The sequence below is a fragment of the Chionomys nivalis genome, chromosome 14 (assembly GCF_950005125.1).
Source record: "Chionomys nivalis chromosome 14, mChiNiv1.1, whole genome shotgun sequence".
Lineage (NCBI taxonomy): Eukaryota > Metazoa > Chordata > Mammalia > Rodentia > Cricetidae > Chionomys > Chionomys nivalis.
The window spans coordinates 52,270,377-52,342,465 of NC_080099.1; positions in this window are offsets into that span (position 1 = coordinate 52,270,377).

The window sequence follows — 72,089 nt, forward strand, 5'->3', positions numbered from 1 at the left end:
ATTAGAGACTATTTTTTTAGTAAGTGAATTCTAAATCATCAGCACACTGCGGGATCAGATTTAATGTTTTCAAAGTTGCTCTTAGTCTGGAGATAGTGGGAAGTACTGTTAGGAATTGCGAGTTTCTGGCCTGTATTCTTTAATCAAGACTATTTTCTCTATAGTCCTTTCCTTCTCTTTCTCCTTTCTTCCATCAGCCATTTACTTCTGTGACATCCTTTAGACATCTAAAGCTGCAGAGTTTAGGAGTCACCCAGTGAGAATCAACGGATTGTCTAGTAATACATTGTTTGACTATCTTTCCAACAGTGAGTTCCTAGAATAAATGAGAACAGGACATGGAGTTATGAGTGCCGTGAGGCCCCAGATTCTGATTCTCTGTCGAGGTGATCACTGTTTACAACTGACCTGAGATGTGTAGACCATAATCCTAATTCCATTTATAACTTTAAATAGACTGTCATTACAAACACAGAGATAAAGAAATGGAAAAAAACAATGTAAAGTTCCTTTCAAGTCATTCTCCAGGTAAGGCCTACATATGCCAATTCTTTTTCATCAATATTCAATCAATCAACATCTTTCACTCATTCTATCCTAGCTCTTAGGAAGAGTTGAATCTTCTGTATTCAGAGTTTTTGTTAGATTATTATTTAAATCTAGAATACAAAATCTCCACATTACCAAGCAGAAGAGGTAAATAAATAAAATAAGGAGGAATGTGATGAAGGGGACAAACAGCAGGCTGCTTCATTCGATGGATTATGTTAACTGAAAAACTACAAAACATTGCAAATATGTAGAAGGAAGATTCAAATTATATTTTCTTCATACCTGTAGTTTTTATGGTAGGTTATATTGGTTACAAGTAATTGTATGATTTATATGCAGAAATTGCCAGAAATCTTTTGTCAATGAAGGGTTATTGGACTATAAATTAGGAAGTAGTATACACACATTAAGAATCATTGCCCTTCAGTCCTCAGGAAATGAGAGTGGGCACAGTGGGTAGGTTGGAAGGGTATTACTGGCATGAGAGAGGGCAGCATGCCTAAGTCACACTATAAATAGCTTAACATCTGAATAAAAAACATTAGCATATCCTTTCTCTACACTGTTTAGCTCAACTTTGAAAATTACTTTTCCTGACTTTAAGTTATTTCTTTAGAGTGTTATCTGTCATGAGCATGGCATCTCTTATAAAGGAAATCAGCATGGGGTCACATAGGCAGACATAGTTCTGGATGAGAGTCCTACATCTGATAGCAACAGGAAGGAAAGCAAGACCCAAGCTCTGGCCTGAGCATTTGAAACACTAAAGCCTACCCCCAGTGACATACTTCTTCCAACAAGGCTACACCTCTTCCAACAAGACTATACTTCCTAATAGTGCCACGCCATTGTGACCAATGATTTAAATCTATGAGCCTATGTGGGCCATTCTTATTCAAACCACCACAAGGAATCTAAATCTATTTCTGAAAATGGATGTCAAATATTTCCTGGTATATTCTCACAAATACACACACACAAACCCATCATGTTAATGCATTTATAAATTCTTTGTAAATTCTGTGCAAATAATTTTATTACACTTAAGAATTCCATAATGTGACTGTATGAAAGAAAAGGAATGTGTGTATATATACATACATACATACATATATATATATATATTATATAATGATGGTTGAGAGGTTAAGAGCTCTGACTGCTCTTCCAAAGATCCTGAGTTCAATTCTCAGCAACCACATGGTGGCTTACAATCATCTGTAATGATATATGGTCAGTTTCAACAGAACCACCATATATGGACTGCCCTGCACACTTTAGCATTGCCAGGGTATTCATGTATCTATATCTATGTCTATATCTATATATCTATATCTATCTGTATGTATATATATATATACATGTGTGTATGTGTGAATACATATGCATATATATGAATGCATGAATATATATTACAATCACACAATGAAATTCTTAAGTGGCATAAGTTAAAGAGAGTGACTCAATAGCTGTGTTCTTGCATAATAAGGGAAGAAATTCCTATTGAAGTAGATTTTTTGTTTTGACTTTTGTCACCTTCCTTGTTTTCCTGTGCATATACACATCTAAGAATAAGGAATTTAAAAAAGTTTTTTTTTTTTTAAATTTTACCCAACTATCATGATAATCATTGGCTTGCCACACTTTCAGAGATTTTCAAACCAGTTATGGGATGCCACTGTGTCAGAGACTAAAGAATTTTCCACTGAGAAGCCTCAGTAGCCGCACTGTAAACATTTCCATAAATCTCAGTTCACATAGCATGATAGAGAATAAGAAAATATAAACCTGAACTAGACCAAAGTGAGGCAGTCCCAACATAATAAAGTCTGGAAACCTTGTAGAATACACAAATGAAATCATACATCATCCAAGATTGTGAGTAAGCCTGACATTGGCTATGGAGAGAGCAGGTTTTCATCTTCACAGTCCTTTAAGGTACAGGCATCATTGAACACATAATTGAAAACAAAGGAGGCCAGTGTTTCTGGCAGTAAGTTAAAAAGAAGCACCAAACACTCACGGAAAAGTGTTTCTCAACTCTTCATAAGTGGAGAAATGCTCTAATAAATTCCAACAACTTTGGTTTCCCCTGGGATGTGAGCTTGTACTCTTTCTCCACTGGAGCTACTTCTTACCTCCCATTACCCCCATTCTTGGTGCTAATGAACTTGAGATACCTAGACAGCGGAAAACGAAACAAAACATTAACTTTGGTCTTTTAGCATTTGCAAAGGTCTAAAGCAATAATCCTTGTCATTTATCTTATCTTTTATTGTCTAGCACTTTGTGAAATTATCTAGTCAGTTAATCTCTCTAATGCCTCTGTGAGTCAGGTTAAATGATGTAGTTTCTAAAATGGATATATACAAATTTTCTCTTTGAAGGTCTAGTGATGTACCTTATAGGCCACTGGTTATCATTTACCTTACACACGACTACTTTTTTTTTCATTACCTCTGAAGAAACTACTTAGAGAGATAGTGGTTTAATGCAAACATTGTACATTGCAGGGAAATTGTTCAGAAATATTCTATTTTATTACTTATTTCCTATCGTAACTGGCATTAGTTGTACATAAGCTTTTACTTGTAGACATTTTCTTTTTTTTTTTTTTTTTTTTTAACATATTTTTTTTTATTCTTTTTTAATTAAAATTTCCAACTGCTCCCCGTTTCCCATTTCCCTCCCCTCCTCCCACACATTGCCCCCTCCCCCCACTCCCCTCCCCCATCCCCACTCCTCTTCTCCTCCCCCCAGTCCATTCCCCCTCCCTCTCGATACTGAAGAGCAGTCCAAATTCCCTGCCCTAAAGGAAGACCAAGGTCCTCCCACTTCCATCCAGGCCCAGGAAGGTGAGCAACAAAACAGGCTAAGCTCCCACAAAGCCAGTTCATGTATTAGGATCGAAACCTAGTGCCATTGTCCTTGGCTTCTCATCAGCTTTCATTGTCCGCCATGTTCAGAGAGTCCAGTTTCAACCCATGCTTATTCAGTCCCAGTCCAGCTGGCCTTGAAGAGCTCCCAATAGATCAGTTCCACTGTCACAGTGGGTGGGTGCACGCCTCGTGGTCCTGATTTCCTTGGTCATGTTCTCCCTCCTTCTGCTCCTCATTTGGACCTTAAGAGCTCAGACCATTGCTCCAATTTGGGTCTCTGTCTCTCTCTCGATCTATCGCCAGTTGAAAGTTCCTGTGCCATTCTCCTTGGCCTCTCGTCAGCTCTCATTGTCCGCCACATTCCGAGAGTCCGGTTTTATCCCATGTTTTTTCAGTAGCAGTCCAGCTGACCTTGGTGAGCTCCCAATAGATCGGCCCCACTGTCCCAGTGGTTGGGTGCACCCCTCATGGTCCTGACTTCCTTGTTCATGTTCTCTCTTCTTCTGCTCCTCATTATAACCTTGGGAGCTCAGTCCGGTGCTCCAGTGTGGGTCTCTGGCTCTATCTCCATCCATCGCTAGATGAAGGTTCTATGGCGATATGCAAGATATTCATCAGTATGATTATAGGATAGGTTCATTTCAGGTTCCCTATCCCCAGGTGCCCCAATGAATTAACTGGGGACATTGCCCTGGGCATCTGGTAGCCATTCCAAGTTCAAGTCTCTTGCCACCCCTTAGGTGGCTCCCTTACCTAAGGTATGAGTTTCCCTGCTCCCCTATCCAACCTTCCTTTATCCCCAATCACCCCGATTCCCCCAGTTCCCCTCATCCTCTCCTTCACACTTTTCTCTCCCCATCACCCCTCATCCCCATCCCACCCCACCCCCAAGATTCCAATTTTTTGCCCATCAGTCATGTCTATTTCCCATAGCTGGGAGGATATCTATATGTTTTTCCTTGGGTTTACCCTCTTGTTTAGCTTCTTTAGGATCACAAATTATAGACTCAGTGGCCCCATCCATGGCTAGAAACCAATTATGAGTGAGTACATCCCATGTTCTTCTTTTTGGGTCTGGGTTACCTCACTAAGGATCGTATTTTCTATTTCCATCCATTTGCATGCAAAATTCGAGAAGTCATTGTTTTTTACCGCAGAGTAGTACTCTAATGTGTATATATTCCACACTTTCTTCATCCATTCTTCCATTGAAGGGCATCTAGGTTGCTTCCAGGTTCTGGCTATTACAAATAATGCTGCTATGAACATAGTTGGACAAATGCTTTTGTCATATGATAGGGCATCTCTTGGGTATATTCCCAAGAGTGGTATTGCTGGGTCCAGGGGTAGGTTGATCCCAATTTTTCTGAGAAACCGCCACACTGATTTCCAAAGTGGTTGCACAATTTTGCAGTCCCACCAGCAATGGATGAGGGTACCCCTTTCTCCACAACCTCTCCAGCAAAGGCTATCCTTGGTGTTTTTGATTTTAGCCATTCTGACAGGTGTAAGATGATATCTCAAAGTTGTTTTGATTTGCATTTCTCTGATCGCTAAGGAGGTTGAGCATGACCTTAAGTATCTTTTGGCCATTTTAACTTCTTCTGTTGAGAATTCTCTGTTCAGTTCAGTGCCCCATTTTTTAATTGGGTTAATTATCCTTTTAAAGTCTAGTTTCTTGAGTTCTTTATATATTTTGGAGATCAGACCTTTGTCTGTTGCGGGGTTGGTGAAGATCTTCTCCCAGTCAGTAGGCTGCCTTTTTGTCTTAATGACAGTGTCCTTTGCTTTACAGAAGCTTCTCAGTTTCAGGAGGTCCCATTTATTCAATGTTGCCCTTAATGTCTGTGCTGCTGGGGTTATACATAGGGAGCGATCTCCAGTGCCCATATGTTGTAGGGTACTTCCCATTTTCTCTTCTATCAGGTTCAGTGTGTTCAGATTGATATTGAGGTCTTTGATCCATTTGGACTTGAGTTTTGTGCATGGTGATAGATATGGGTCTATTTTCATTCTTCTACAGGTTGACATCCAATTGTGCCAGCACCATTTGTTGAAGATGCTTTCTTTCTTCCATTGTATACTTTTAGCTCCTTTATCAAAAATCAGTTGTTCATAGGTTTGTGGGTTAAAATCCGGGTCTTCTATACGATTCCATTGGTCGACTTCTCTGTTTTTATGCCAGTACCACGCTGTTTTCATTACTGTAGCTCTGTAATAGAGTTTGAAGTCAGGGATGGTAATGCCTCCAGAAGTTCCTTTATTGTATAAGATTGTTTTGGCTATCCTGGGTTTTTTGTTTCTCCATATAAAGTTGATTATTGTCCTTTCAAGATCTGTGAAGAATTTTGATGGGATTTTAATGGGGATTGCATTGAATCTATAAATTGCCCTTGGTAGAATTGCCATTTTTACTATGTTGATTCTCCCAATCCAAGAGCAAGGGAGATCCTTCCATTTTCTGGTATCCTCTTCAATTTCTTTCTTCAATGCCTTAAAGTTTTTGTCAAATAGATCTTTCACTTCCTTGGTTAGAGTTACCCCAAGATATTTTATGCTGTTTGTGGCTATCGTGAAAGGTGATGATTCTCTTATTTCTCTCTCTGCTTCCAGATCCTTTGTGTATAAGAGGGCGACTGATTTTTTGGAGTTGATCTTGTATCCTGCCACATTACTAAAGGCGTTTATCAGCTGTAGGAGTTCTTTGGATGAGTTTTTGGGGTCGCTCATGTACACTATCATATCATCTGCAAATAATGCAAGTTTAACTTCTTCCTTTCCAATTTGAATCCCCTTTATCCCCTTATGTTGTCTTATTGCTATTGCTAAAACTTCGAGAACTATATTGAAGAGGTATGGAGAGAGTGGACAGCCTTGGCGTGTTCCTGATTTTAGTGGAATGGCTTTAAGTTTCTCTCCATTTAATTTGATATTAGCTGTCGGCTTGCTGTATATAGCTTTAATTATATTTAGGTATGACCCTTGTATCCCTAATCTCTCTAAGACTTTTATCATAAAGGGATGTTGAATTTTGTCAAATGCTTTTTCAGCATCTAATGAAACGATCATATGGTTTTTTTCTTTCAGTTTATTTATATGATGGATTACATTGATAGATTTGCGTATGTTAAACCAGCCCTGCATCTCTGGTATGAAGCCTACTTGATCATAATGGATAATTTTTCTAATGTGTTCTTGTATTCGGTTTGCCAGAATTTTGTTGAGGATTTTTGCGTCGATGTTCATGAGTGAGATTGGCCTGTAATTCTCTTTCTTGGTTGGGTCTTTGTGTGGTTTTGGTATCAGAGTTACTGTAGCTTCATAAAAGGAATTTGGCAATGACTCTTCTGTTTCTATATTGTGAAATACATTAAGGAGAATAGGTATTAGGTCTTCTTGGAAGTTCTGGTAGAATTCCGCATTGAAACCATCTGGTCCTGGACTTTTTTTGGAAGGGAGGTTTTTGATAACAGCTTCTAATTCTTCATGACTAACAGGTCTATTTAGGTTGTTCACCTGGTCCTGGTTTAACTTTGGTAAATAGTATTTATCTAAAAAAGCGTCCATTTCTTTTACATTTTCCAGTTTTGTGGCATACAGGCTTTTGTAGTAAGATCTAATGATTCTCTGAATTTCCTCTGTGTCTGTGGTTATGTCTCCCTTTTCATTTCTGATCTTATTAATTTGCAAATTCTCTCTCTGCCGTTTGATTAGTTTGGATAGGGGTTTATCAATCTTGTTGATTTTCTCCAGGAACCAGCTTTTTGATTCATTGATTCTTTCAATTGTTTTCTGTGTTTCTATTTTGTTGATTTCAGCCCTCAGTTTGATTATTTCCAGTCTTCTACCCCTTCTAGGTGAGTCTGCTTCTTTTTTTTCTAGAGCTTTCAGGTGGGCTGTTAAGTCTCCAATGTGTGCTTTCTCTGTTTTCTTTAAGTGGGCAGTTAGTGCTATGAACTTTCCTCTCAGAACTGCTTTCATAGTGTCCCATAGGTTTGAGTATGTTGTTTCTTTATTTTCATTGTCTTCAAGGAAGAGTTTAATTTCTTTCTTTATTTCTTCCTTAATCCAGGTATGGTTCAGTAGTTGACTATTCAGTTTCCATGAGTTTGTAGGCTTTCTGGGGGTAGCATTGTTGCTGAATTCTAGCTTTAATCCATGGTGATCTGATAAGATACAGGTGGTTATTAATATTTTTTTGTAACTGTGGATGTTTGCTTTGTTACCGAGTATGTGGTCGATTTTTGAGAAGGTTCCATGAGCTGCAGAGAAGAAGGTATATTCTTTCCTATTTGGGTGGAATATTCTATAGATGTCTGTTAAGTCCATTTGATTCATTACCTCCATTAATTCTCTTATTTCTCTGTTAGGTTTCTGTCTACTTGACCTGTCCATTGGTGAGAGAGGAGTATTAAAGTCTCCTACTATTAATGTGTGCGGTTTGATGGCTGCCTTGAGTTTTAACAATGTTTCTTTTACGTACGTGGGTGCTTTTATATTAGGGGCATAGATATTCAGGATTGAGACTTCATCCTGATGAATTGTTCCTGTTATGAGTAGAAAATGTCCCTCTCCATCTCTCCTGATTGATTTAAGTTTGAAGTCAACTTTGTTAGAAATTAGTATGGCCACCCCTGCTTGTTTCTTAGGTCCATTTACTTGATAAGCCTTATCCCAACCCTTTACTCTGAGTAAGTGCCTGTCTTTGTGGTTGAGGTGTGTTTCTTGTAAACAGCAGAATGTTGGATCCTGTTTTCGTATCCAATCTCTTAGTCTGTGCCTTTTTATAGGAGAGTTGAGTCCATTGACATTAAGTGATATTAATGACCAGTGGTTGTTAACTCCGGTCATTTTTTAAGTTGTAAATTTTGTGTGTTCCCCTTCTTTGTGTTGTGCTGGTGAAGGGTCTCTAGTTGTCTGAGATATTGTGGTCATTGTTGGACTCCTTGGTTAGTGATTTTCCTTCTATTACTTTCTGTAAGGCTGGATTTGTGGCTACGTATTGTTTAAATTTGTTTTTATCCTGGAAAATTTTGTTTTCTCCATTTATAGTGAACGAAAGCTTGGCTGGGTATAGTAGTCTGGGCTTGCATCCATGGTCTCTTAGTTTCTGCAGTACATCTATCCAGGACCTTCTGGCTTTCATGGTTTCCATAGAGAAGTCAGGTGTAAGTCTGATAGGTTTACCTTTATAAGTAACTTGGCCTTTTTCCTTTGCTGCTCTTAGTATTCTTTCTTTATTCTGTATGCTTTGTGTTTTGATTATTATATGGCGAGAGGATGTTTTTTTTTGATCCAGCCTATTCGGTGTTCTGTATGCTTCTTGAACCTTCATAGGTATATCTTTCTTTAGGTTGGGAAAGTTTTCTTCTATAATTTTATTAAATATATTTTCTGGACCGTTGAGCTGCGCTTCTTCTCCTTCTTCTATTCCTATTATTCTTAGGTTTGGTCTTTTTATTGTGTCCCATATTTCCTGAATGTTTTGTGATGAGAATTTGTTGGCCTTGCTGTTTTCTTTGATCAGCGTGTTTATTTTCTCTATGGTATCTTCAGAATCTGAGATTCTTTCTTCTATCTCTTGTATTCTGTTGGTTATGCTTGCTTCTGTAGTCTCTATTCGTTTACCTAGATTTTCCCTGTCCAGCTGGCCTTCTGTTTGTGTTTTCTTCTTTGCCTCCATTTCAGTTTTTAAGTCTTGAACTGTTTCCATTATCTGTTTAATTGTTTTTCCTTGGTTTCCTAGGGTATCATTCACTGATTTACTCAATTCTTCAAATTTTCTGTTATACTTCTCATCCATTTCTATAAGGGCATTTTTTACATGTTGTTTAAGGGCGTCAATCACTTTCATAAAGTCAATTTTATCTACCTCTTCATGATTAAGGTGTTCATGTCCACCTGTTGGGAGGTCGCTGGGTTCTGGTGGTTTCATATAGTTTTTCAGATTGTTAGGTGAATTCTTGCATTGGCGCCTGCCCATCTCTTTCTCCGAATGCTCCCCTCTGGATGTTCTTTTACCGGATCAGGTCTCCTTGCCTACTGATGTACCTTCCCAGTGATGGCTCTCTGCAGTGCTAGCTCTCCTGGTGTTCTAGTGTTGTCTCTCCTTGCTTGTTGCAGGCAGGCCAGTGAAACAAAGGAAGTCTCGCCTGCCTACTTGCCCTGAGGATTTGCCCCCAGCGCCAGACAGACTGAGCTGGATGGTGTTATGTGCCCAAAGAGGAAAGGGGGCAGAAGGAAGAAGGGTTCTGGATGCAAGCTGGGTGGGACAAGAAGAGAGAGGCAGTATGGGGGGGTAGAGCCCCTGCAGGGAGCCCGGGGAGTATAGGGAGGGGGATGAGGAACTTCAGAGTTCCCTGTCCAGGGCTGCTTCCGCCACCGCTGGTCACAAACTCACCGCACTGCTTTCTCTCCTGGTGCGGAGATCAGATCTCCGTGCAGGTTGGGTAGTTCGTAAACAAAGCGCCTACCTTGGTTGGTGCAGGCGGGCCAGTGAAGCAAAGGAGGTCTCGCCTGCCTGCTTGCCCTGAGGATTTGCCCCCAGCGCCAGACAGACTGAGCTGGATGGTGTTATGTGCCCAAAGAGGAAAGGGGACAGAAGGAAGAAGGGTTCTGGATGCAAGCTGGGTGGGACAAGAAGAGAGAGGCAGTATGGGGGGGGTAGAGCCCCTGCAGGGAGCCCGGGGAGTATAGGGAGGGGGATGAGGAACTTCAGAGTTCCCTGTCCAGGGCTGCTTCCGCCACCCTACTTGTAGACATTTTCATCTTGTAAATAAATAAACCTTAAAAGTAACTGGAAATTTGAAATTGAAAGACCAGGTGGTTACATTTTGTCTTTTCATTGAGTGAATTTTTCAGAAGTGATATTTTTGTACTATAATATAAATGGGACCTTTTAAATTAAATGAAATATTGATTTATGCTTAATATTTATTAATGTAAACTTAAATTCTACAGGTAATGAAGGAAACTATATAGATGAGACAGAGTGCCTTGATATCACAAACTCTACCTTCTTTTCTTTGTGGTCTGTTTTTAAAAATTCTTTTAAGATTGTAACATAATCACATTATCTTCCCCTTCCTCTTAAACCTCTCATACACCCTTCTTAACACATTCTCAAATTCATGTAATCTTGTTTTTTTCTATTAATTGTTTTTACATGCACACACACACACACAGTCACACACACACACTTTAAAGTATAAGCTGCTCAGTCTGAATGATGCTTCTCATGTGTGTGTTTTCATGGCTGACTCTTTGGAATGAGATAGCTGACAGGTGTGCTTTTCTCTGAGCAAAGACTATTTCCCTTAGTCTTAGCGTTCCTTGTCACCTGCAATTCTTTATTTAGGGTTGAGGCCTCCTGTCCTTGTCCACTATTGCAAGTCTATTGGTTTCCTCATTCAGCTCATGGTAAGGTAGACATGATGGTGACACTTCACGGGTATAGCTGCTGACATTACTTGGGAACAAAATTACATAGCAAATCCTTGGATCCTCTGCCTCTTCCATGGTGTTTCACAGCCATTAGGTGCAGGGATTATTTGGGGGGGTATTTTGTTTTGCTTTTTTTGAAGGTATGTCCACTGGAATGGGGCTCTAAAACTCTGTATTTTGATTGCTATACTTTTGCTTTGTGAATGGGAAAAAGAAATTCTTTGATGAAAGGTGACAACTCTATGTATCTGTGAGTGTAAGGACACACATTTAGAGTGGAGTTATGGATTGTGTTGCTTCAGCTAAGAGGTGCTTGTAGGTTCTCCTCCAAAGGTTCACAAGCTCTGGGTATTTGGTTAGGTTTCTAGTACAGAGGATGATTTCCCTCTTGTTGAGTGAGTTAAGTCCCATTAGAGAGTTGTTGCTTACCACCAAGGTATATGTGCTAGTCATTATTGATATTCATAGGTGTCTTAGTTGGGAAGTGGTGGTGGGGGACAGTGGGCTGCTTACTTCCTTTAGAAGTTTTTATGGTGCCTTCTTGTATCATGAAAGCTACTCCTCAAGGAGAAGGAATTCAGGTTAGTTCCAACTCAAGAGTCCTCTGGGTCCTAGGTCTGAAAGTCATGTAATGTCTTCAGCAATAAAAAAAAAAAATACTTCACTTTAGGTCTCTAGCATACAACACAATAGTTTGTATAAAAGCCCCAGAAATATTTGCTGGAACATTGATGTTGCAGATGTTTGCTCTCTATAGAATCTGTTGTTGTCCTAGTCTCATGTGCCTTGGGAGAAATGCAAGTAGATTTTAACATTGCCATTCTTTGTCAAACATTATTTTTATTTTTGACTCTTTCCCCTGACTCAACAGTTTCTCTAGAATAATTCAGGTAGACCAGAATTCTCATGGTTACAGGAGCACCTTGCTTCTATATAATGCATGATTGTATTCTTCACTTAGTAATGTGTCTTGCCAACTATGGGTTTGAAAAATTAATCTAGATACACAACACATGAATCATTGAGACAGAAATTTCTTCAGCCCTTTGTCTAACATCTTGATGTACTAAACTTTGAGCTTCTTTTTACAATTGCCCTGCCTTTTGTTTCTGTTTTATTATTTCTGCACAAAACTGTCCATATGAACTGTCTTTCTTACCCATGTGCAAATGAATTTAGTTTCAAGGACCCATGCTCCACAGTTTCAGTTACATCTGAATCTCAGCTTAGCAGCAATATTACTTTAATGATAACTTACATTCCTGAGAAAAGCTTTCTCCGTTGAATAATCATGAAAAAGTAACCTTGTTTTGGGCAAAGCAAAACATTTATTTCAACTATGTATTGGTCAAAATCATTCTGGAGACATTTTCTGAGTCTCCTAACAAATGACCCTATTTAGCACAATGATGGGAACCCTGACTTTTGTGAAGCATATTTATTTTCAGGTTGGGTAAAGACCATGCAGACCTAGACACATAACACAATCATTTTTGCTTTTTCTCTTCTTTAAGTATGTCATCTTATTACCTCTTTTTTGGTTAAATCATTTTACAAGTCCATGCTTTACAGTTAAACTTCAGTGATGGAATTTATACACCATCTGTTTTCTTCTTGTTCATCACAGTTCTCATGTTATCTGTCTGCCTTAGATTTTAAAAACCAGATTTCCATTTCTTCATATTTGCCATTTCTTCCAACCCTATGTAAATTATGATGAATGTGAACAGACTTATTATCTAAACAGAGATATCTGTGGAGGAAAAGGTGTGTGGTCTAAGAAATAAAAGTTCAGTCTGTTCTTGACATAAATGTCAAGATGAACTAAGAGTTGCCCTTGCGACAGATAATTAGAGAAAACTGTCAGGCCTTCAACTTAATCCTCTGTACATCTGCTCAAAGTCAGCTCTGGAAACTCTGGGATCTAGGGAGACAATCTTTTGTAATTAGCCAAGGCCACGATAATCCATAAAAACATCCGATCAAATTGATTTCCAGTCCATCAGGTGATATCTGTCAACCACAAGCTTGCAGATCATCCCAGAGTTGTGACTAGTGCGTGTGAACCTCTAAGGTCATTTAGAGGTCCCTTTGCCTTGGAAATATAAAATCATTTCACTTTTTGTCAGCATCCTTTCCTGTAGGACAGAAGGGAAGAGGGGAGACACAGAAAGGAGAGAGCTATGAGGCATTTATAGACACTGACGTCACAGAGGCAGAAGCCACTGACAGTTTTAGAAGATCAGTGTTTTGCTGAGGTGTGGTCAGCCATAAGAAAAGTTTATAAAAGAGGGAACTTGCATCATCTCTGCTTCTGAGCTTGAGACCTCTATTCTGCCCATGCTGTCTATAGTGGAACAAGACTTCTCTCATCACCTCCCTGTGTTAACTTTCATCTCTATCTCTTACCCACAACTTTTCCCAAATTACACTTTCCAGAGGTCCAAATACATATCTTGCAACTGTCTTCCTCAATGTTAGTATCTAGAAATGAGTCCATCATGTCAGTTGTTTGTCCATTCTCATGATGAAATATCCATATTAATATCCCAAATCTTCATTGGTGGTAAATGTTGATGGTCTTCTTGCCTGAGTTAGAAAATGTTTCAGCCAGCATTGTGGAGCACTCTTGGTTACGCCATTGAGGGTGTTGCATGTGAGGACATTGAACTTAATGGGTCATTCCATTGGGAGCTCCAAAGATCAGTATACAAACAGGAATGTGAAGAGTAAGGTTGTTTACTAGGTTCAAGACAGAAATAGAATTATGTTGGGGACTGAGTTTTCATGTTGAGGCAGGCAAACAGGGAACAGTTTGGTAGCCTGGGATATTGTTTGTTTCTTTCTAAATAATGCAACTAACTACTTTACCTGTAAATACTACACATATAATCTTTCAGTTTCAGCCCCTCCAGAACCTCTCCTGTATCAAGATACATATGCAACCTTGTCTTACAATAGTAAGTACCTTTGCCTCTAACAATAAAGACATTTGAGAATCTCTCTTCATATACACTTCCAATATACCCAAATATGAAGACTGGGAGGTCCCACTTAGCTTGAACTGTTTTTTGGGTGCATGAACACTAAGATATAACAGTGAACTTTGAGAGAGCTTGTATTTATCATTTTTTTGATTGTGTAATTGAATATGCATATAATTAAAATCAAATGCATTATGGTGTGTAATATGACTGAATATCAACATATTACTGAATCTTTCAATCAATATAGAGAATGACTCTCACCATGCCCATTAGGAACCAGCCCTTCTTTCCTTTGGATGCTGTAAAAGGGATCATAGGCTGAAGGTGAGATCCTAGGTTAAGTTCTCTCTTGTGGCCTGCTTTTAATCTTGACAGCATATTCCTGTATAATAGTCCCTTTTGCTATTTTGCAAACCTGTATGAGCTCTTCTTTTTCAGTTCTCTGGATAAGATATCAAAAATCTGTAAACATCAGACTTGTACATTGACTCCTGGTAACAATATTGCTTGTGTATAGAATGCATCTCTATTTTGCTTATAGCCTGCTTTTCTGTAGTATTTTTTGTTAACAGGTGACTGACTATCAGTTTGAACTAATTGACCTGAAAATATCTTCCCTGACGGCTAGCTTGTATAGTGACAGGAGTGGCTATGCAGGGTGCTGCTGGCAGAAACCTACCAATAGTCTTATCCAGGTATGTACCTCAAAATTACAATTATAACAAGTAATTGTTCATGGTGCAATAGTGACAAAAATGTTATGGTGGTGACCAGCAGCTTTCTAATTAGACTTTAGATCTGTTATACATGATGGAATCATTTTGTAAACCTGGCCAAGAATCTGTGTCTGGGAAGATTATAGGTCTATATTCTTATTTTGCAAAGGGACATAATATCAGACTACCTATAAACATTTATTTATCCTTATACTCATAGACTAGTAAAATCCTCACCTTTCATCACAGAAGCATCTTTATGCAACAAATGTCAGTTAATAGAGATATTTGCAACTGATCAGAGTGCAGAGGATACATGAACTATGGTCATCCATAAATGAAACATCTGTGCTCACTCCCTACAGAGACTCAGAAAATATTGCTGAAGAGAGAAGGGAGAAAAATCACAAGGGCTGGAGGTTGTGTGAAGATTTCTGTAAAAGAACGTTTTCTAGACCCAAGGGTAACATATATAAATGATCTCACATCACTGTGACTGCATGCACAAGATACGTGCAAAAGCAGGCTAATCAGCACTCCAGCATGTATCAGAATAATGCTCATGAGGCCTCAACTCTAGTCCTTGGAAACTGATGGCCACTGGGGAAGAGAATCAGTTTTCCTTGGTGTTATGGCTCATAGTCGGTTGTAGCTAACCTGCATTTTACTGGTGGGATGTACTTCCATGCACATACGCACAGCACTGATTTTACTCAGTGGGTTACCAAAAGAAGCAGGAGAGGAAAAGGTGAAGGAAGAAGAGGATGAGTAGACAACATGAAAGAGAAAGAGGAATGTAGCTGGAGGAATTGGGAGGTGTTGGAGAGGGGTAGTTGGGTGGATATGATAAATAGGGCATCCATGTTTAGAATTGCTAATAACAGTGTTTACAAATAAGAAGAAAATGAGAAATCAACTAAAAGATGGGTGACTAGGGAATAGACTAGTCTGTAGTGACAGTGTCAAGGTAGTTTATATTCAGGCTGTGGCTCTGCCTGGCTGCCTATTTTTCACTGCCTTTACAGTGAGAACTTGAAGGGAAAAGCACACATACTTCTTCCAAGGAAGATATGATAGAGTCAGGCACTGTATGGCAGCAACAGACAGAATGAAATGGAGAAGTCGAGAGGAGACCATGCCTGGCTTTATGGGGTTTGACTTTAAAATCTTACCTATTTTTATTCTCTCTCTCTCTCTCTCTCTCTCTCTCTCTCTCTCTCTCTCTCTCTCTCTCTCTCTCTCTCTTCATGTGGCCCATAAGAGAGTGTTGACTACTCTGGAACTATATTTTTAACTGTGAAGCATCCTACATGGTTACTAGGAGCTGAGCTTCTGTTCTCTGCAGAAGCAGCAGTTTCTCTTGGACACTGAGACATCTCTCCAACCCTGAATTTGAATTTTTAAACAATATGAGAAATGTTGACTATAGGTGAGAAGTTTTGCCCTTTGCAGTTGGAAAGGGCATTGTGGAGGCCAGAGGTGGATGGTTATGACTTAAAGAAGGGATGTATGGGTGTCAAGCTGAGCAGGGTGGACTTGGGCTATTTTATCTTGATTGTCAACTTGTTTGGATTAAGAAGGATCTTGGAGATTACCAAAGCAATCACTTCCTGCGTATGTAAATTTCATTTACTCCTTGAGTTTTACAACTCTCCTTCCTTCTGTAGAGGAAATAGCCACAGGGTACCATTGCTATTTCCAAGTACAGATGACCTACAAATTTCAACATGAATGTTCTGACAGGATATTTTGGTCGGGGCTCCAATGTTTAATCCTAAAGAATACTTTCATCTGTTTATTAAAATTGACTGGACTTTCCCTGAGAGATTAGGGAAGTGAATCTTTTTCTTATTCTGTATTACACATTTCTACAACTAATTCACTGTGTTTCTCACTATAAATTCTTGTAATTTGGCTTCTGAAAGACCTCTCTTGTGAACTATATTCATGGATCAGCATTGAGAAATGATTTTTTCCCAATTCAAGAATTTCCTGTATCTGTTTACAGAAAATTCTTCTAATAAAATCATGAATTCATATTCTATTCTTGCCAACCTCTGGCACATACACGTATCCATACTATTTAATATAAATCACTAACAACTGAGATTTAATTACTCAGCATAGGAAGAAAACAACCAATTAAGCTCCTATTCAACTGAAACAGGCAAACTTTACCTATAAGTAGCTATTTATACCATTCTTTAGAAATAAAGTCTGTCAACTTTACTTGGGAGTTTGTTAGAGCTTTAAAAACTTTATAACCTGCATATAAAACTCAGGAATGTTATTTTCTGACTTGGAGAGATTCTGTACAATAAGAAAGATAGAAACTCATATTTGCATATGGAATTTATCTTAGAAAGTGCACTGGAGATTTTGTACATGTTGTCTAACTCTTTTGATGTTCAGAGTGTTCTTATCTTCTCACATCGGAGACCACAGATTTATGGCTCTGTAGCCTGCCTGAGGCGGCCAAGTGGACAGACAGATTCACAGTCATAGGCGATAGAGTATGACTACTAACTCTAGAAATCTCAGCTTCTTGTTCTTTTCTTCTCTAATGCGTTCATTTCAGGTTAGAATAGTATGCTTTAATTTTTATTATTTCTTAACATAAAGTCTCTGGCCTTAAGTGTTGAGTTACCAACTCCTTTTGTATTTGAGAAGAGAGAAAAATAGAGGCGTTTATACACACACATGCACACACACATACACTCACTTTATAATTTTTTCCATACTTCCTTTTTAACTTTCAGTTTTTCCCTCTATTGTGTTTTCTTTTGGACAAAAGGCTCCAGGAACAAGGCAAATAACTCTGTACTTCTTCCAGGTATTTTTTCTCAATCCTAGCTCTCTCTAGACTTCTCTCTAGCATTCGCTACCATCTCTTTTCTGTTACAGTTCTTCTCAAGCCCTCACACTTTCCCATTATTTGCCTTAAAATTAACTGAGTGAAAAACAGATTCACTGTTCAACAGACACACAGTGTGGTGCATCCACACAAATTAAATGATCTTGTGCATTTCATTATTTATAAACACCTGTGAAACCTACATGGTTAAATCAAGTTAAGGAACCCTCAAAATGTTTACTGCCTCCCATTATAATCCGCCATTCATAACTGACCCAAAATGATCAACAATGATTTCTGAAAAATCTAGAAATTTTATTTTCTATATTTTATTTATAAGAATTTAATAACTGAGCCCATGGTTTTATATAGCTTGTTTAACTCAGCACAGTAATTTTTAATTTATCCATATAATTTTATAAATATATTTAACTAAACTATTTTTATTGTGAGGCATTCTTTGTGTGTATATAAAATACATTCATATTTTTCATTATTGATAGAGATTTATTTTGTAGCTTAGTGTTAATATGAGTAAAGTCACTGTGAGCCCTGATACATATGATCATAGAGTTTTGTGATTCATCAGAAATTTTTTTAGAGAAAAAAAACTGGGAGAAGATGTTTGTATAAGTTTTTAAGAAACTATAAAAGCAAAAAAATCTTACTTTTTGTGCAGGGGATTATGCTAGTCTGCATCGTGTGAATTCTGGGAGTGAGTTCCAGTTTTTCTACATCCCAGAAAAATTTTATGATCTTGTAATTAAAGTGTATGTACCCGTGCCTCATTGTGAATATAACTGAAGTTCCCTGGTGCTTTTGGCCTTGGTTGTGGCTTGAACTGCCATAATATGTATCTTTTTTGAAAATCAGAAACAAGTGCTCAGATATTTCTTATAATTTAAAATGTATTTTCACAAACTGAGATTGTTGTTTAGTTTTAGTTTTGAGACAAGTCTCTGGCTATTACAACAAATACACAAATATCTTTGTAGTTTTTACTGCTTTAGATTCTCATAGATATCTTTTGGATAGAACTTCCACAGCTTAGAAGTCCTTCAAAGAAAGTGAGTTGGACACCTTAGAGCTTGCTTTATTAGCTCTTGTCTCAGGCATCATTGTCCTTGTTGTTTGATACTAGCGGGGAGGAGGAAGGAAACAGGAAAGGGAAAAAGGGGAGGAAGGGAGAAATGGAGGGAGAAAAAAAGGAAGGGAGGTGCAGAAGAAAGGAGGGAAGGAGGAAGGTATGTTGGGAGGGAGGAAGGAAGAAATAGAAAGTAGAAGGGAAGGAGAAAAGAAGGAAGGGGAAGAGAGGAAGGAAGAGGGAAAGAGAGGTAGGACAAAGGAGAAAAAAAGAAGGAAAGACAGGAGGGAAGAAATGATAAGGAAAAGGAGAAAGGGGAAAAAAGAGAAGGAAGAAAAGAATGGATGGAAGGAGAGATAAAGATATATAGTTTTGACAGAATGTTGGGGAATAAATCAGCATTTCCAATATTTTATTTGCTCATTGATATCTTTCTGATGAGCTTTATTTCTATTTCTTTATTTATTCTATAATGAATGCCAGACTCACATAAATGTTGTTGGGTCTATGACCAGAGGAACTGTTCTGCCCTCTAAAGAACAGGCCACATTTTCTTTATGCCACACATATAATTTCTGTTGTACGCTACCTTGAGCTACATATAGGAATTCCAGAGGGAAAGAGCCAGAAGAATGCCAGGAAACATGATTACAGCACACACCGCTGTCATGCGCTTTCCTGAGAGAAATCAGGCCGGATGTGGGACCCTTCCCTCCATCACCTGTCCACGGCTTGAGATTCTTATTATCCCAGTGGAGTCCTTGTCAAATTGACAGTTGCAGTCACTGCTGAGAAGGGGCTATTATTCTCATCACTACTGGCAGGGTCTTGGATTCAATGCAGACTAGAGATGGTAGAAAGAATGAGAATTTAAACTTTCTTTTACCTTAACCTTGGCTGTGAGAGCTGTTCTTTTCCTCCGAATTTGGCTAAACTCAATGAAGGAGCTTTGTAAGGTGACATCCACTCAAACACTGTGCATGGTTTTGACATCAGGCAGAGGAAAATGAGCACAAATCCATTTCTTATTGTCTTGAAATCCCACAGATATTTCGTATTTATCGAGAATAGAGAGCAACCCCTTCAGAATCAGAGGTACATCATGAACCAGGCTTTCTTGTGTACGTAGAAATCCGCAAGCTTTATTAAGAACCCAAAAGCTTATATGAAAGTCGGTTTTCTTCTCCTTGTGTTACGTGCATAGATTCCATTATTCTCTCAACAACTTGCTATTGTATAAACTCCCAGTTTCAGAAATTTAGAAAGATTTCTGCTTCCTTCACTTTTGATTTTTCAGTTAGAAATTTGGGGTAAATTCTGTTCTATTCCTGAGGGCAATTTTGATGTTAAAAATATAATAATTGTTGTTATTTTGCCATCTTTCTCTTCTTATCTTGATAGCTCACATATTGTCCATTTCTCTCTCTCTCTCTCTCTCTCTCTCTCTCTCTCTTCATACTCTGTATTCTTGTTATAACACATTTATCACACTTATCACCTATATTGTCTTGGTTTCTGTTTGGAATTTTCTTTCTCTCAGACCTTGTGTTTTCTCTTCAAAGTGTGTTGCAGATTTATCAGGTATAATTACGACAACCCATATTGAAGATACCATAACACAATATACACTCCTTCAGGTTTAAGTTCACTTAACAAGCAAATTTTTGGACATAATCTTGTTTTGAAGATTTTTTCATATGTATAATAATTGGAAGTGGGTTTTCCTGTGTACTTTCTTTTGGTAACTGAGGCTATTCGGAGAGTTTTGCACTGTCTTCTTACCAAAAGGAACCTGCATTCTCCACAACTTCTTCTGGTTCCAGAATCAAGTGGAATCCCAGAGATGGCACGTTTCAGGGCTAAGAGACAGCAAGGAAAGAGTAGTCAGGTTCCGTTAACATCAAACAGTTTTACTCAGAGCAACCAGAACTGGTTCATTCACAATTGCACACCATTTGCCTAGTTTTATGCTAATTTTTTTCTAATTTCCCATTTTAAGTTTAGGTTCCTGAGCTGGGCTGTTGGCATCTGCAGGAAACCATATTCCTCAGATGTCAATTCAGTAGTTCGATATGAACTCATGTCTCTTTTGTTCTAAACATCTCAAGTCTTCTGCCTTTTTCTTCAGTTTAGATGCTCCATAACCATAATAGCTTTCAAGACCAGAACCACAAGCACTAACCCCACAGAGACCAAACACATGTATTATAAACTATGATGATGAATCTTGCCATAGATTCTCATTCTGTGTCATCCGTGATGATTCTGATTTTCAGAACAGATGACATTTGTAATGGAAAACGACTTCTCAATGTTACAGACATAACAAATGACAAATAATTTCTGTAGATGTAGGCTTTGTCTTAGAGTAACTTACTGACTTAGGGATCAAAGTGGGATGGAGCAAGATAGAAAACTGACCAAGGAAGGAGAGTCATCATTTATGCATCCAAATGTATAAATATGGTATGATTTATAAAAGGAGGAAGAACGGGACCACATATTATATGCATGATTTCAAGCTTTCATTTCTGCTAAGAAATCTTTAATTTTCTTTGATTGCTGCTACCATTCTAGATTTCTTCTAAACATATCAAAGAAACCTTATCAGCAAGGCAGCAGGCAGGAGGTTTTTACTTCTGAAAGCCAACTCTCTCCTACAATAACGTCTCAGAACCTGTACCCCTCAGATTGGGTTTTGTTATTATACATGGGGTTGACACATATGTAGCTTGCATTTTATTTAAGTTTAGAGCCATCATTCCGGGTTAAGCTTTTTCACTCTAAGATAAATAAAATCAAAACCTGAAAGATGTGAGTTTTTTGCCACCTGTTTTTAAGATGTACCTCCTGAGAGAACAGTTCATCCTTATTTTAAATAGAAATCAAAGAATATTGCTGGAAATTAAGTGAAATAAAGAAATAACGTACTATTTTTATGACAGAACCTTGACTTCTCAGTTTGTTTCTAACTGAACCTCATCTCATATTACTCTAAATATATGTTATTATTTTGCAGACATTTATCATTTTGCTATAACATATGGATACATTCTATGTGTTAAAAAATATTACATGAATTTAAAATTATTGATGATTATCAATGTTTTCCATTCTGAAAATAAATTTCACAATGAGCAAATTATAGCATTGGAAGGATAGGTTGATATCATACTTATAATCATGGATATCAGTAATTGACAACTATATTATATTATATGTCAGGAATTGACCTAGTTTCTGAGATCACAACAAGACACATGGGTCATGTCACCTTGCTCCTAAAGTAGAAGGTTATGAGAATGTCTATGTGGTACAACATATCCAGACTATGATTATAGATGAGCTCAGACCAAGTGAAAGGCTCAAGGAATGACACTCACATATTTTATCTTGGCTAGAAAAGTTCACATAAATTTTTGTTGGAGTTTGGAGCATATATGATAATCTTAAAGTGTTGGCCAAGACATGTTACAACGAGAAAAAAAACAACTTAAAAGCAGAAAGAACAAGACATTAAGTATATATAAAACAGAAAAGAATCCTGAGAAGAAAAGCAACTCTAATCTGGGGGTGAGTGAAGTGGGACAAACAGAATCAAACATGTTGTATATATGCACAAGTGTCATAGCATGCTCTATTAGCTTAGACAAATAATGTATGCTAAAAACATACATAAATCTATATATGAGATAGATACATGAATCTATATATGAGAAATGGTTTAGCTTTGGTTCACTATTGCAAAAGGAAAAGCAGATAAGCAGCCTGCTCACTAAAATACTTTACATGGACAATATCTGTGTTCTTGAAAAGTAATGTCTCAAAGTTACTATTTATAGTCAAATCATCAAATTCATTTTGTCTTCTTTTTTCTGTTTGTTGTTGTTTTCTTTATTGAGGCAGGGTTTCTCTAAGCAGCTCTGGTTGCCATGGAACTCACTTTGTAGACCAACGTGGTCTCAATCCCTAATAACCACCTGTCTCTACCACCTAAGTGTGGCATTAAAGGCATCCACCAGCATGGCTCATCTCATTTTGTCTTCTAATCTATAAAATAAGCTACTAAATCCTGGAACAAGTGATTCATTTCCAAAATTTGACCAATGAAACACATTGTTTCCTATGAGGCAACAATATACAAAGGACTCAGAGTGACCAGTGACTTCTGAATGGCAAATTGACATGACATCCTTAAAGCATAGTAGCTTAATTCTAAATTCTAATTTAATTGTAAATCTCAACCTTTGCTACAGGTGCCACAGACAGTGTCAGGTGAGAGTCATGTGACACATCGGAAACACACACGGCCAGAGTTCTGACGAAAAAAAAAGTTAAGTCTATGTCTCAGGGCTGCTGCCATTGTAGTGTCTCTTTGGAAAATTCTCTGATCAACATTTAAATTATAAATTCCATGTCAATGCCAGTAGAAGCATACAAATTTGAGGACAGAAATTTGCAATCAAAGTGCTTTCTGGAATGGTATTTGAGAAACAGCAACAGAAATCTGAAACAAATCAGAGCAAAACTATGATTAATAACATGAATTTCAGATAGGCCTTCAGTGTCTTAGTTTTGATGAAGAGGAGAGGACAATACACACACACACACCGAGAGAGAGAGAGAGAGAGAGAGAGAGAGAGAGAGAGAGGGGAGAGAGAGAGAGAGAGAGAGAGAGAGAGAGAGAGAAGGAGGGAGGGAGGGAGGGAGAGAGAGAGAGGAGATTGGGAGATTGAGATCTGTCTCTTTCTGTTTGACCTTGACAAGTTGCCGAAGCTGAACAGGTTGGAACACTCGTTCTTTTCCCAGATGTTACAAACACGTAGAACACATTTTCAGTGAAATGGAAAAGAAATTAGCAGCTTGTTTGGTGCAACATGAAATTTCTCTGTGTCTTGCTCATTCTTGATGGCACAGGCTCTTTGATAAATCAGTCCTTATGTCTCATTTGCCATGCACAGAAAGGAAGTAAAAATGTCAGCTCAGTCCCCACTGCCATTAGAACAAATCAAGTTCTCATCTGCCGAGACAGTAGTTCACTTTCTCAGATATCTCTTTTGGAGGGTATGAGGTTGTGAGGACAGATCACATAAATGCTTCCAACAGCTAGTCACTAAAATAGGGTTGCAGCAATTGTGGTGATGGGCTGGTTCCTGTGCTGGTGTAGGATGCTGTCCCCTGTGCTGGTGTAGGATGCTGTCCCCTGTGCTGGTGTAGGAGGTTGTCCTCTGTGCTGGTGTACGACACTGTCCCCTGTGCTGGTGTAGAAGACTGTCCCCTGTGTTGGTGTAGGAGGCTGTCCCATGTGCTGGCTGTCCTCTGTGCTGCTGACCTTCTTCCGCACAATTCTCAGCTCCTTGAGATAGTTAAAATGAAATTCAAATTGAGAGAAAAAAATTGGTTGATTTTGAAAAGTTTATGTGGAAACTTAATTTTTAAGACTTTTGTTTAGCAAATAAAAGAGAGAGAGAAAGAGAGAGAGAGAGAGAGAGAGAGAGAGAGAGAGAGAGATAAGGAGTTGAATGTGCAGATTGCCATCTGTGGAGCAAGTAGAGATGAGGGCAGAGTGAAGATCTGCTGAGCAGCCAAAAGTTCCAGGACAGTAAGGGCTGTTTTAAGGTCACAGACATCAGTGCGATGCAGAGCGATGGCAATAGCAAATATTCAGGGGAAACTGGTGCTCGATAAAGACTGAAGGTCAGCATTTCTTGGGAAAAAATTTTGAAAGTGAATTTGTTCCTTTATGAATTTGCATTTCATGAATAATGCTTTGGAGGTGACCTCATCTTGTAATCCAATACAGAGCTTTGATCCTTAATCACTCTGCTCTGTGGCTCCCAGTACACAGCTTCTAAGTGATAAGAAAAGATGAGTTTTCTGCAGCTCTGCTGAAATCATTCTGGGGATCCTTGGCAAAAATGTTGTCTGGGAAAAAAAAGATGGTGTTTGAGCTTGCATGGGCCCAAAAGCTGAAGGAACTGGACAGTCATAGATTTTTATTCCTATCTATCTATCTATCTATCTATCTATCTATCTATCTATCTATCTATCTATCTATCTATCATTCTATCTATCATTCTATCTATCATCTATCTATCTATCTATCTATCTATCTATCTATCTATCTATCTATCTATCTATCTATCTATCATCTATCTATTTGTTTGTCTGTTTGTTTATCCTGCCTGTACTTGGTGACAGGTGGGGTATACCTGCATAGGAGCTTCACATGAGTCTCATACCCACCATTCCTATTAGATATAATTTCTATTTGGGCACATCTAAAGGAGACCCTAAATGAAAAGCAAGATGTAATTTTTCAAACCTAAGCTGCTAGGGATCCAGGTATCATGTGTCAGTATTTTATCACCGTTCTCATATTTTTCCATTTGTAAGCTTATGAAATAACTGACAATGTCTTGAACTTCCCTCAGTCATGTTTTAGGCAGGCAGTAGGAGGAACAGGAGGAAATAGTGGATATCTCTACCTTTTGGAGCTTAAATGGGGCTCAGAATTCTGACTGTTATCTAATCAGTCATTATAAAATTATACATGTTTATAGAGTCCATAAATTCTTGACAAGAATATTACTCAATATCAATATTTTGGCTGATAGTCTGCCTTTTTGCAATCGATTTTTACTATAGTGTTTTGTTTACTATGATTTTTTTGGAAAATACTATCTTTTAATTATGGGTATGTGTCTATATGCATATGTATTTGTGTATAAATGTCCCCAAAGACCAGAGGAGGGCATCCGATCCCTTGGAGGTGGAGTTGGTGGTGGTTATGAGCTGCACGACTTGGGTGCTTTGAACTGAACTTGGGTCCTTTGCAAGAATAGTACATGCTCTTAACCACTGAACCGTCTCTCCAGCCCCTACCATAGTTTTTCTATTGTCAGTATAGAGTACTGGTAACACTACAAATTCTTGCATGATTATATATTTTATTTCATTTAACATTTACTTTTCTTCTTTTTCATAATACATCAAAGGTAGAAAATGTGATAATGTACTCATCCACTCTCTCACAGGGCTTATTATTTATTTATTTATTTATTTATTTATTTATTTATTTATTTATTTATTTATTAAAAATTTCTGCCTTCTCCCTGCCACCACCTCCCATTTCCCTCCCCCTCCCCCATCAAGTTCCCCTCCCTCATCATCTCTAAGAGTAATCTGGGTTCCCTGCCCTGTGGGAAGTCCAAGGACCACCCACCTCCATCCAGGTCTAGTAAGGTGAGCATCCAAACTGCCTAGGCTCCCACAAAGCCAGTATGTGCAGTAGGATCAAAAACCCATTGCCATTGTTCTTGAGTTCTCAGTAGTCCTCATTGTCCATTATGTTCAGCAAGTCCGGTTTTATCCCATGCTTTTTCAGACCCAGGCCAGCTGGCCTTGGTGAGTTCCTGATAGAACATCCCCATTGTCTCAGTGTGTGGGTACACCCCTTGCGGTCCTGAGTTCCTTGCTCGTGCTCTGTCTCCTGCTCTTGATTTGGACCTTGAGATTTCAGTCCGGTGCTCCAATGATTATTAGCTGAGTCCCAGGGATTTTTATCTTTGTTATAAGTTATGGATGACAGCCACCACTTTCCAGCATCCTTTGTAATCAAGAGTGGTCCAGCATCCTTTGTAATCAAGAGTGGTCCAGCATTCTTTGTAATCAAGAGTGGTCCATAACAAAATTTTCTTGGATTGTTTTTTAGTGACATCACAAAGGACATTGCTTTTCTTTGGGGTTTTCTTTTTGTTTTGGCACAAACTAGCACAGTCTCTTTTTCCTAGATGTTTTTGGGTACAGATACTGTTGAAGTGCCATTAAATATTTGAACTTGCATTTTGTCTTCCCATAGCTTTATCTGTACCTTGAACTTAAATAGCCTGATGGTTGCTATAATCTCTGTACCAGGTGAGTATCAGGCCTTTGTACTTAATTGAAATCAGTCATTTTCATTCAAGTTGTCAAATATATGTCCACAATATTTTTTTATGTCTTTGTTTGTTTTGGGTATTTTGTTGTTGTTGTTGTTTGGTTTCTAGCTGGCTTCAATCTTACCATAAACCTCTTGTCTCTGCTTCCTGACTGTGGAGATCAGAGGTATATGTCACAGTTCTTGGCATATGTTTTACTCAAACATTTCCTGGCTATAGAGTCCATAGTATTGGTGCTACGAATTAAGTGACTTTTCATAATATGTGCTTATCTCATTATTGCCAGCCTTATTAGATAGAGGTTTCGGGGTTCCATCTTTCTAAGAATAAATCTTACATTGCATTTTTTTCTATTTTTCTTATTGCATTTATTTGTATCAACTCATGTGACTTCCAGTTTCAGGCCTTTTATTTGCTCTGAGTTTATTTTGATTTTTTAATACTTAAAATGTTTCTGCACTTAGATTATTTGTTGGAACTATACTGTCTGTTCTAAATTATAAATTTGTGCCTCAGTGGTGTGTTCTTTTAAATTTATGCTGTCAAGTGTGAGATAATGCTTCAGCCAGCGTAGTGCTTGCCTCACACATATGAAGATAGGAGGTTGGTCCCAGAACCCATCCTAAGTTTCCATGTGAAGGATGTGGTGGAAAGATCTTGTGATCCCAGCACAGAGGACAAATGGATAGGTGAATATCTGGACCTTGGTGGTCAACCAATTTAATTTACCTAGTGATTTTTCATACCTTTCAGAGACTGTCTCAAAATTTTGATTAAATAATTAAAATAAATAAGAAAAGACAACATTAAAAGCAACAAGTAATATGGAAAATTCATGAAAAAAATTCACAGCCCAATGTTATGCCCTGGCCTCCACATGTATGTATGCACTGCCCTCACACAAAGGCTTCCTTTTTCATCTTCATATTCTGTGTATTCTGTGAAAAATTCTGTATTTGAGATATATTCATTTTACTCTTTGCCATTAATTTTGGGTTTGATTCCATTGTGCTGAAAATTTACTTTCTTAACTTTAGTTACCTTTATTATGCAAAATATAAAAAGAGATGTTGAGTTAGCAAGTTTATTATATACTTGTGTGTAAGCATGCATAAACCCACAGAGAGAGAGAAAGACAGACAGACAGAGATTGAGTTACATCTAAGTGAGAGTCATCCTATGGATCTTTTTAGTACTTAAAGATAGGTGTCTCACACTGAGAAATTTCTCACCTTTTTCTATAATGTTTGGCACCGGTGGATCATACAAAATTAGAGTTGAGAAAATAAGAAACAGATTCTTCCTGTGAACAAGCCCAGGTGTGTGTCATACTTACCCAGTGTTATGGACCGATCTCCAGTAACTTTAAGGAACAAAGAATCATGGCTGTGAGCATTTCACCAGAACTATCACATACTTACATGCCTGGCATAGAAAGAAACAATGGAATCCCAGACAGATTAGTCTGACAGAATGTGTAAGACTTTGACCAGCCATGCTGGCTGTATGTAACCATGTAGCCTTGCACTGGCCCCTATTAATTCTCGGCTTGTGATGGACTATAATGGTGTTAGTCCAAGAAAAACAGTTGAATAAGACTAGTTACCCCATAGGCTGTCATGGGCAGCTCAGGTCCAAAGTGGTTGCCCCTTTTTTGAGTCTGTGTTCCAGGGGCTGGCAGGACCAGGGCATTTCACAGCTGAATCACTTTGACCTGAAGTCATTTGTTCAATCATGGTTGACAAGAGGTAACAGAGACTTTCTACTCTTTGGAAAACAAATGGATCTCTTGACTGTTTTCATAAAGATCGACAGGGACTTAAAATAGCTTGAGGTTAATATTATCAATCTTTCTAAAGGAGATTTTCAGAACATATTCTTTATCCCAGCATTGGATCAATCTCACCAATGGTACATTTTCAAACTATTGTAAAGTAAAGCAACTAATCCTTGAAAAAGTTGGAAATATAAAGATTTTCATTTCCTACATTTTTATTTATTGATATTTTTGGGTTTTTTTTAGAACTTTATTTTGGAATACCAGTCTCAGAGATAACTTGTAACACATGATTTGAATGCAGACTGAACTCAATGGCTCTAAGGTCATAAGTCTTTACTTGTGTACAGGGACTGATTTGGGTGATTGCAGAGGTTTGACCCTGTGGTGGGCTCTTGTTGAACTTGGGACTTTAACACAACATGGGCAGGGAAGAAGACAGAGATCTTCTGCTGACTCCTGTGATAAGGACTTCTGCCTAAGTTTAAAGTTCACTGAATATGTTTCATACATATAGATTAATTACAAGGTGAACTAATAAGATTTAACCTTAATCTTTTAATAAATATTTGAGGGAATCTGTTTTTAAAATCAAAATTTAGCCATCAGGGACAAGACTAAAGAGAACATATATATATATAACAAAACAAAACAAAAAACAGATTACATCATATTGACAAACTCTTCTGGGATGTTGTTATTTCTGCATATAAAACACCAAAATCTGATTCTCACTTGTTTCATTTTATGTAAAACTGACCCATATACTCTATTGCTCTGAAATCTTTTGGAATGGGTTGATTATTTATTTTTAAAAAATTAAGTAAAAATAGTATTATATAAATTTTTTCCTTCACTTCTCCTTCATTCAAGCCCTCCCATGTTCCCTTTTATTACTTCTTTTCTTTTTCTTTATTTGTTGACAAGAATGTCAACACACACACATGTACACACACAAACACACAAGTCTAAATGAATAAATATATTATGTTCAATTCATTTATTGCTATTGTATGCATATGATTTCAGGGTTGACCACTTGTTATTTGATAATCTTATTTGTTATTTATATAGAACCATTTGTTTATATAACTAGAAAGTATGGTCAGATAGTCCTATTTAGAATTAAGTCGTTGTATATAATCTCAACTTGCCCTCTTTACATGGCTCACAGTCCCAAATTGCAAATTATTCCCATGTATGTTTGTAGAACAGTGTGAGCGTATGAGTGTGTGGGGGTAATATTTCTGTATTAATATGTGAATCTTCAAGTGTGTGTGTTCACAGTAGATATATGGGAACTGCAGTTACCACATTTGCGCTGCTATTTGAGCTCAGAAAGAAGCCCAATCTCATTGCTTTGTAGTTTGAAAGACATCATAATGCACCAAAAGTTTAAGTAGTTAGACTGGTTTGTATGGCATATTGCAATGTGGAATGAGTGAAGGGAATCTCTAGCAATCATTGCTACATCTCTGGGATGAGGTTCTCTTGCTCTTGTTTTGACAAGGACAGGTAGGTTAAGAGAGTTCTCCAAACAACAATTCCATTGAAATAAAGATATCTTAGATGGAGATTATAACAACAGAGCTGGAACAGGTCTACTAAAATATTTTTGCTCCTTCTCGAGGAAAAGTCCTCATATAACAGATGGAGACCACAACAGAAAGTCATAACCAATCAATATGGAGAGTGTGGAGCCCAGTCTCAACGGATACATTCACAAAACACCACCATACTTAAGGCTCATGGAACATTGCTGAAGAAGAAGTAGAAAGGTTTCAAGAGCCAGACAAGGATGACACCAATCAACATGCCAAAGTAGATAGGGAAAAACCCATTGGCCTCAACCATACACAAAGAGCTACAGGCAACTCTATAAACCTGGGAGCTGGAGACGTAGTTCTTTCCAGGAAAGAACAGACTTATGGGTTGTCAGTTTCCAGAGATTCAGCCTGAAAACACGTACAAGTAACATTATACAGACCCAACAGGAATATATATGTATGTACAAATGCATATATACCTACATTAAAAATTAATGAAAAAAGAGGAATGAATTTGAAAGAGATGTGTTTATGGGAAGGTTTGGGGGGAAGTATAGAAAGGAAAAAATGTTATAATTAAAGTACATTAACAAAATAAACAAACTTAAAATAATTTAATATATACATTTTAGAAAAGAATGTAAAACTGGTGAAAATTTTGATAACATATTTTATGCTTGATAAGGAATGGAACTATCTTATATATACAAACTTTTGGATACATATATCTGTGTCTAAAAAATACAGTCAGAGGAAATGTTCTTACAAGTGTGAGACAAATTCTCAGGGAAATTTCAAAACATCAATCTACCTATACCTATAGATTGTCAATTGCCAAACAGCCAGCCCTGAAAAATATACAAGTAATATTATATAGACTCAACAAGTTATATTTAGCAATATGTATATGTATATATATTCATACAAACACAATAAATAAAAAAGAGGAATGAATGTGAAAGGTGGCAGATTGAATCTCAGTGGAAATATCATTTAATATAAATTTTAATAGCTGGAACGTTACACTTAAAGTGTTGTTCTGAGTGAAAAGGGGCCACTTATTATTATAGTACTTCATGGCTTTTATGGGAAAAGTTTTGTGAAATGATGTTATCCAATTTGGAGATTAAATTAAGGTCCTCTTTTCAAATACCTACATGGTTTTCTCTTTCCCTTATCCCTGGCAGCACCTACAATTGTAGAGTGTATATTCTAAGGCCAACTGGTAGGGTTTTTGTTTGTTTGTTTTTCTTTTGTCAAAATGCTGGGGTTTTTCTGTAACATCAATATGAGAAAGTAAGTTGATCTTTCCCTGCTTCAACTCCATAGGAGCAAGAAGTTCTTTAAGTAATATTTTTTTTTTTTTTTAACAATTCTACCTGGTGTTTACGATTTCTTAGCTTTTAAACTTGAACTTTTCTGAGACTTGATTTTCACATCTGCAGATGAGGTAATTCAGTGCACTAGTCTCTAAAACCACACTTAATATTTAAAATAAGTTAGATATGGAAAATAAGGTTGTGAAAAGTAGGACAATGAGAATCATTCACGGTTTAGTTGGGATAGCAACAGCAGACATTGTACTGCAGAGAAGGTAGGGACAAAGTAGAGCACATCTGAGCTCCAAGGCAAGGCCAGTGCAGCCATCATTACACAATGTTCCCTTGCTGCCAGCTGCGTACACTGTTTGTGAGGAATTGCACATTTTAAACTCTATGTAGAACTTAGAGTTCTTGAAATTTTGTGGTATAAAAAAAATGAGAATATATTGTTGACTCCAGAATCCTCCTGTGTTTCTACTCTTTCTAGAATGAGCTTATAACCTCTATTTCTTCTTTTATTTTGAAAGGAATTTCACAAATACTAAGACCTATCAATCAAGATGACTCCTGATCAAGTATGGTGTTTCCTTTACAACTGTACTCCTCACAGAAGGATGCTCAACTTCAGCCTCCTTTCTACAGCCTTTGAGAATGAAAAATGCACCATTTCCTGCTTGTGAATTAGCAAAGAACTCTGACTACATTTCTGTGTAGATCTCAGAGTTCATGGTAAGTACCAGTTTTAAATTTCAATCTCACAAACAACGGGGTTTTGGAAGGAGCTTGTTGGACCTTTTGAGTACTTCAGTCCCAATGTAATTTCTATTTGATAGAGAATGCAACCTTTCTGTGGCTTGAACTTTTTTCAATATTTCAAAAAAAATGTTTCAGCCAAGATTATATTTTGTTTTCTGTATCTCTGCCAGAAAACCACTGGGTGCTCATGATACTTTGATATCAGTTACTATGTTCTCCCAAACAATACTGTATGAAAAGAATAGCCTGCAATTTCATGCTTCCTCTAAACATATGGTGTTCTTAAACAAACAAGACCCTCTCTCATCCAGGAAGAGAAAGTTAACTCAGTATCAATTCTCTAAACCCAAGCAGAAAGTGATACTCGCTGTGTATTTTAATGGAGAGTCAGTGAGCAGTGTTGTTTACCATCTCCACCTAGGTGTTTTTAAAAATGTGTATATAAAACAAATGCAACTGGATTTAAAGAAAAAGGTATGCCTTTGAGTCTCTGACAGTAATCTTGAAACGAAGCTTAAAAAAAGCGGCATAATTCATTGTTGGTTCAGTGGGTATAGTCACCAGCGATCTCCCTTTACTTGAGATCTGCATTGTGACTCAAAATTTTATGTAATAAAGTTTAGCTTTCACACAGAGGAGCAATTTGCTCATATATAAATCATGTTGAAAATGTCATTTTTTGGCAATGTAATGACTTACTTTTTCGTTTTTTCATTATATTTAGTTTGAGAAGATAGGCAGAAGTAAATACTGCTGTGGGACAATGGTATGTACCCTGTCATTTGTATTTAAATAAAGGCTGGTTGGCCAGTAGCCAGGCATAAAAAATAGGCAGAGCAACCAGGCAGGAAATAGAAGCAGGGCAATAAGAATTCTGGGAAGAGGGAAATTTCAGTCTGCAGTTATCAGCCAGACACAGGACGAGCAAGATGTGACTGCCTTGTTGATAAAGGTACCAAGCTACATGGCTAACGCATATAAGAATTATGGGCTAATATAAGTTATAAGAGTTAATAAGAAGGCTGAGATACTAGGTCAATCAGTTTATAATTAATGTAGACCTCTGTGTGATTTCTTTGGGAGTTAATGACTGCTGAAAGTGGGCAGGACAGAAAACTCAGACAACAGAATGCTGTGCCAACATGGGGATGACCAAATTCACTTAAAAGCCTGAGAGGGCTTGAAAAGTTATTCTAGATAGAAAAGAATAGAGTTAAGCATGGCTTCTTGATAGCAGCACTTTCTTAGGTGGGCTCTGCTTGCTAGAAGAAAGTGCCTTCATTTAAGAGAGGCTTCCTAACTCAGCTTTAGCTGCAAAACCTTGCAACTCTTTTAAGATGTCATGCTAAAAAACACTTAATTGGTGTTGATGAAAAGCTGATTGCATACTTTTTGGTGGTGGCAGGGACTTTGAAACACCATAGAGTTGTGGTAATAAACATGGCTCCAGCCGGTACCTCTGCCATGAGGCTAAACTCTCAGAAAAAAAGCTAAAGAATGGGCTGGATCCAACTGTCAAAACCATGGCTTTAATCATAGCCATATCGCTTAGCAAATTAAAGACTTATGTGGTGAAAAAAAAGAGAGAGATAAAATAAAGATATATTCAAAGATGAAGAAAAACTGTAAATGGTTTACAGTGTATTTAAAAATACATGTAGGCTTGGAAGAAAAAAAAGGATAAAGTCCTTAAAAATAGAAAAAAGAGAGTAGTTTTAATCCCAATATTTGGGAGGCAGAAGCTGACAGATCTCTGTGAGTCCAAGGTGTGGTGGCATACCCCTTTAATCCCAACACTTGTGAGGCAGAGGTAGGAGAATCTCTGTGAGTTCAAGGACAACCTGGTATACAGAGTGAATTCCAGGACAGCCAAAGATACAAAGAGAAACCCTGTCTCAAAAAGCAAAAAATTAAAAATAAAAGAAATAGAGATTAAAATAAAGCCACATAAAGATGAAAAATACACAAAGAGTCTGGATACTGTATGTTATTATGTTGTCTTTAAGTTATGTGATGACTGAGGAAGGAGCTAAAGCTGCTAAAAGACATTTTATTATAAATGCTGCTTGATTAACCATATATATATGTATATACATATATATATATATATATTGCTTTGACTTTAAAATTTAAGTCAAAAGATATGTTACTTTGGAGAAGAGGTTTTGCTTTTGTTTAGACAGAAAATGAGGGACTGTGGATTTATTTTGCATTAAGGAAAATCAGGTTTGACCAAGGAAGACCCCCCTGAGAAATCTCCAATAGGAGGAACAGCCCAGATGTCTGAGTTCTACATTCAGAACAGATCAAAGACTGCTGCCTGAAATGATTAAGCCTCACAGGACACTCCAGTCCAGACTCGATCATAATTCTAAATTTTCTTTAGGTCCCCATAAGATTATCAGCACCTTCAATCAGCAGGAAGTAGCCTGGAAAACTATGCCCACATTCCTCTTTTCCAAAATGGATTGTTTAGAATTTTGATTACAAGTTGTTATGGATAATGGTCAGTAGAAAAACTAAACAAAGGATATTCAATTTAGAGTTCTTGTTTTAAAGAAATGGAGGGGGGGAAGTGTTGTGGGACAATGATCTGTACCCTGTCACTTGTATTTTAAATAAACGTTAGTTGGCCAATAGCCAGGCAGGAAGTATAGACAGGATGACCAGGCAGGAAGCAGAGGCAGGGCAATGAGTATTGGGAAGAGGAAAGTTTCAGTCTGCAGTCATCGCCCAGACATAGAGGAATCCAGACACAGATCAAGCAAGATGTGACTGCCTCGCTTTCAGCTACATGGCTAACACATACAAGAATTATGGGCTAATATAAATTATAAGAGTTAATAAGAAGCCTAAGATACTAGGCCAATCAGTTTATAATTAATGTAGACCTTTGTGTGATTTCTTTTGGACTTAATGACTGGAGGAACCAAGCAGGACAGAAATCTCAGACAACAGAATGCTCAATAGTCAATTGCTTGAATGCATTCAAGGAAGCATGCATGAATGCATGAATGAAAACACACTGGGAACTGTGGGGTCAGGAGGGCCTGTTCTTGTTGTTATGCTTTATTTTTCTATTAGTTATATCTTATATTTCTATTAGTTTATTTTTATTTTTGAAATTTTTCTTTCTTAGAGATTCTATGTAAATCTTTATGCATTAATCATATGATAGACTAAATAAATTATGAATTTATATACTTACAAAGTAAAAAGTGAATAAAAGTACTAATACAGTCTATGCCCCTACATGGAGCTGACACCCTGGAAACGTAATGACAGCTTCAAACTTTTATTGGTATCAGGAGCTTAAATGAATGAGACTTTATCAGTACAGAAAAGACTATAAGCAGAGGCAGCAAAAGTCAAAGAGCAGTACACGTGGAGTAATAAACAAACAGAAAACTATGCTGATATTGAATACAAGACTGAAACTGTCATATATAGGTCCAAAGTTAATACTTGTTAAAAGAATGAATAATTAACACTTGAGAGGTAAAGGCAAGAGGATTTCTAGGAGTTTGAGGTTGTCCTGGTCTGCACGGCAAGGTCCATTAGAGCCAGGACTACACAGAGCACCCCTGACTCAAAAAAAAAAAAAATGAATAATCAGCAGATAAATACACATTGAAAGAAAATCAGACTGCAGACACATGCATGGGGATATGGTTAGGTATCCAAGAGCCTAAAAATTAATTCTAATGCAGAAACAATCTATTTCTGCAATGCATGTCAATCAACCTTAATCTTTGTCAAGCCAATCTAACCTCACTTCTAATGTTAAATATCAAATACATTTTATCTTCTCAGTACATAATGAGAAAATTTGATAAAATATCGAGATAATATATAACAAATATAAAAAAAGAATCTAACAATAACTAAACTCATATGTTGCTTTTCTTCTACTATTGCTTCTAGTTCTAACAGCTGTTGCCTACGAAATTAAAGAAGCAGAATTTGTGGTCTATAATTCAAGGTGTATTCAAGAACAAAACTTTTTACATGAAAAAAAATCATTTTTGTTAACATTCTTTTTTTTACAGAACAAACTTGTCTTCTGGACTTTATACTTCTCTTTTAAATATTTCTATAACTAAATATTTATCATTTAGTAGCTCCACTCCAATGAGCACACAGAAGATCCCAATTTAGCTAAGTAGGTAAGACTCAGACACACGGAGATGGTGGGAGTTAACACTCAATTCACAAACTTCTGGGAAATTCACATGCATATTTCAGGTTAGAAATTTTGATAGAAATGGTAGCATTTTTCTCTCTAGTAACCTTTAAATAAAATCCAAACATTTGATTCAGCTATAAGCAGAAGCTACAATTTATATTATTTGAAATACCCAATACTGTAAACAATAGACACCACAGATGTTTTCACAATACAGTATTACTGACAGAGATACATTGAAGATGTATCATCCAAAATCATAGTAGTTCTAAGTTCAGAAGCTGCATGCTGTTGTACATGTGATGATAGTGAACTGTATTATACATTGGGCTTTTATAATATATAACAAATGTTTTGAAATATTCATTGTTTATTATATAATCTTAGCTATTATATTTTATCATTTAAAATCATTATTTTGAGAAACAATCATAGCTTTTACCAAACTGTTAGTGAAGTTCATGACACAAAACATTTAATAATCTCAGTAACCCAGACCCAGAAATACAATTATCACATATACTCACCTATAAATGATTTTTAAACATAAATCAAAGAAAACCAACTTACAAATCAGAACACTAGAGAACCTAGACAACAGTGAGACCCTATGAGAGACATGGATTTAATCTATAAGTGAAGTAGGATAAGATAAGATCTCCTGAGTAAACTGGGAGCATGGGGACCATGGGAGAGGGTTGAAGGGGAGGGCCGAGGAAGGGAAGGGAACAGAGAAAAATGTAGAGCTCAATAAAATCAATAAAAAAGAATAGTAATAAAAATCTCAGTAATGAAGACTTGAAATAGAAAAAATAACCATGAATGATTACTAATAATTTAAAAAATATTATTAATATTTAATAATGATATATAATTTGATTATATTTTTCAAATGAGTAAATATATGAAATAGCTCCAAAATCATACAAAATATAAATGTTGTTAAAATATGTCACCTAAGAGTTTTAAGGCAAGTTTGAAAGGATAGTTAAAGTGGCTAAGAACCTGAGACCAGACAGGTCATGGGTCTTGTCAAAAACCTACTGCTATTATTCTGCTAAATCAACATAGCAATAAAATGACCTCAGTGACATATTGCTAAACCCATAGATCAGTTTATCAGTCAACTTTCATCAGAGAAGCTCCTTACAGTAGACTGTAATTCACAATATGATCCACAAGTAGATGATTTGCAGAGGGAGGCAAATAGAGACAGACAGAAAGAGAGACAGGGGGCAGAGAAACAGAAACAAAGAAACATACACACAGAGAGATGGAGAGGACAGAAAAAGGAGAAAGAGAAGCAGAAAGAGAAACACACAAATACACACAGAAACACGCAGACACATATAGACACAGACACACGCACACACAGCACACGCGCTCGCGCACACACACACACACACACACATAGACTTTGGAATACTCAGACATAAATGAGATATTCTTATCAATTACCTCCCCTGAAAGATAAGGAATCTATGAGAAAGAAGGTGTAAAAAGATTGCAAGAGCCATAGGCAATTGATAATGTCAAGGAAACAGTATTTTTTAAACACAAGTCTGATGTGCATATGAACTCATAGAAACTGTGACAACACACAGAGGATTTGAACACATTTAAAAAAACTGAGAAATGGACATAAAGTTTTACCCCTAAACAGGAAGTAAGTTTGCAATTAATATCCCCTGGGAAAGGGAAAATCAGATTTCTTCAATGGGGTGGTTTCTATTTTTTAATTTTTCTTTTCTCAAAGCAATCTTATCTCATTTTGCATACCAATCCCATTTCCCATTTCCTCCCCCTCCCGTTCACCCCACCTTTCTCCCATCCCATCCTCCATGGAGAGTAAGGCTTCCCATGGGTAGTCAACAGTCTGACACATCACTTTGAGGCAGGACTTAGACCCTCCCTGCTATATCTAGACTGAGCAAGCCCAAAGAGAATGGGCTCGAAAAAGCCAGTTAAAGCACTAGGGATAAATCCTATCCCCACTGCCAGTGGCTGGCCCTATAGACAGCCCTGGCCATACAACTGTCACCCACATTCAGAAGGCCTAGTTATGGTCTTTGCAGGTTCCTCTGCTGTCAGTCTAGAGACAGAGAGCTCCCATGAACTCAACTCAGCTCAGCTCAGCTGTTTCTGTGGGTATCTCCATCATGATTTTCACCCATTAGCTCATATTATTGCTTCTCTCTGTCTTTGACTGGACACTGGGAGCTTGGACCAGTGCTTAGCTGTGAATCTCTGCATCTGTTTCTATCAGTTGCTGGATGAAGGTACTATGACAAGAATTAAAGCAGTCATCAATCTGATTACGATTACAAGGCAAGGCCAGTTCAGGCACTCTCTCCACTACTATTTAAGATCTTAGCTGGGGTCATCTTTGTTGATTTCTGGGAAATTTCCCTAGTGCCAGGTTTCTTGCTAACCCCCAATAGCTCCTTCAATCAAGATATCATGTTCCTTAGCTCTGCCTTTTTTCATTTTTTTTGTTTTCTTGTCATTATTTCTGTGTTTATTTTGATGTTCATTTTTGTTTATTAAGTTTCAATTTTTTAATTTTGTTTTTGAGATTATAATATACTTATATCATTTCCCTTTTTTGTTCCCTTCTAGCCTTCCCATAAACTTGACCTTTCTCTTTAAAATTCATGACTTCTCTTTTCATTATTATATTATATTAGTAAATTTATATATTCATGCATTCCTAAATACAATCTTCTCAGTCTGTATAATGATACTAATATGTATATTTTCAGAACGGACCATCTAGTGTCCTCTTCCCTAGAGAACACTATTTCTCCTGCTCTTACCATTCCTTAGTTGCTTGTAGTTCTTTGTATAGCGTTGAGGCTTTGTGGGTTCTTTCCCTTTCCACTTTGGTATATCTCCTGGTGTGGGCCCTTTCTGCTCATGCTCAGACAGCTGTGTTGGTGAGATTTTATGGGTGTAGCTTCTGAAATTACTAGGAGACATAATCTCACAGGAAGTTCCTTTATCCTTTGGCTCTTACTGGAGGGTGTTTCTATTTAATTTCTTTCTTTATTTAAAGAGAAGGCATGAAGTTGGCTGGGTAAGGAGGTGGAAAAGATTTCTGAGAAGTTAGGGGAGGAAATAAGATCCAAATACAGTCTATGAAAAACATTAATAAAAAGAATTTAAAAACAGTGATAATATATTCTGGCAAAGGAATCTCCATGTGAATTTAATTTTGTATCTCTTCAAAAGAAAATTTCAAGATTGCTTCTAAATGTTTTTTTTTTTTTGCTGCTTCTTCATAACTTTATTTCAGCTATTCTTTTTCATTTTTTATTTATTTATTTATTTTTATTCTTTTTTAATTAAAATTTCCACCTGCTCCCTGTTTCCCATTTCTCTCCCCCTTCCCCCACATAGTGCCCCCTCTCCCCACTCCCCTCCCCCTCTCCCCACTCCTCTTCTCCTCCCCCCACTCCATTTCCCCTCCCTCCCGAGGGAATTTGGACTGCTTCTAAATGTTTTATTGTAAAAAGCTAAAGGCAGAATGCTGGTGTTTTGGAAATAAATGCACCAGTTCATCACACTCAAAATATTTAAAATGAAAACTAAAAGCAAAAGTGATTTGATACTCCCCAATATTATATAAATGCTTATGCATTAAAATTTTGTATTCACACTTTGTCTTTCTTAAATTAGATTTTGGTTGACTTCACTCAGAAATACAACATATACAATACAATATATATCTCTCTGTGTGTGTGTGTGTGTGTGTGTGTGTGTGTGTGTATGTTGGTTTTAAGTTTAGTTAGTTAGGGTTACTATCCTTGTCATAAAAAACCATGACCAAAAAGCAAGTTGGAGGGGAAAAGTTTTATTTGGATTTAATATCATTATTGAAGGAAGTTGGAACAGGAACTCGAATGTGACAGGAACTGCTGCATGGAGGCAGGAACTGATGAAGAGGCCATGGAGGAGTGCTGCTTCCTGGCTTGCTGTCTGTGACTTTCTCAGCCTGCTTTGTTATGGAACTCAGGACCACCAGGGCAAGAATGGCTCCACCCACCATCACTGCTATTCTTGGTGGTCATCACACTGAGCTCTCAACACTCCGTAGCTTTTCCTCTAGTTTGTGTCAAGTTGAAATAAACTAAGAAGCACAGTATATATTAATATATAGCCCAGGTTATTCTCAAATTAGCTATTCAACTGAGGCTACCTTTAAATTGATTCTCCTATCTTCAATGCCTCAGTGCTAGAATTGCAAGTATATATACCATGTCTAGTTGTTTGATGTAGTGAAGGAAGGGCTTCATGCATGTTGAACAAGCTGTCTATCAATTAAGTTATATAACCTGCCCAGAATTACATATTTGTTAAAGAAATTGTCCAACTGATATCATTTATTGATCAACCTTTATTACTATGAAATAAATACATAAAGTAGCATAATACATAATGGATTATAAAATTTTTCTTCAAGTATCTTTAAGCTGCAAAACTTAATATTTATGGAAAATATTACAGAAATTTTTATAAGATAGTTGATCAAAGAATACCTGTGATAAAATTGTTGAAAATATTATTTTTCATTAAAGAAGTATGTTGTCTGTGATACATCATTTAATTTTTGATAGCATTAAGTAGTAGTCATAGTCTTCTCTATTATTATGAAGCAATTTTCAAGGATTTTTTTTATTTTTTCCCATTGAGAAGTGGAGGTTATTTATACCACCCTTTCTATGGGTAGGATCAGAGACTTCATTCATGATCAAATGTAAATATAATATATGCAATTTCCATCTTGAATTAGTCTACTAGACTGGAACATTAAATCACGCCTACACAGAGAAAAATATGCCAGTGTAAACTTCTGAATGATTGAAGACAGTATAAAAAGACATAGCTTGGTGACAGAGAGGGTGAGCTCAGTCTGTCAGTCTCCAAACTGAGCTCTAATGTAGCCATGACTATGAATAAATGAACCCAGTAGAAGCGCTCCACACAGAATCATTTAAAATAAGCATTTGTATTATTTTTTGAACCTCAAGATTTAGAGAACAATATATAGAGATACATATATATGTGTATTTATGTACATATTTATGTATATATATTCTATAAATTACAGTATTTATTGAAAAAATCATGTAATTTCCATTTGCATGGTTATGAAGTGGCTGCAATCTTGGAGAATTAAGTCAGATTGATACCAGTGAACCTGGAAGCACTGTCTCAGGTATCCCACTTTACATGTGCACAGACAAGCATAGGATCTGGAGATGGAGTTTCTTACTCTATACATGGCATTGCACCTTTTGGTAATTCCTTTACATATTCCATATGGGGAACATATCTAGACAGAAGGATTTGATAAAGGCTCTATTAGTGTGGGTAGTCCTGTATTTGTGTTGCTTTTATTGATTAATGAATAAAGAAACTGTTTTTGCCTGTGATGGGGTAGAACAGAGCTGGGGGGTTACACTAAACAACTAAACAATGCTGGTAGAAAGAAGGCAGAGTCAATGAGATGCCATGTAGCCTCCAGAGGGGAAAGATGAAAGCTGTCAGTTGGAACTTTGCCGGTAGACCACGAGCTTCATGGTAAAATATAAAATAATAGAAATGGTTTAATTCAATATGTAAGGGCTTGCTAGGAATATGCTATAGTGATTGGCCAAGCAGTGATTTAAATAATATCCTTTATTATTTAAATAAATATATGCGTGATTATTTCATGACTGGGCAGTCGGAAAATGGATAAACAGCCTCACACTACACTCTATGGCAGATGAAACACATTTCCAAAGTAGGAATAATAGAAAATTGGCACATGGTTATTCTAGCAAATGGAGGGAGGCTTGAAGGATAATGTCTATTTGGGATTGGAAATGATGGAAATTGAAGGGGAAGAAGTATCACAGTATGTGTTTAATCGAAAGATTTCCTCTGTGTCTTTGACAGCTCACGTTGGCAGACCTGGGAAAATAATGGTTGTCATTCTTGTGGTGATGTCACAGAGTCTCCAACTGATGTTGTATGGGGTCAAAAAATACAAAATCAAACAAGCAAACTGGAGGGTATCTGATTTGGGGCAGGTTTCTAGAAGATGCAGGACCCAAAGGTGCTCTTTAATGTTCATACCAGTGGATAAACAAAAGAGCAACAAGGTAAAGAAAACAAAGGAAAAATAAGATTTGCTTCTAGGGAATTCTGGGAGAGTACTTCCTGTCACAGGAAAAGTGGTAAACAAGTAAAGAGAACTAAGTGGCAAAAGAGAAGGTAAAGGGTCTCCCAGAAGATTTGGAGGATAGATACATAGGTTTTAGCTTCATAATCCAAACAATGATGGTAGTTATTTGCTTAACAGACAACAGGAAAAAATGACTTTTATTTATATTTCTACCATAATTCAAAAAACTAGTTTTCACATATTTTCTTTAAGAGAACACATGGTCTATGACTTTAAAAATATGAATATATAGTGTATAGTAAGTTTCCAACATTTAGGTGCAAGTGTGTTCACCACACACACAATGACACACACACTTTTTTTTAAGCAATTGCTTTTCTCTGTGTCTGTAAACAATTCATCAAACAAGATTAACTCAGGGAATTTGCAACAAAATAAAAATAGGTTATCTAAAGTACAAAAAAGGCATGGTTATGGGGAAAGGGCTAAGTGGGATCGTAGGATGTCTCAGACTGACAATGGACTTGACCAAATAACTAAGAAAAGGCAAGAAGGAACCAACAGGTCACTGTGTCTATAGCTACTAAGTGAAACTCTAGAAAGGCCAGAATAATGACTGCTCCAAAGTAGAAAGAGGAGCTGATGCTTTGTGCTTTTTTTCTTTGCTTTAATCTCTTTGTAAAGTCTGAAGTCTCCAAGATTAATACTAGAAGAAACAGTCTCATGTTCTGACTTTTTGTTAGGTCTTAAATAATGAAGATATTTTCCTTTATTAAAATATATTTGAAAGCTGTAAAATATTCTTTTTAAGAGAACTCATTACCTTGCCTTTGCAAAGTGACGAAAAGGCTCCTTTTGGATTGCTTTTTTGAAAATTAAAAGATCATAGAGTTGGCTCCAAATTCAGCAATACAGAATGCCTTATTTGCAACTTACATTTCTTTCTTAGTGGAATACATTTGCATCCAGCATTTAGACAGTGATCTGCACCAGTCACTACTTAAGACATTTAATAATCACCATTGCTCTGCAAAGTAGATACATCATTCAAGTTTATTTTCGTAAAGTTACTAAAGATAAGATAAATAGTCACTGTTGTTAACTCAGCTGAGATTTGACACAAAGGCCCCTCCAACTGTCCCACCACCACCACAAGAATGACCACGGTTGTTTTGTGCCAACCCAAACTTCTAATTCCACATACTACCATTGTTTTCCTCCTTTTTCAGCTTCAGTATTATTGCAGGTAGAGATTCAGGACACAAAGACACTAGAAAGAAGACACAAGGCAGATCCCCTTCAACTACCAGTGGTATAGTATGGGGACTAGAAGAACTAAATCAAATTAACTCATCGAGTTTCCCTAGTGACAGGTTTGTTACATACTCTCTTTTTCTTGCATATCTAGTCTTTCATCACTATTTCCAGGTGTGTCCAAGCAGGAAACCATAAAACCTATTAATGCAGCTCAATGCACTTAAATATGGCAATGCCATGTCACACCATCAAAATGCTGGAGACCTCTAAGTCTAAGCTTAAAAAGCCAGTTTCCTTCTTAGCCACTTGGAACCAAAATGATTGTTTCTCTGGGTATAAATCTAACTGTAAAGTGCTACCTTCTGCTAATCTGTCAGCAAATGGCTCTTCAAGATTTATGGGCTTCTGGTTTTATTTTTTACGTTTTCCATTCAAAAATTTACACTTCCTCCCCTCCTCCCATTCCTCTCCCACTCCCCCAATCACCCTCCTCACTCCCCCTCCCTTCTTAAGAGAGGACAGGGAACCCTGCCCTGTGGGAAGTCCAAGGCCTTCGCCCCTACATCCAGGACTAGGAAGCTTTGCATCCAAATAGACTAGGGTCCCAAAAAGCCAGTACATGCAGTGGAAACAAGTCCCAGTGCCATTATCAATGGCTTCTCAGTCAGTCCCCATTGTCAGCCACAGTCAGAGATTCTGGTTTGATTGCATGCTCATTCAGTCCTGGTCTAGCTGGATTTGGTGAGCTCACATAAGACCAGGCACACTGTCTCAGTGAGTGGACCAACCCCTCGCGGTCCAGACTTCCTTGCTCATCTTCTCCCTCCTTCTGCTCTTCAACTGGACCATGGAAGCTCAGTCCATTGCTCTGATGAGGGTCTCTGTCTCTATCTCCATCTGTCGCCAGACGAAGATTCTATGGTGATATTCTGTATTGACTTTCTTTTCCACCAAAATCTCTTTCTGTTTCAGAAGTGATGTAAGAAATGAGGAGCATTCTTGAATTAGGCCACTTGTGCTCCTCAAGATGTAACAACACAGCACTCTGCAAATTGTGTCTTCGCTCAAGGTAGGTTTGTGTTAGCTGATTACTTTTTATTCTCTTGAAAGCACCATCTGGGACTCTGCTTAGGCAGCATGGTCACAGTTTTCTGGGCATAGTTGCTTACTATCACATGTCATAAACTCAAAAAACCCAGAGAGCTGTGTATGTGCTTTCCTTTCCTCCCTTTTCTTAATTAGAAGAGGTTTTTTGTTTGTTTGTTTATTTCTTTTTTCATTTTTTGAGACAGGTTTCTCTGTGTTGTTTGTGTGTCTTTCCTGGAACTAGATCTTGTAGACTAAACTGGCCTTGAACTCACAGAGTTCTGCCTGTCTCTGCCTTTCGAGTACTGGAATTAAAGGCTTGCACCACCACCGCCTGACTGGAAGAGTTTTTATAATGTGGAGTACCCTTTTATTTAGTGTGTTTCTTTTCCTTTCTGTAAGATTGACCATAGACTTGATTGACATAATATACTTCACAGTATTCAGCCCAGAACTTAAGAATTTTGATGCTTGGGGAAGCAGACTTAAACCCCTGCATAAAGCAGGACAGAGAAAAACACTGCGTCCTTTGAACATGTGTGTTAAGCCCCTATCCTTTTGTACTTTAGTCTTTTGTACTTGAGTTCTTTGCTAGGAAGCTCCCCTGCTCCATCACTTCTGTATTGCTCAGTCTTCAAACTTTGCCATCTACTTTTCCGTTTAATAAAAAATTTGACATGGTATATTTTGATCATGTTTCTCCTTCCCCTACATCTCCCAGATCCTCTCCACTTTCCTGAACACCCAACTTGGTTCTCTGTCTTTTTATTTCTCCCTATCTCTGTCTCTCTGTAAAACGAAAAAAAGAAATAAAATCAAGGAAACAAACAAACAAATCAGTAAGACGAAAATGCCCAAATCCCATAACATAGAACCCATACATGAGACTGTTGAAGTCAACAAGAATCTGAAACGAGATAGGTCATGAGCCTAGGAAAAAAACCTAACTACTATTATTCTGCTAAAGGAACATAACAATAAAATGAATCCTGATAATACATGGTTATGCTCATAGATCAGTATCCCACAGAGTTCTGGTCAAAGAAGCTTCCTTTTGCAGTAGGTGGGAATTAAAACAGAGATGTACACTAGATAATGCACAGATAGTGAGAGACTTTGAGAGACTCACTCTTCAATAGGTTGCCCTCATAAAACTTGGTTTTCTTCACTTTGACTTCTACCATCGCCAATCATTTTTTAAATTAATTTTTTAATATATTCGACATCCTTACTCCAGTTTCCCTTCCCTATCTCCTCCTGTACCTCCTCCCCACCACCCCCTATGCCCTCTCCATCCCATCCTCCTCTGCCTGTACCTCCTCCCCACCACCCCTTATGCCCTCCATCCCATCCTCCTCTGCCTGTACCTCCTCCCCACCACCCCCTATGCCCTCCATCCCATCCTCCTCTGTCTCTCTTCAGGAGGGGCAGGTCTCCCATGGCTGTCAACAAAGCATGGCATATCAAGTTGAGGTAGGACTAAGCTCCTCCCTTTGTATTAAGGCTGGATGAGGCAACCCAGTCTGGAGAATAGGTTCCCAAAATCCAGCCCAAGCCTGATTCCACTCTTACATGTCCCACAAGAAGACCAAGCTACACAACTGTAACATATATGCAGAGGCCTAGGTCAATCACATACAGGGAGCACCATATCCAATCTTAATACATCTTACTTTACTATTCTTATCTTATTATATTAGTTTTAACTCTGAATGGGTTCTGAGATGATAACAATCAGTTCTGTTTTCTTGGAGTTTTAACTCAGTGTTTTTTGTTTGTTTTAGTTTTCATGATTTATTTTTGTGATTATAATTAACAATGTTTTCCCCTTCTCTTTCTTCCTTCCAAATTCCCCCATATATTCTGTATTTCAAATTTATGACCTCTTTTTAATTGTATATATTTTCATACATATTTTTATGTATGTGTATATATCTATGTATTCCTATATCCAATCAGGCTTAGTTGTCTTTAGGGCTGACTATGTAGTCTGGGTTGATCATGTGGTATTAAATAACCTGATAATGTAGTCTTCCCTAAGGAGAACCTTATGATGAAAACCCCAACATCAATGTTTTTATTTTATTTTAAAAGATGTATAGCTTTCTGGGGTTTAAATTTATGACATACTGCCATCAACTAATCCCCTTCCATGTTAGTCATATGATCCAATTAGGGTCATCAACTGTTACTTCAGTCTATATGATCTGCATTTCTCCATTTTGCTGCATATACCTCTCATTATATACACATTCCAAATTGTGGCTCTGTCTTATGAACTATGGAACACAACTGGTCATGTCATGTCATAGATGGTCAATATAAATCATTTGGTTAACTGTTGTTAGCTGCTTTTCCATCTTTCCTCAGTAAAGAACTCTCCAATCTCTTGTATGCAGAAGAAATCATGATGTATTTATTATGAAATAGGGTATGCAAGACGCTCACTTATTTTCTTTGCTATAATTACTGCATACCTCAGTGTGGATTTTATGTATGTTCCTATTTCTTTCATGTGGTATAAAGAAAGCAACTTTAGCTTCCAAGATTAAAACTTACAATTCAAGATTTTCTTCCTTCTGAAAATCAGCAACAATCTCAGTGATTATAGATTCTCAAATCTTACCCTTTATCCCTTGTTCCATGAAGGAGACTTGGGTGCTCATTCTAAACATTTCATTTAGATTCATTAGAACTTTTTTGTTTCTGCTTGTTTGTCAGTAGATATGCTAGGCAGAATGGGCAACAGCGAATCCCTGATTTCCTAGAATGGATAAAGGTATCCTTGTGCTTTCTTTCTCTAACAATTGTTTATATAAATTTACTCCCAGTTTAATTTGTAATGTGAGAAGAATCTAATTTCCAGTCATTTTTATCACCACTGTAGATAAACAGCAGTGGGTAAGATATAAACAGGCATGACAGTCCTGTGGATTTTATTAAAACATTTTTATTATTGCTTTTTTCCCCATAGATTTTCATTAAATCCCTAGAACCATACTGAAACATATTAAACAAATAAATGTAGGCTACTGTGATAAGAAGAAAGGAGAATTACCTCAATAAACCATAGACTTCTAAAACAGAAAATTGTGTGATTTCTGTTTTTTACTGTGTCTTACAGTTAATTTCCATATGAGCAAAGCAAAACAATAATCTTCATTGGACAATCAATACAAGATTGTGTTTATTAGCAGGTTTCAATTTTGGAACCAAGTTAATTTCCCACACAGGGCATTCTGATATGGCAGAAGAACATTGTGAGTCAGAGCTTAACTTTACGGGTTCTCCTCTCCACTCATAAAAGGGACTTGTGGTGATCTTTCGTTTAAGTGCATGAAGACCCTGTATGGACAATGAGAAATGGTTTGCTTACACTGCAATAGTAGCAATGAATGATCTTTCTCCCCCCCCCCCATCCTTCCTTCCCTTCCTCCCTCCCTAAAGTATCTTCTGCAACCAGAAAAGGATGAGATGACTAAGGAAAACATTTCAGCCCATTGAACAAAATTAATATGTATTTTTATCACCCTCAATTTCTAACAGATTGCAAGAAATGACTGCATGAAAAGTCATTGCATCTTCAAAGAACAGAGAAAAGCAATAGTAGGCCCTGGTGAATTATTAGACATGGTTGAATAGAACTGATTTTATAAAGCTTTTAATATCTACTTCTATGTTGCAAGATTTCTAGTACATTCTATAAATGTAATGCATGAACTGAGCCAAGATGATCTACCCAAGAAAATATTATAAGGTACAGGGCGAAGAATAATTATACTTTTTTCAAAGTGAGTTTTGAGTAAATAAATATTGTCTGGTATGAAATTTAAAAAACAAACTATAAAATGCTGTTTTACTGAGGAATTTCTATAGGTGCTACTAGAATCTGCCCATATAACAATGCATCATTTCTCAAGTAAGTATCATGTAGCTAAGTTGATACTCTTAACTTCCTTAAAGATAATGAATTTGTGGCACATTTTGAATAAAAATGACAAATTTGTCAGGATCTTCACCAGTCCTCATTTCCAACTGGCCTCTTGGATTTCACTGTTTCTTATACACAAAGCAGATTTTACTCTCAATATTAAACCCCAAGAATCTTAGGGAAGATCTATTATGTTTTGCGATTTTTTTTTCCTGGTTTGTCTAAATGAAAGTCTAACTGCATGGCTGTGGCTCATTCCAAGGTTTGGTACTATGGGTTTCTTTTTACTATTGCCAGCATTTTTCAGAAGACAATTTTGATCACATATGTACCCCCCTTGTTAAAGTGGAACACATAAATAATTTTGGATAATCTGATATCGTAAACTAGACTCTCCTGTTGAGCTGCTAATTTTATCATAAGCACATCATTAACATTCTCCATCTAATCTCCTGCACAGTCTTGCCCACCTGGTGCAATTATTCTTTTCTGTTTATTTTTGAGATTGTAATTTAATTACATTTTCCTTCCCTTTCCTTCCTCCAAATCCTCCCATATAGCACCTACACCTAGATCTTTTTCAAATCTGTTGCCTCTTGTTTCATTAATTGTAATTACATATATATATATACATGTATATGTATATATATATATATTTGAATTTGTGTGCACACACACACACACACACACACACAGAGAGAGAGAGAGAGAGAGAGAGAGAGAGAGAGAGATGACCTGAGATTTACTACCGCTTCAGTCACCTGTTTACATGTTCTTAGAGCAAGCTCTTCAGTTAGTTGTGCTGTGCACTTGGATTCCTGGCTCTACAAAAGTTTAGGTATAGTGTAGTCATTGTCAGAGAAGGCAGCAATTGGGGTCATTGCTTGTTAGGAACACACTCCCTTCCTCTATAATTAAAGCAGCTTTATTCTCAGTTTTGCTAACAAAAACAAAGTGCTTTTTTTTTCAATTTTATTTAAGGTTACTCTGCCCTTGGGAGAATAAAAACAAATGATGCTATGTCAAGTAACACAGGAAAATGAGAACATGTTTAGTGTGTTGAGCCAACAGCCAGTCTTTTTTTTCTTCTTATTTAATCTATGTGTCTTTTGTTTCATGTATCTTGATCCCATTCATTTCCCCATTCTTTTGCATCTGCTCTCTGCCCCTGTACCCCCCAAAAATAAAACAAAATTTAAAAGAATAAAAAAATTCATTTTAAGAGAAGAAAAAATTCTTCTCATGGAAGCTGTAGTCTGAGACATTGAGTCATGCTGTAAACCTCTTTGTCTATATATCTTTACTTGCAAGTGTTCATTGCAAGAGCATTGGTTGCTTCAAGGCCTCTAGATTCTACATTATTGATGCAGTCTTTTTAAAACTAGGGAATGAAGGGAGATATTGTCTGTTGTCTCCAGCACTCTGTGGCCCATGGGACTGTTTGACAGAGATCCTTCATTCATACATTGTTCTTAAGCACATTATGTGTGAATGCTGACACATCTTTCAGTGGGCACTCTGGCTGGAGATTTTCATGAACACCACCTTATAAATAACATCTCTATGAATCTTAAACCTATTTAGATGAGATCCTAACATCATTCTGAGGGGGACATGGTATCCATAGTCTCCTGTCACGACTCTGTTGCTTGTCTTAATAAAGCCCATAATAATGTTTTATTTTCTAGACCTGAACTGAAAAATATTGGGTATTCTCTTACTCAGGAAATCTGGCAGTATTAACTGCTGAAGTCCTTGCTGTAACACAATTTAAGGACAAAAGTTCATTGGGTTAAATAGAAAAGACTGAGCTTTAAGCTTTGAGAGATTCTCAGTATATTGTAAGACTATTTTCTGGTCAACTAAACCCTGTGTCTTCTGAGAGAGGCCAAAGTTTGTTTCCAGCTATGTATTGACACATTTGTGTAGTTTAGACACATAGTATGCCTTTTTTTGAGCTGTCAACTTATTTCAGCTGCCCCTTTTTCTGTCCCATCTTCTATAGTTTCTTACGACTCTGAAGGGTTGCTCCTATTTTCAGTTTCTGAAGTCAGTAATTCCCGAGGCCATGTAACCTGTACCCCTGGCTTAAACTTTCAAGGCCCTGAAGGGCACAGAAGAAGTACAGTAACAACTGTAAACAGTGGTCTTTGCTTCTTTATCAGTCTGTACTCTGTTCAGATGCTGACATGTCAGGAAGTGTCTATATTTTTTGAACAAAACTCTCCTGTTAGGATAATTACACACTACCTTATAACTGACACATTCCATTTGGAATAATGTAATACATTTTAAAAAATCAACTTAGTGTATGACACAGTATGTCTTTCATAATAACTCTACTTTAAGCATTATTTTTGTCAGATAAGACTTTAATTCCTATTTCCTTGGGCCTCTTTCTTGAACTTGTTTATTGGCGTAGGAGGTTTTTCTGTTTGTGTGTTGCTTTATTGGTTGAATAAAGAAGCTGCCTTGGCCTTTTGATAGGGCAGCCCTTAGGTGGGCAGAGAAGACAGAACAGAATTTGGGGAAGAAGGGCAGTGTGGCAGATGCCATCATTCTCCTGCCCAAGACGGACCCTGGTTAGGCTGATGCCGGTAAGCCACAGTCAAGTAGCAATACATATTAATGGAAATGGGTTAATAAAGATGTGACAGTTAGCCAATAAGAGGCTAGAGCTAATGGCCAGGCAGTAATTTAATTAATAAAATTTCTACGTGGTTATTTCAGGGATTAAGCTAGCCGGGCGGCAGGGACACAGCCTGTTCCCCTTCTACTACATCAGTCTATAATAAGCAAATAGATCATTGAGTAGGAATAATTATGGATCATGGGTCCTTCTTAAATGAGATGATTTGTTTCCATTCTCAGTAGGAACTGAGTATCCATATTGTGTGTGTAATATCAAAACTATGAAAAATTTTAAAAGGTTTTATATCTATTGTTTTTATTAAGCTATATATATTTCTCCACTTCCCTCTTTTCCTCCCCCCTCTCCTTCTACCCTCCTGTATGGTCCCCATGCTCCCAATTTACTCAGGATATCCTGTCTTTTTCTAGTTCTCATGTAGATTAGATCCATGTACGTCTCTCTTAGGGTCTTCTTTGTTGTCTAGGTTCTCTGGGATTGTGAATTGTAGGCTAGTTTTTCTTTGCTTTATGTCTAAAAGCCATGTGTGAGTGAATACATATATTTGTCTTTCTGAGTCTGGTTTACCTTGTTCAATATGATGTTTTCTAGATCCATCCATTTGTCTGAAAATTTTAAGATGTCATCATTTTTTTCCTCTGTGTATTATTCCATTGTATAAATATACCACATCTTCTTTATCCATTCTTTGGTTGAGGAGCATTTAGATTGTTTCCAGGTTCTGTCTATGATAAATAATGCTGCTATGAACATAGTTGAGCACATGTCCTTGTGGTATGATTGAGCATCCTTTGATTTATATACCCAAAGGTAGTATTGCTGGGTCTTGAGGTAGGTTGCTTCATAATTTTCTGAGAAATTGTCATACTGACTTCCAAAGTGGCTGTAGCAGTTTGCACTCACACAAGCAATGGAGGAGTGTTCCCTTATTCCCACTTCCTCTCCAATATAAGCTGTCATCAGTGTTTTTAATCTTGACCATTATGACACATATAAGATGGTAACTCAGAGTTATTTTGGATTGCTAAGAATGTTGAGCATTTCCTTAAGTGTCTTTCAGCTATTTTAGATTCTTCTGATGAAAATTCTCTGTTTAGATCTGTACCCTGTTTTTGTTTAATTTGATTCTTTGTTCTTTTGAGGACCAATTTCTTGAGTTCTTTACATGTTTTGGAGTTCAGCCCTCTGTCTGATGTGAGATTAGTGAAGATCTTTTCCCATTCTATAGGCTCCCATTTTGTTTTCTTGACTGTGTTCTTTGTTTCACAGAAGCTTCTCAGTTTCAGCAGGTCCCATTTATTAATCATTGCTATTAGTGTCTGTGCTACTGGGGTTATAATTAGGAAGTGGTCTCCTGTGCCAATGAGTTCAAGTGTACTTCCCACTTTTTCTTTATGAGGTTCATTGTCGTTGGTTTTATGTTGAGGTCTTTGATCCATTTGGACTTAAATTTTATGCATGACAATACATATGGATATATTTTCATTTTTCTACATGTTGTTATCCAGTTATGCCAGCACTACTTGTTAAATATGCTTTCTTTTTTTCCATTTTATATTTTTAGCTTCTTTATCAATATTCAGATGCTCATGGATTGATACCTGGATCTTTCATTTTGTTCCATTGGTTCTCCTGTCTGTTTTTATGCTAATGTCATGGTATTTTCAGTACTAGCTCTGTAGTAGAGTTTGAAGCCATGGACTGTGATGTCTCCAGAAGTCCCTTTTTTGTACAGAAGTATTTGGGCTATCCTGGGTTTTTTTGATTTTCCTATCTGCAACCTCAGATATGACAAAGCAAAACAAAGTACATATGTCTTAACTAAGTTTGTGTGTTTTTCCAGCAAAACACACCAGCAAAGTAAAAGGAATCATACACAGACATGCACACACACACACACATACACACACACGCCTGCACAACACACTCAAAGTATTTAATTTTTGGTGACAGATTGTGATTAAAGATATTTTGAGATTTCACTTGAGGTCATTGGATTTAATGGAAGACTTTCTTCAAAGCATAATAACTAAGATGCATGTGTGCATGCATGTATGCATGCGTGTGTGCATGCCCATAAAGAATGTATTATTTAAACTTTAGAGATGCTTCTGCAAACCTACTATACTTCCCATTATTAGAGAAGATGGAATATAGTAGTACTACAATTAGACCAAATTAATAAGCTTCTATCTGTATTCTAAACAGTTATTTTTATACATAAAGATAAGTGTGGCCATCATACCCATTTGTACACAAATATTTGGCAACAAATGGGGTGGCTAGCTGAGAAGTTCAAAATTGGTCAATACATAAGTAACAATGTATAGCCCTGGTCATTTTATCTACAAACCTAAGTCTCAAGAAACATTCCAGAGGAGGGGGTGAGAAGATTGTAAGACACAGTGGGTCAGGACAATTTCTGACAGATAATATCTACAAATGATGGGGCAGTTGCATACATGAAATTTTATCTGAGCAATTGTCTTTAAAAATACCTGCATAAAGAGAACACCAGTAAAGCCGGGCAATGGTGGCGCACGCCTTTAATCCCAGCACTCGGGAGGCAGAGGCAGGCGGATCTCTGTGAGTTCGAGACCAGCCTGGTCTACAGAGCTAGTTCCAGGACAGGCTCCAAAGCCACAGAGAAACCCTGTCTTGAAAAACCAAAAAAAAAAAAAAAAAAAAAAAAAGAGAGAGAACACCAGTAAACATGGCAATGATTATGGGAAATGTAGCAAAGTCACACCCTTTACATGAAGAACTATGCTACAAGTGATCAGTGATTGCTGAATTGAGGAGAATCATTTTTTTGTCACCATATAAGCCCTCTGATTGGTTATTCAACTCTAAGTAAGTGGCAAATTCTAAATACAAAATGGACTCAGTAGAGTGTGTGTGTGTGTGAAAAATAATAATTACAGAATAAGTGATCATGAATCTATGTGGAAGTTGCAGGGGAATGGAAGAGTTGGAGGAATTGGAGTAGGAAGAGTGAAGGAGAGAAATGACACAAATAGAGTGTGCTCTTGAAAGAAATCATTCTCAAAACACTAAACTATTTAAAACTGTAAAGATGATGCTCATTCCCCTAACTTAGAAATGTTAATAAACTAATTACAGGACAGGAGTCCTTTGTGCAGGACTGTGACTTCCTGGACACAAGGAACTATAGGCAGGCAGCTAAGGATTGTTGGAAATTGAAGAAGAAGTCTTTCCCAGGGAAGAGTACACCAGTTGTTTATCCAGTACCAAATGGAAATATCCGTATACAAGTAACATCATATAGACTGAGCAGGTAAGTGGTGCTTATATATGTGGGAATCACTCTCTTTCTCTCCATGTATCAATGTTTGTATGTATCTATGAATGTATGCATTATCTACCTATGTTTATATTTCTTAGATAGAAATGTGTTTAAGTATAAATATTCCTATATATAAGATATAAAAAACCTAATTAATAAAAAAAGAAAGGCCATAAATTTGCAAGACCATAAGGAGGGATATATGGACAGGTTTAGAATGAGAACAGGAAAGGGAGAAAGATATAATTATATTAAAATCTCAAAAAATAATAGAAATAAAAAATAAGCTTTTACTAAGAAGAAAGAAAAGTATTGCTTTCAGAAGGAAATTTATTTTTTCTTTTGTTTTGGTGCGGTATTTTCTGCTGTGCTATTTGTTTCATTTAAAAGTGTAGTTCAGGGAAACCCTGTCTCGAAAAACAAAAAAAAAAAAAAAAAAAAAAAGTGTAGTCCAGGCCAGTCGTGCATTTATAATATCTTGCCTCAGTCTTCCAAATGGTGAGTGCCGCCACATCTGGACCAATAAAGTTACTATCATGTCTGAATGGTTCATTTAGTGAATATATAAAATTAATCCTTTTAACTTACTACAGCTGGTAGGAATTCAATTTTTTAGTGGTCAGTTTATCATAGTGTGTTAGAAAGAGAACATGGGTGATAGGGAAAACAGGAGGACAGAGGACAATTTCTCTACTTTGTAAAATGTGAGATGCTTACTTGTGCCTGAACAAAGCCAGCTTGTGCTCTACTGATGTTAAAACACATTTCGATTCAGCCTGTGGGCATATCCCGGTTCCTCTTTCACTAGAAATACATTCAAAAATTGATACAATATAAATTATTTTTGGTTGGAATGCTTTGTTCAAAACCTTCCTTTTATATCATAGAGAAATCAGTTTCTACCTATATTTGTATTCAATCAAAACCCTGTAGCTTTTTTGCAATGGTCTGAGTGGCAGCTTTTGGAAGATGAATGATCTATGCAGTTCTATTTCAGTGTTAATAATCCTTAGTTTTCTCTCCAGGAGCAGAGCTGGTCCTTTGGTAGTTCTTTGATTGATTTTCTTTTCAGGTCCTTTGCATCATTGAGGGTCTTTCTCTGACCTCATCCACCATCTTATCAGCGGTTCTCAAAAATACAAAATAATTAATGGGACACAATCTTTAGGTGTGATCTGCCTTCAGCAGCATACAGTAGAGCAATGCTCATTATGTCAATGAAATCTGTACATTAGTGAAGTCCAAGCTCATTTTCACATCATTATGACTTCTTGTTTCTAGGACTTTGTGTACAGAGAATATTTAAGTCATGTTTCTCTCTTTATAATCTTATTAGGTTGTTTCTTTACGCTTAAATTTAATGTGTAAAGTGTATCCCTATTATTTATTATTCTATTGATGATGAAGCCATTGATTTCTGAAGGAAAATAATGTTGATCTAGAATCATAATTTAAAACTTGGGTGACTCCTGAGTTTTGCCGTCAATAGCAGAACTATTGTAGACGAACACAATGTAGATGAAAATTTTCTCCTGGTGAAAATCACCACCTGACATTTTAAACAGGGTTGATAGAATGTTTTCTATAAATTACAAATGTGGATGTCTAAGTCATCATAAAACCTTTTTTTCATTTAGTGAAAGGAAGACTATGCAAGAACTTGGGGAGAAGCTATCAAAGCCCTGCTACTCACATCTCCTAGTTCACTTTTTGCAGCAAACTACCTTATGAAATGTTTAAAATGATAGTTTTCAAGAGATAAAATTAAAATTGATTCCATTCATTGCTCTTTTAAAAACATAAATTTAAATACAAGAAGACTCTTCTTCTAACTCCAAAGACCTTGTTGAAAGTAAGTGACAAAGTTTGGCAACTATTGTTTTAGTGTACTCATCCTTTGAAAACACTGACAGAAAGTTACCTTTCCTTTAAGATAATTATAGCTGTTGTTGAAAGATTTTGAGTTGCCATAGCTTGGCCTCAAACTTTCCTACAGTAGAAATGCAATGACTTGGGTAGGTGGAGGAAGACTCGTATGTGTCTTAAATGGTTCTGCTTCTTCCTTAGTATAATTAACATTCATGCCAAAGAATTAGAACAAATTCTTTAAATTTTCTTTTCCTCTATCTATTGTAGGTTTATTTGATGAAGTTCATCAAGCAAGCAAACATAAACCAGCTAACAAACCAACAATCTAACCAAGTATTCACCCGTACAACAAAACAGCCAGCCAATTAGCTACACAACCATTCAACTAAGCAGCAAAGAAATCATCCAAACAACTATGCATCTACAAAGATAACCATCTAACTTCCAAATCAACCAATCTGTGACCGATAAATTAACACACCAGTCAGTGATACAAACATGTAACAGCCAGCCCCCCCCCCAAAAAAAAAAAACAGCCAACAACCAATAAGTCAACCTCAAGCCATTAGCAACATTTAAGCATTTAGGGATGTAGCATTTATCTGTTAATTTGTGGATATTTAAAATTGGTTCCTGACCACAATTAAAATGAAGAAAATATTTACTCAAAAGTTTACAGGACAGTGGGGAAAACAAACAAGAGAAGAGTTCATAATTTGTGCATGGGTCTTTATTTATTTACCTTATAATTATAAACAAGAATTTTTGATTCCAAGACTGTGTTATGAGACTTCAGATTAAGTCCCAGTTTGCAAATTTTGAAGAAATTAACCTGAATAGATTTAGAGCACTCTATTTTTTTTAATCATTAGCACAGTACTCAAAGTGAAAATCAACAACTTTTCTGATGGGGTTACTCATAAACAACAGGAATAGGAACCTAAAAAAGAATTTAAAGGAAAGGCTACCAAAATGGAAAAATGCATGTAATGAAAAGGAAGACCATACATCTTACTGTGAAGCTTAGTGCCATCTATCAGCACACTAGGAATCCCTGCAATACTTCAAAAGCTACTTGGCTGAATCCTTTGGCTCCTGTGACTCTGGCCTTCATGTACTGACACAGCAGATAAGCGCATCAGCGTTGTTATCTTTATTTGAATTCACTCATTCTCTCCCTCTCACTGTGCCACCCACTTTGGTTAAGAAACTCACTTTCAATTACACATTTATCATAACGTTTACACATTAGTTTCACTTGCCTCTGGTTAATAACTCGCCATATATTTAAACATCCATCAACATAAAATCGGCATAAGAACTTTTATGAATCCCTTTATCATCAGCACATTTGAAATGCTTATATAATCCACTCTGGATTCATATAGGAACTTGGTTAATAGCCCTTAAAGTTACTATAAACCTTGGCTGCTTTCAATCATAGGAGTATTATTCATGTTTTCAGACTGAGCACATTTTTTGGTAATTGTTAAGGTTTAAAACCACTGGGATATAGCTGAAGTTATCCCTATAATGTGTAAAAACACATACTTTTTCCGTAGTCAGGGAATCGCTAGAGATTTCATCTGTCCTATAAACACTAAGGATCTTTAATATCCTTCTAAATTGTACCTTGAATTGTAGATTCATATGAGCAATGAGGCCTATTTTTTTCATATTTCTGTACTATAGTTTGGAGACAGGCTCACACTGAGCAAGTACTCTTAAAGGTTGGTAAGAAGAGAAAGTGAAGGTTGATCAATCAAGTGCATTCCCCACTCATTGGGTCTAAGTCCATCCTTGAGTTATGCTAGATTTTTTCCTGGAATCCAGAAGTGATGTATACAGAAATGGTTTGAGCTATTTTAAAATAATTACACTCATTGACAATAGCAATAAATATGACAACCAGGTGATCACATGCTTTTTTTTTAATCATTTCTCACAGAAGGTGGTATAACCACTGTGGACCCACAGTGTGCATACTTGAATTAACTTCTATTGTGCAGAAAGAGAAGTTTGTGCAAGGCCCTTATCCCCCAGAACTCTGTATATTAGTCAAATGGTTATGAACTAGCCACTACTACAATCAATAAATACACTCAGTTTATTGGTCTTAAGTAGGGTAATGACCTAGACAAGTTACAACTCAGATCAGATTTCAAATTGTATAACAAATTCTATTATGTTCTACCTTGTGTTTAAATGATTCTGTACTTTTCAATTCTAGTGACTATAGCAGAGGTTCTCAAACTTCTTAATGCTGTGACCCCTTATTACAGTACCTGATGCTGTAGTGACCCCAACCCTAAAATTATTTAACTGCTACTTCATAACTATAATTTTGCTACTGTTATAAATTGTAATATAAATATATAATATTCTGAATATTTGTTATTGACTGCAAAGGGGTCATGACCCACAGGCTGCTCTGGGCTAATGTTCAGAGGTTTCAAGATATTAGGGAGACACTAAGACTCTTGCCATTGGATTACGTAGCTAGTTTGGTAGACAGGGCATATGATTTTTTTGTTTGTTTGCTTTGGAATGCATGCTTTTTTTCCCAGGTTCTATTTTGTTGATACCTCTTCCTATTCTTCTAACCCTCCTTTTAGTTTGCCTTCTGTCGTTCATTAGCCCAGATGTCAGAGTCTTTGTAAACTAGACTGGTCTTGAATTTATAGCTAAAGTTTTCCTTTGCTGCCTAATCCTCTTGCCTCTACCAGCCAAGTACTAAGAGTATAAGAACGATTTCCCATTCAGGTTCCAACTGATATTCATTGATGTTATTGAACCAAATCACAGTTTCTACAGTTATAAGGAACAGTGACCAATGATGGCTGAAATAATTAAGGATCTCACACATCCTATTCACAATGATTCTGATTTGGAATTTGACAATTGCCTGTGTGCTCCCTGGAAGACACCCATGAAAGCGATACACAGGATGTGTAGCCTTTGCAGCTGACTTAATCATGAAGATTCCATGATGTGTGTATGCCAAAGAATGAAGTCTAACATTATGAACCATGTTTCTTGGAGGTTTTAAAGACCCCATTCTAAGCTTGATTCACAAAATCCTTAATAAGTTAATAAGTTAATAGTATTCCCAGATACCAGATGAAGAAATGAAAGCATTTCTACTTGGCTAAAGTCTGTGTTGTGATAGACGGAGCTGAGTTTCACTACTTCACTTACCATATTTCTTTAATTTAATAATTTGCTCTCTCTATCTATGTGTATGTGTATTTTTTTGTGTGTGTTAATTTTCTCTTTGGAGATGGATTGTAATTATTTGAGTGGCATTATTTCATTGTTTGATTGTTATGGCTTTATCATGTCAAATATAATGTGTGTGTATGTGTGTATTCAGAACAAGCAGTTAATGGCATAAGCCTTATCTTTAAATTGGATGCTACAACCAGCTACTTGTGATAACAACAAAGTACCTGTATTATGCACAGGGTGCCCTGTTTTTTCCCATCTCCAGTAAATATTAAACACTTTCAGGGAAGGACTATTTTATATTAATTTTTAATATCCCCTACATTTTACAGAAATTGTTAATAAATGCTGGCTGAATTAACAAATGAACAAATCACTTTACATGCTCAGATTTCTAAGATGCTTAGCTTTTCTGTTAACCAAGACTTTGGGATCAATCACTATGTACATAAAAATATAGAACACTGAGTGTGTGCCTTAAAATGCCATGTAGATCAGTGTGTAATATTGTAGCATTCTCTCTCTCTCTCTCTCTCTCTCTCTCTCTCTCTCTCTCTCTCTCTCTCTCTCTCTCTCTGTGTGTGTGTGTGTGTGTCTTTTCATATGCACCTGTTTGTTTCCTAATTTAAAACAATAAAGTTTAGGGGAACTGAATCTGAGTTATAAATTTCCTTTCTTCTATTCCATGGGGAATTGTGAGATGACAAGTTATTTGTAACTCATTCTAATTCCAACATAAAGATTCGGAGACTGAATCTCCCTATCTCTTTTCATATATATATATATTCATATATATATATATATCTTCTTGGTAAATGATAAACTAGATCGATGTATATATATGTGTGTGTGTGTGTGTGTGTGTGTGTATAGATACCATAGATACCTTCTTATATTTCTTATACAGGAAGAGAACCTTACTGGACCTTGACTCACTGTCTTCTAGCAGATATTTACCCTACACTCATCACCTCTCCACTTGAATTAAAATAAAAAAGGAGACAGCAAATAAATTTGTTTTGTTTTAGGATGGCCCTGTGGGAAGCGACTCTCTTCACACTTCAAATTCTGAGTTGTATAAACATGCATGTGTGACTTTTCTTTGATCTAAGGCCCACAAAGGTAATGAAGAAAATAAGCCGTTTGTTGTGTGGGACTTCTGTCATATGTGCATTAGAGTTTGGTGGTGTCACACCCTCTGTCTGTTCCCAGCACTGTGTTCTAGCATCTCCTTGTCTGATGATGTCATCCTCCCATCACTCTGTGCCCATAAAGTACCATATTCCTTCATACCGTTTTTCCATAAAACACAAAAACATTCAAGATCAGATTTTTGTCCCTATTTTTTTCCATGTCAACTTTTACTAACTTCAAAGAGAATTTTGCAGAATGTCTGTCACAGCAATTACTCAGCTTTGGACCACAGACATTATTGCACCTAGACAGTACTTTTCCATACTGATGGACAGTTCTTTTGTAGTTGCTCATAGAAAAATAATAAAACTTACTACAATTTGATTTCTATGCTGCTGTGGTTTGATAGAGGTGAGTGTCAGTCACCTTGCCTTCAGAATTGAACTAATCTCCAATGGTTTGCAATAGCTGGTGCTCTGAGAACAAAATAAGGCATATACATATAATTCCTAAGTTTATGACAACAGACACTAAAATACATACCTGAACAATGGATAACAAAACCTCTCCAATGTTGGGGAGCTTACTAATGTATCCATATAACTTGACTCAAAGATGCTGTATTTCTTAAAACTATTATCCTAAAAGTTCACTTACTTTTCTGTGCATAGAATTGCCATCTTTACCTTAAAGATATTGTGACAGACACTAAAAGTATCAGTACCTGGTAATGGAAGTTTATTAAAACATAGTGATAATAGGTAATTATTCTGATAAAGGTGAAAGATCACAGAAAAAATGCCAGCACAGACCTGTTTGGTATAGAGCAATAGGTTCAGAGGAAAGGATATGAGGATTTCCTCACTCTCCACCTTTAAGATTGGAAGATTAACAGTTCTTCATGATAGACTAATGCACCAGTCATCATCTGGCCTTTTTGAACTCCATCAATATACTCTATTAGGTTTATGTTGCTAAAAGAAATGCTGGGATATTCAATTGATAAGAGAAAAGGTTTATTTTGCTCACAGTTTTAGGTATTTAGATGTTTCTGCCACATCTCTGATTGGATGCTTCTGTTGTTTTAGAGCCAGGCAATGGGGTTAAGTGGCCATAGATAGGCAGGTCATCATCAAGGTGGCATACAGCAACTTCTCCCATAATTTGAGAGCACACAACTACAGACAGGAATGTGTCCCACAAGGGACATTTTTTTTAATATCTCCCAATCTTCGCTTTAGTCCAGTAGTGGACTTAAGAATGAGAACACTCAGTTGTCATTTATTGAGAGACCCAGGGAAATACCAATCAGAGGATCCAAGTATTGTCTCTTGAATGCTGTCAAGATTTCAGTCTCTGGCCAGGCGGTGGTGGTGCATGCCTTTAATCCCAGCACTAGGGAGGCAGAGGCAGGCGGATCTCTGTGAGTTAGAGGCTAGCCTGGTCTACAAGAGCTAGTTCCAGGACAGGCTCCAAAACCACAGAGAAACCCTGTCTCGAAAAAAAAAAATGATTTCAGTATCTGGTTTGCATGAAACTCTGTTTTTTTTTTTTTTTTTTTTTTTTTTGGTTTTTCGAGACAGGGTTTCTCTGTGGTTTTTGGAGCCTGTCCTGGAACTAGCTCTTGTAGATCAGGCTGGTCTCGAACTCACAGAGATCCGCCTGCCTCTGCCTCCCAAGTGCTGGGATTAAAGGCGTGCGCCACCACCGCCCGGCCTGCATGAAACTCTTTACTGAGCTAACTGCTACCGAAGAAGACTAGACATTCCTAGAAGAGTGGAACTCTGAAATGGCACAGGTATCCTTCCCAAAGAGATGAGGATAGAAGGAGTAAGCCAATCACCAGGCCCGACCAATCTCTTCCCTTAGGAATACCTTATCTCCTTGATAGGAAGAGGAGTTAAAGTCATATACTGTTTAAAAAAATAGCAGACAACATTATTAGGAAGATGTGGCTTGTTGATATGCAAAGAATAAAAATGGTAGAAACAGAAGAAAAATGAGAAAAGATTGAAACTCGCATCAAATTCATTTTTAAAATCCTCTCCCTGTTTTTTTTTACACCAAGAAATAACTTATATCTTCATTTTCTCTTACCCAAAGACAGCTACCTCTTTAGTATATATTATAATGTGATAGTCATGTGAGCCCTCCATGGTGTGAGATGCCTGCAGGATAGTCTTAGGAAAAGAAGAAGCACTGGATACTTGGCATTGTGTATGTGTCACAGCAGGCTTTGAAGGAAGGCAATACCATTTGGGATAGGGTTAGTCCTTTCAGCCCAGCTCACTGTGCCTTCCTGTACACAGCCCAGATTTTAGTAGCAGGCTGTCTTGTCTCACAGATGCCTTCTGCATGAGAGAAGAACATTTACGTCCCTTCAGCCTGGAACATTAAAACAAATGCTGATAGTTCAAGGTTAATAGATGCATAAAACAAAAGTAATTCTGTGTCAAAGCTGAAATGACAGGCGATTTGACTTGAGGCAGCTTCACAATCACTCTTTCCCATGTGCTACGTGCTGAGACCAGGCGAAGGCGTTATGTTTCTGACATTTACTTGTCAGGGAGGTATGACAATAGAGATTGTTTCTATCTCTTCAGCTCCCAGATGTTAACCTTCTAGCTTTAGTTAGTAATTGGGGCTCTTTGGAGCTTTAACATTTTCTATTGATTCAATAAAAGCGATAACATTTCCAATCATAAGACAGCATTATAGAAATATCAAGCAATTCACACATCAGAATGTTTGATAGCTGGGCTCACAGCATTAATTTCTGTCACCTTTGCCAGGAACCCTTTATCCTCCTTTTATACTGAAGGACACTTGGGGGTAGTTGCTGCCACTTTTATTGTTCAATAAAGTAGACAAAAGTTTCAATTAACAACCAAAGGGCCTCTAGGAAATTGTGAATGAGAATATATTTTACTCATTTACTGTATTTCTTTTTCTTAATGTGCCGTCTGTGGCTTCCAAGCTATATTTCACTCAGCATGTGTACACATGCACACAGGCATACATGCTCAAACACACATACACCACATACACATTCATGGTTAGCTTAATCTGATGTGATTTATATTGAAATATTTAACAAAGGAGCAAAAGCCAAATGGAGGCTGTGACGAGACTTTGGAGACTCTGAAATGAGAAATAAAAGCTCAGATGGGCAAGAAGAAGTCCTCTGGTCTCCATACTGCAAAACAGAGGCAGAAGATTTCATTCGCTTTACTTCTTTGTCTGTGTCTCTGAGAATGATGGATCAGAGATTTCTCTTTCTTTATATAATAGATACTGGTTCAAAAAATACATATATGACATTATGTACTCAGACCCTTACTATTCTATTGGACATTTATATTATTGAATTGAACTTTTATGAACATGATTTGGAAAATGTCAATAGGAAAATCAATGAGTTCCATGTGTAAAGAACAGAAGCTGTTCCATAGACTGCAGATATCCTGCTTTGTCTTATTTCAGCCCAACATTTGCTCTTCTTCATGAATAATCTTTCTGTTCTCCTCACAGATTGTGGATAGTTTTGATTCCACACATGTCCTGAAGCTGTTTCTCTCCATCCTGAGGCATATAAACCAACATCATCTCATGTCCACCCTTTCTGTGTAGCAACCTGACATCTGTGCTTTTGTACAATGCAAAGCCTATCTTGATTATTTCCTCTCCCACTACATCTTTAATTGTATAAAGCGTTGTGATGTTAGAAGATTCAACCTCCCTAAAGAACAGATACTTTTATTCACAAAAATATGTACTAACTTTTATCAGTTAGCATACTCGAGCTATATAATCTGTATAATCAGCCTTAATATAAACACAAAGCATTCAATTACTTTTAGTATGTGGTTTGTGCTAGTCTATGTATCCATCTTTGCTATTCCTCCTCATCTTGATGTTTTGTGAAATATCTATAATATCTCTATTATAAGATTCTCATACATGAATATAATTGCTAGATTTAAAATACAGACATGGTTCCAATTCTAGAACCTTCTATACCACATATTTTAATGTTTTAATGAAGGAAACATTGTCAATGTTTGTAGATCCCTGGACTTGAGATGCTTATTTTCCAGGAAATAAGGTCATTTTAGTAACAGAGGCGTTGGGGGTTCTTCCTTGGTGGACAGTTCAGTAGGATATCTAGACCCACAAATTCCTGGGATCTCTAAAGCTGCCATTTGACCTCAGATCACTTTAAGGTTCTTGAAAGTAATTTCACACTTTTGAAGCCACTTGCAAGCCATCTCCTAAGTAATTATTTCAGAACTGTGTTTGATTCTTAGATTACTTGAATTTATCTGTAGTTTGCAGTAACTTATTTGTTTCTCCCTTTTAAAGATTTAGGAATGGAGAGACGACAGCTCAATGGCTTGCAGAGAACTTGAGTTCTTTTGGCAGGGCCCATGCTGGGCAACTCACAGCATTCTGTAACTCCATCTCCAGGGTCACTCATTGCCTTTGACTTCATCAGGTTTCTGCATGCACAGGAGTATACCCAAAACACAGACACATATACAAGCAAATAACTAAAACTAAAAACAAATCTTTTCAAAAAGGAAATGGTAATTTTATTTTATCATTTTTTTTTTTACTTAGGCGAATCAAGTTATGCCTAAGAAAAAGTGTCTTAATAAGCCATTTCACCAAGTCATTGTTTGATAATGCCATCCATCCACAGAGGGAAGCAGAATGTTCACAGATGCTGGAATTGCAGCAAAGAAGATGGAGCATAGTTTCCACCTAGTCAGTTTACTGATAAAGTCATCTTCATGTCCTACCCACTGGGTTGGGAAAAAGACAATAATTCCTCGGTATTATTTGAAGCATGGTCTAGTCTTCCACTAAGGGTCATCAATGAGGATGTGTCATTGCTATCGCCTGAGAGACAGTTAGAAATTCACCCATGTGTACCACCCAAGAAGCCTGAGATGGCAGTGACATTTTATCAAGAATACCCAAGATAATTATAACATCAATAAAATGTGAGAAGTGCTGGAACAGATGTGAGCTCTATCTGCAGACTTCTTCGTTTTCCTCTAAAGAAACTTGTAGACATGCATCCACCTTATTCATTTCTCAACTGACCAACAATAACGTCTGCATGAGCAACTGGTAACTACCAGTTTTAAAAAAAAGGAACTTGTTTTCCTTACTTTTCTGTTACTGTAATAAACACCAAGACCAAAAGAAAATTACAGAGCAGAAAGCTTTTTGTCTTATACTATCTCTCCACAGTTCATCATTTAGGGGTTTCAGAGCAGAAACTCACACAGAAGAGACAGAAAAATCATGGCAGAATACTGTCTACTGCCTTGTTCCCTAGTTTGTGCCCGACTAACTTTCATATACTGCTCAGGACTCCTGCTTAAGAGTAAGACTCCCCATAGTAGTATGGGTTCTCTATAATAATTAGCAATTTCAAAAGTTTCTCACAGGCATACCCTACAGGACAACAAAGTCTGGGAAATTCCCCAACTGAGACTTTCTCAGATAGCTCTTGGTTGTGTCAAGTTGACAGCTGATGTTCGCTAGGAGACATGCTACTGTAGCCATTAGGAAACTCAAGGCACATGGTAAGCTACATAAGAAAAACATTTCTTCATGTTGGTCATGTGGACCATGTTTACGTTTCCTTGAGGACAGATCAATCACAAAATTAGAAGTTACTAATTTTCAAAAGCTTATCAAATGCCTATCTCTATAAACATCTTAATATAATATTTTACGCTCAATAAATATTTATGGGAAGAATTTGATAGGCAAAAGGGAATTTTGAAGTAATTGTGGAGATAAGCTATGCTTTGGTAGATGGAAAAGCTATGTGGTTTTATTTTAGTCAGTTGTACTTATATGGACTAAGGCCCCCTTTTCTTTATGTTCCATTCAGTTGACCTCGTCTTCTCCCAAGGAGAAAACCTCCCATCTCAGAGTCTCTGTCAGGCAGCAGACAGACATTTTTTTTCACTCACAGTATAGAAGTCAGACACCAGTGTTAGGAAACCAAACAAATATGCAATTTGTCAGTCTACGGGTAGAGTGTTTCTGCCCTCAGATTCAAAATGGTTTTCATTTATTCATGTAAAAAAGCATATTTCAGCTATAGTTGTAATATTTACTTATCTGGTTTCCTCATGATGGATAACAAATGTATCCAGAAAAACTCCATGCATCAAAAAGATGCCACTTCATAAACTGGCAATATAATTCCATATTTCAATAAAAACAGATACAATTCAAAATGCCTCAAATAGCTCCAAAAGCAATTATGGCATTTCAGAAGTAAACATTATGTACAAGTTCATAACCACCCATCAAAATTATTTCACTAGGGCACGTTAAGAAAGCATCTGCTGCAATTTATGCATTTTGAGTTTTTCTTCTGAGAACAAAGTGCTTCTAGCCAGCACTGCAGTCCAGGCTGGAGTCAAACTGCTTGCCATTTACCTAGGAAAATATATAACTTCTCTTAGCTGTGCTCAATTCTTTTGCTGTGATGAAGGAATACAATTCACATTTTCATCCCAAGCAACTAGACCTGACCAGGACCATCTTCAGGGGAAGTGTCTAAGATTAGCAGGCTTATTCCTTTGCCTAAAAGAATAGTGGCATAAGCTCCTTTTAAAGGCTGAAAAGGGTCATTCTTCATCTCATGTCCAGAATAATGCTGAATTATTTCTCAACTACAAGGAGTGTTTCATAAATCACAAAAGGAATAAATCTTATTAAATCAGTTGCAGATTACAGAAACCTAAAGGCAAGGTCTGTTTTCTAAAGGACACTGCTGTCCTCGCTAATTTTTTATCCTTTCACTTATTTAAGAAAAGACAATAATTTTTGGAGATCCAGTTAACAGAAATGAGAACAGTTTTTCCTTTTTCATGGGAGGTCAAATGGTCAATAATAATGATAGTCTAGCCATACACTGGAAGTCAAATATCATAGCACAAGGCTATATATATATATATATATATATATATATATATATATATATATAAAAGTAGTAACATAGGATGCATAACCAAGCCAAGGCATAAGCTTTAAGTTTTATGTTAATATTTTGAAGAGATAAATTGTCATTCTTGTTAATTCCATTAAGAATACTAAAAAGGACAGTGATATTTGGTATATTTCAAGGATATTGGAAAATATTGCTATTAATATAGACAAAATTTATTGTTACACTGTTAATTTTTTTATATATCCAGACCTCTCTCTGAGGCTGAATAATGCTCACAGAACTCTACTCTGTGTTTTAGGAAAGAAAAATCCAACGAATTCTTATACGGCACAATAGAGAACATGAATGCAAAAGCCATGTACAATCTTAGCACATTACAAATCACACATTCAACATGGTAGACACTTTTCATCCTGCCCAGTGACAAAAGTCTCAATATGCATGTATATACCGCATGTATTTATAGTCCACTCTTTCTCAGCCACTTGGCCTCAATTCACTTTCACATCCTTGAAAATAGCACATTTCACACTTAAGACATTGAGAAAATTTAAAGCATTTGCCAGCGTCACAGAGCAAGAGGAATGGGTGCACCAGCACCTCTAGGAAGTCAGTCCAGGAGTAAGGAGTATGAAATGGTGGAAATGGTGTTCTGGGTCATAAACCGAAACACATTCTAACTTTTTTTCATTCAAAGTGAAGGTAAGAACTGGCTTCAAATTTTGAAGGTAAATGGATTTCACTTTGCTTCAACCCGGCACAAAAGCAGAGCCATGCCATCCCTCTCTGAAGTGAGTTTCACTAAGACTATCCCCTTATTTTAGATAGACTGCATCTACTGGATAGACAATTTTTCATAACAGAATGTAGCTTTTAACAATGCAGGTTGATAGTACAAAGCTGGCATAAAGGAAAACATTATTATAAGGATATTCACCATCGATGTAACTGCCAGTTGTGCATAAAAATCATGGTAGTGGGAAAATGTGAACTTTATTTTTCTTTACCAATCCCAATAGGTCATTAGTTCTACACGGCTGGTCACTGTTTATTGCTCTAGAATGTTATCTACATCTATCTGTGACCTAAAGAAATGTCCCCATTTATATCTTCAACAAATATTTATTGTTTTCAGTCTCTGGGCTGCCTGCTAGGATATAATTTTAAGAGGCTGAAAATACCTTCCCTACCAGACACATTGTTTGTTTTCTTAAACAAAGAGCCATGGAAGCCAGGGCCTTTTTTCTGCTGGGTAAATATCCCTACCATGGAGCTACACCACCAATTCCTCACATAGCCTCTCTGTAGTGGCAGAGTCATTGACGACAATATGCACAAATAGGTAGCAATAATTTTGGTCTGTACAGAGGTGGGACAGACATAAATGGACATGATGGTTGAAAAAAGAAGCTTGGATAATGAAGGAAATCCTTAAAGAGTAGTGACACTAAGGATTAGAGACTGAATGAGAAGTGGAATATTCCAGATGAAAGAAGGAAACACTCTATGAAGGGTATAGCTAGCTCCTGTGAGAATCACAAAGTTTAGCGAGATCTAGTTCAATTGAGGGAGGAAAGAGTCTCATTAAAGGTGCAACCTTGCCAAAGATTAAAGGTGTAATATGGGGTGGTGGAGCAGGGGCAGGGAAGAACTAAGGAAACTGACACACAGTGTCTTAGTCCGTAGTGACAGCATCGAAGATATCACCAAAACAACGGGTGTGTGACAGCTTTGTATTACTGTAGCAAAATATCATACACAGGCTACCTATGGAATCAAGGGGATTGTCTTGAGTTTACAGTTTTCAAGGTTCAGATATCAGATTTTTCCGGGGACCCAGGCTGAAGTTATGCTTCTCCCTGTGCCCAAGAAGTAGAAATGAACAAAGCAAGGCACCTCACACAATGTCTTGCAGCTCTATGTCCTAAAGAACCATAACCCCTTAAGATACTGTGACTTTAAGATCAAGCCTGCATATACTGTCAAGTACATTGTTATCTGAGCTATACGATAGTGATTAAACAATGGGATAGTGTGGTTGCCATATGTCCAATGGCATATGTCCATATTTTCCTGAAGTAGAGACCAAATAAAGAAGAGAAAAAAGTGGGAGCCAAGTTTAATAATCTGAGAAAATATGGGGATACCCTTGAGAGAACACAAGAAAATGGGAAAAAGCAAGAAAAGCCTATATCCTTGGGATGTAATACTATGTCAGTAAGAAGATTATTAAGAGTCACTATGAAAGAGGACCTTCCTGTCTCATGAGTCAAGGAATAGGAGTCCTGAGTATTATAAATACTAGGGGAGAGACTGATCATTGGCATTTGCATGTCCTTGCAGGTATTCTTCACACCACTGCATACTGCTCTGTGTTGTTGTCTTGATTTTCTAGATGTACCTTTTACTGTATAAGTTCTCTAATGTTTGTAGAGATGGTGTCCTGTAGAGTGTAGGTTGGCCTCAAATATACTATAATGCTGCAGATAATGACTCTGATCCTTCTGCCTCCACATCCAGAGTGCCGTGACTGCAAGTGTGCACCACTATAGCTGCTTTATGAAGTGTTGGGATTAACTCAAGGCTTCTGACATGCGAGGCAAGCAGCACTCTACCATCTGAGCCGCATCCCTAGAGTCTACCTGCTCCTTTTAATTTTTAATTCAGACACATGAATTAAAATGGGTATTAATATATTATTTCAAAGTAAAATTCTATTTGATTTTTCTAGAAGTTGTTCACAAATGGTTAAGAGTCTTTGAACTGTCATGCTAGGGTGTTTTTACTCTCTACATCTTTTGCAAATAACCAAGAAGTGTATAAGTGTTGCATAACCTATCCTTGAAGACAGAGTTATTTCTGAGAGATGGCGGAAAAGAGAACATTGATTATTTTACTATAACCTGCAGATATAGCCTTAGGTAGCCTTTGATGGTCTTTTGTTAGACTCAAACCTTAAAAGACAGTGAAGAAGACATCAAAGTAAGGAGTGAATCTATCTCAAAAGTGGGGAAGCACAGATGACATTGGTATGTTGATGGGCCTGAGCCCACTGTCTGCATAAGCAGAAAAATATGGTGGGCAGCTCCTTCCAATGGTGCTGAGAGGATTACACTCCTCACACACAATACAGTTACCATGGTAAAATATGTCCACCACCAAATGTTTTTGACACTCAGGGGCTAGAGTCACACAAGTTCATTCTTGTAACATAGACTCAGGATGCTTATTTACTATGATGCTGAACACTGAGAATATACAAGGCTCAGCTCTTGTTTTATGCATGTTCTATATGCATTGAACTTTCAGTACTCTGGGAACAATTCTCTCTCCTTTAGGCATGCAGAGAGTCGAAAGGACAAATGGGTGACATGAAAAGCTAGATTCAAGGGGACATTGTTTCATTAAAGTTACGCCTTTGTGATTATAAATAGGAAGTATTGTGGAGTTTTAGCAGTGGCAACTGTGTTCTGTAGTTACGGTGGAAGTTCTACTTAGAAGACGCAGATGAAAGGCACATGGGAATGATCAGTTCTGAGTTAAGAAATTCGTCATCTAAATGTCTCATAAAATAGATAAAAACAAGCTTTAAGGGAAAATAATATTTTTCAAAAGCCTAGCCACAGGGTATCTTCCTCAAGGAAGATGTCCTTACATCTCTGGAGGAGGCCATATTTCAAGGCAGGATGCCATATTTTAGGATAGGAATGGACATTTTTGGGTGTGGAACTATGAAATAGACAAGGCATGATTCCGAAATATCCTTCAAATTGGTGACCCTGATATGTGTAGACTTAATTTGGGGCTCGGTTTTTCCTCTAAGCTGGAAGGAGGTCAGGAAAACCATTGTCATTCGGGTTTCTTCTAGTCACTGAAGTAGAGACAGGGATAGCTCTCCTGGAACCTGTTGACTGATGTGTGTTGTTAGTGTCTCAAGGAGTCACTAGCCATACCAAGGAAGTGAAGAACAGTTTTATTACATGCTATTTTATTTTTACAGGAGATGGACCTATTATTCTGCATCAAGGAAACAGCTTACTTTCAAAACGTAGATTTTTATACGAATAAATTAATTGCAATTTTGACCAGATTCCCTTGTGATTTTTTTCTTTTACAACTTTTTTTTTCCTTTTCCAATTTGAGGTTCTGCTTCTTATTGAGAAACCAGCATATAACCAGAAGTTTGACATTCTGCTTCCATGAGAGATGTTTTACAAGGCTCTTATAGGATCTCTGTGACCCTCTTAGAACCAGTTTGGATAGTTGTAAAGCAAACTTCTCCTAAATTTGACTATTGGTTGTCTTCTTCTTCTTCTTCTTCTTCTTCTTCTTCTTCTTCTTCTTCTTCTTCTTCTTCTTCTTCTTCTTCTTCTTCTTCTTCTTCTTCTCCTCCTCCTCCTCCTCCTCCTCCTCCTCCTCCTCCTCCTCCTCCT